Source organism: Quercus lobata, chromosome 2, assembly GCF_001633185.2.
Source record: "Quercus lobata isolate SW786 chromosome 2, ValleyOak3.0 Primary Assembly, whole genome shotgun sequence".
NCBI lineage: Eukaryota > Viridiplantae > Streptophyta > Magnoliopsida > Fagales > Fagaceae > Quercus > Quercus lobata.
Genome location: NC_044905.1, coordinates 86,725,510 through 86,797,598, shown reverse-complemented (window position 1 = coordinate 86,797,598; position 72,089 = coordinate 86,725,510). Strand labels below are relative to the sequence as shown.

General features: G+C 34.4%; 3 protein-coding genes, 2 long non-coding RNA genes and 2 pseudogenes across 5 annotated transcripts; 5 read left to right on the top strand and 2 right to left on the bottom strand.

The window, feature by feature from the left end:
- Nucleotides 1-22,325: 22,325 nt before the first annotated feature.
- On the top strand, nucleotides 22,326-27,187 carry LOC115973312 (TMV resistance protein N-like). The gene is made up of 4 exons (XM_031093569.1): nucleotides 22,326-22,834; nucleotides 25,027-25,282; nucleotides 25,328-26,119; nucleotides 26,939-27,187. Exons 1-4 carry the CDS (start codon nucleotides 22,326-22,328, stop codon nucleotides 27,185-27,187), a joined length of 1,806 nt encoding a protein of 601 aa, XP_030949429.1.
- Nucleotides 27,188-31,831: 4,644 nt separating this feature from the next.
- On the bottom strand, nucleotides 31,832-33,386 carry LOC115973302. The gene is made up of 3 exons (XM_031093559.1): nucleotides 32,784-33,386; nucleotides 32,453-32,684; nucleotides 31,832-32,340 (listed from the first exon to the last, which is right to left on the bottom strand). The coding sequence occupies exons 1-3, from the start codon at nucleotides 33,384-33,386 to the stop codon at nucleotides 31,832-31,834; spliced, it is 1,344 nt and encodes a 447-aa protein (XP_030949419.1).
- Nucleotides 33,387-33,903: 517 nt separating this feature from the next.
- LOC115973292 lies at nucleotides 33,904-35,081 on the bottom strand. Its single transcript, XM_031093550.1, has 2 exons — nucleotides 34,758-35,081; nucleotides 33,904-34,551 (listed from the first exon to the last, which is right to left on the bottom strand). Exons 1-2 carry the CDS (start codon nucleotides 35,079-35,081, stop codon nucleotides 33,904-33,906), a joined length of 972 nt encoding a protein of 323 aa, XP_030949410.1.
- Nucleotides 35,082-39,153: 4,072 nt separating this feature from the next.
- LOC115977003 lies at nucleotides 39,154-41,775 on the top strand. Its single transcript, XR_004088478.1, has 4 exons — nucleotides 39,154-39,577; nucleotides 40,584-40,702; nucleotides 40,830-41,230; nucleotides 41,516-41,775. It is a non-coding gene; the product is annotated as an uncharacterized LOC115977003 (long non-coding RNA).
- A 4,311-nt stretch (nucleotides 41,776-46,086) lies between these two features.
- On the top strand, nucleotides 46,087-51,346 carry LOC115973282 (annotated as a pseudogene).
- A 6,116-nt stretch (nucleotides 51,347-57,462) lies between these two features.
- On the top strand, nucleotides 57,463-58,649 carry LOC115977004. The gene is made up of 3 exons (XR_004088479.1): nucleotides 57,463-57,752; nucleotides 58,102-58,213; nucleotides 58,394-58,649. It is a non-coding gene; the product is annotated as an uncharacterized LOC115977004 (long non-coding RNA).
- Nucleotides 58,650-60,458: 1,809 nt separating this feature from the next.
- LOC115973275 lies at nucleotides 60,459-64,365 on the top strand (annotated as a pseudogene).
- The last annotated feature ends 7,724 nt before the right edge of the window (nucleotides 64,366-72,089 follow it).

Here is a 72,089-nt window from a genome sequence, read left to right as displayed (position 1 = left end):
AACCGCAAGCCAACGTCAACACACAAACAAGTGAAAGGAGCAAGTCACATAAATACCAAACCCATTTAACAAAAGATTTTCACAATCAACAACAGGCAAATATCAGAACAATGAAAAAAAAAAGCACATTGTGACCAATCAACATGAAAACGGATGAAATCAATAATAAACATAACAAGCCATACCCATCTTACAAAGAGAGGAATGTTTCGAACACAGTATCAATCCAAATGGCAAGAAAAACATCCATGAAACAGGGAAAATGAGATGAGGAAAACAAGACCCATACATTTTCTTGATGATTTGGATAAGAAATGAAGCACCAATGAAGTTTGAAAATGGGTACACGGAGTGTTTGGGAAGGAGACAGTTGAGAAAGTAGATGAACAGTCACAAAAGTTCGAGGGAAAATTGAAAAAAATTTAAAAACTGCCCCTATTTTTGCCAAACACGCGTTTTTCGCGACTTAAGTGAGTCGCCACCAAGTCGCCAATTCAAGCCGCCAAAACACTCAAAGACAAAAATTTGAAAAATTTTTCTAAGTGTTTTTCGCGACTGGAAGGTCTACCTGCGAGAGAGTCACGAGATGAGCCGCGAAAATCTCTGAGTAACCCTTACGACTGGACCTTCCACTCGCGAATAAGTCGCCAAAAATGACCCGCGAGCATGCGACTGAGGCTCGCGACTTGACTAACCCGCGACTGAGTCGCCAAAACAGGGCAAAACTGAGTTTCTGAAATTTTCAAATTTTGAGAACAAAGTACTTTCCAAAAACACCTAAAACACTCAAAAATCTTTTTGTGCTTGAATTAACAAAGATTGAGCATGTGAAAACACATTTCATCAAGTACAATCACACAAATGATTATGGCATTTATCAAACATAAACTTGTGTGTTGTGTGTGGATATCAACAATGAGATAGTCCTTAGTCTAATGTGAAGCTTCAATGATCAATTCAACCAAGGCATACACAATTAGCACTAGATCATGTGATCTATCTCAATTATAGAAATATGTATATATGACCTTCCACAAAACTTGATAACATATCTTGGAGTTTTACATTTGACTCCACTTTCAAACATAACATTTGATCTTTTTTATTCTTTTTGAGACAATCACCTCTCATTGTGAGAGTGATATTAGTTATTTCACCTTGATGAGATAGCCTTTGACTTTTTGAATAAACATTCACTTGAATTTTAGGTCGCTTACCATTTTTCCTAGTCAAATACTAGAATGTGCGACAGGCTTTTACAGCTCAATATCTCTTTTCATTTGGAGATTTACATTTGGTGAGCTCTTTTTAGCAAAAAAATAAAGAGTGGGAAGATATATAGACACAAGTCTACGCATGTCTCAAGATCATCATAACCATTCATTAATCATTCATGACAAGTTTGAAGATCTATTTACAACAATCACATAGATTTCAAGATTTCTCCCACAGTGATATGAGTGCAATGAAACAAGCTATGCTCGAAAATGCACAAAGCCATTAGCACAAAGGTATAAGGTAAAACAAGTTTTTAGACATAAACTCAACAATGTCAATCAAACTTTTGATTTTCTGATTTTTATGTAATTTTTGGATTTTTGACACAAGAAGAAAAGGATTGATCAAAAACACAAGAAAACCAAGAGAATGCACAAAAAAAACAAACACACAACCAACAACATAAACAACAAGCAATCAATCAACCATTGTCACAAAGCATAGGAAGTATTAATGCATGGACATGTTGTAATGCTTATGCATGAGTACCCTTTTTCACCCACACGTCACTTGCGTTTGGGGTGATTTCCTTATAGGATTGGGTACGGGAGTTAGGGCTTTCAAACCTTCGTGAGAAGCTTTCCAAGCAGTTGGTGAATGCACCAATCATCTTCATCACGTTCATCATTCCGGGATCACCATTTTGATCTCTCGATTGTTCACCTGCCCAATTTCTTCTATCATTTCTAGGTCCTCGTGACCTTTGAGGAGTTGCACTATTCTTTGCTCTCAGCTTTTGGCAATTTGGTCGAGTATGCCCTTGAAGTCCGCAATGATGACACACATAAGTTGATCTTGGACCTCTTTGTGGTCGTGGATGAGACTTGACACGAGATTCAGACCTGCCCACAGATTGATTACGGGAATTCAACAACCGTTCGTTCCCCACATTTCTCTTCTCCTCTATCTTGGGCTTCTCAGCAGTAAGACCAACATCAGCTGATTCTTTGGCCTTTATAAACTTCACTTCTTTAGTGACATTTCCAGATGAGCTACTTCCTCCGGTATATCCCAATCCGGATTTGTCTGAAAAGCACTTTTGCAATGAAATAACATCATCTAGTTTCTTGGTGGTGACCCTCTTAATTTTGGCATTTGCTTGCACAACCTCTTGCTCAAGAAATCTCACTTTTGTGTAAGCTTCTGACAGCTCACCATTCAATGTTTCTATCTCACATTTGGCCTCCCTATATCGAATTAGGAGACTTTTATAATCCTCCTCGGCCTTCTTCATTTTTCTCACAGCTGCTTTGGCCACCCTTGTGTACTTACCCGACTTCTCCAGGAGTGAGTTATAATTCTCTTGAAGGTTGGCTGTGCATTCATCTTCTTCAGTATCTGATTCTTCAACAATTCCCATTGATTCTTTATCACTATGTTCTCCAAGGTTTCGTACAAGCAAATTCAACTCGTCTGAAGACTCAACATGAGCAATAGTCATAAAAACTGAGTAGTTCCCCTCTCCATCACAGCTTTCTTCAGATTCTAAGTCGGATGAATCCGAGTCACTCAGTGTCGTGGCATACACTTTGCCTTTCGATTTCAAATAATTCGGACATTCTTTCTTAAAGTGTCCATGCCCATTACATTCGAAACAAGTGACACCTTGTGAAGGTTGGGATTCTTTTCCATCTTTCTTTTTGAATTCCCTTTTCTCCCTTCCTGAACTTTGGAATTTTCCTTTATCACCAAATTTGCCATTATTTTTGAATTTCAAGAATTTCTTGAAATTTTTTACAAGGTAAGCGACATCTTTGTCAACCACATCTTCTCCCGATGAGTCATGATCTTCCACCTTCTCATTAATGGTCTTAAGAGCAAGAGATTTACTCTTTCGTTGATTGGGTAGCGACATCTCATAGGTCTGAAGAGAACCAACTAGCTCCTGGACTTTGATGTCATCAAGGTCCTTGCTCTCTTCAATCGCTGTTACTTTAGCACGAAAACTTTCTGGCAATGATCGAAGGATCTTCCTTACAATTTTAGAGTCCTCCGTTTTCTCTCCCAAATTGATCTTGCTTACAATCACCTCATTCAGCTTGCTATAGAAAGAGTCAAAGGACTCATCTTGACTCATTTTCAACTCCTCAAACCGAGTGGTTAGCATCTGCAGCTTGGTGTCTTTTACCTTCTTCGTGCCTTCGTAAGTGGTCTCCAATATCTCCCATGCTTCTTTAGCAACGGTAATGTGAGAAATCCTGTGAAATTCAACTAGGGACACACCACAGGAAATAGCATTGAGTGCTTTGCTGTTAGCATTAGATGCAGCAAGTGCTGCCTTATCCCAAGTGGATTTGGCTTCCTCAGGCCTGGTCCAACCTATCTCAACAGCATCCCAAACAGATTCATCAATAGAACACAGAAAAGCTTTCATGCGAACCTTCCAAAAAGCATAATTACTACCATCAAAATATGGAGGAGCATTTAGGGATTGAGACCGATCCATCTCAAAAGGGAGTCAAGGATCACACAATGGTAATGAAACCACTAGAGGTGTACCTGCTCTGATACCAATTGAAAGTTCAAATATGTGTATAAACACCCTTGAACGTTTAGACCCCCAATTTACAAATTAACCAATTCAAGCATTATGTCAAACAACTAGTGTGCGGAAAATGAACATAAACTATAATATAGAATTAGATAAACTATCTAAGCCAAATTAAAATCACAACCCACAACAGATAATAAAAGGCAAAGATAAAAGGGAAGGAAGATGCAAACACAAATACAACACGCGATGTGTTATCGAAGAGGAAACCGAAGCCCTCGGCGAAAAACCTCTCCGCCGCCCTCCAAGCAGTAAACAATCCACTAGAAAATGTAGTTGGGATATAAGGACATCAATAGACCCTCCAAGCTTCTTGCTCCAACGAGGTTGCGCCGAACCTTTTTCTTTTCTAACTTCTCGGATTTCGCTACTAGACCGTAGCATCAACCAATGTAGATTGGTTCCTTCTTAACTGCTTCCCAGCAAACCAAACAACCCTCTCACAGTGATGAATATGGTGAGAACAAGGTTTTGGTAAAATGCCTCTCAAGGATTTGACAATGGAGAGGAAGAGAGTTGAGGAATTTGAAGAGACTCTAATGTATAGATTGTTGGTGAATCAATCTTGTTTTTCTTTAGGGTTTCTCTCTCAAAATTCTCTCTGGAAGCTCTCTTACATTTGTGGGTATAAGGGGTATTTATACTGGAGTGAGTGAGGAATGTGAAACGTCAGGTTTTACAAAATAGGGGTGGCTTGCGGCTTAACTGAGTCGCGAGATCCAGTCACGAGATAACCGTATGCCCAGTTGTCCTGTTTTGTCCTGTAGTGCTCCAGCTAGCATGACTATTCACCTTCTGGCACGCTTGGCACGTATGCTGCGTTTGGCGGCTTGAAGCCGCGAGCTACCCACGAGAGCAAGCCGCGAGTCTCTGTTTTCTTGCACACTTTTGAGCAATCAACACTCTATCTCACTCACTACCCTTACAACAAACCCACCTAAATACAGGGTTACTAAATGCTAAAATACAAGCAAATTTGGCACAGAATAAAGCCAATAAAATGGTTGATTAAATTCAACCTTACAGAAAGGATTAAGAAAGTGGGGGGGGGGGATCATTATCAATGAATTGGCTTTTATGTAACGATAGCCTGCAAGTTCGTGTAGGAAAATCTGGTTTTGTATCTCATACAAAACACACAGCGGAAGCAACAATCACGAATCTACTTCATTTATGAGAGATAACATGTAACCTTGAATTCTAGAACAAAAAATAGAAAGCGTACCTTGATGCAGTGAAATTCAAAACCAAGACTTAAGAATACCTTTAATCTTCATCTCAATTCCACATGGTGCCCAAGAAGTGTGGTCTCTCAATCAGTTTTTTTGTACATTGATTCTCAAAGAAAAATACTTCTTCTTCTCCTTTCAGAGAAAAACTGTTTTTTTTTTCATCATATGTACATACTAACCACCTTAGTAATTACTTTATTTAATTACTCTTATTAAATAAAAAGTGATTATCTAATTAGGTTAGCCTTTTGGGTCTACCCAATTGGGTTTTAGTTTGTGGCTTGAGATAGGACCAAAGGGAACAAATAAGATTCTAGCTCCAATGGGCCTTGGACTTTTCTGTCAACCCTTGACAAGTCGAAAGTTACCATTAATTATATTCAATACCACTATAAGAATATAATTGCACTCTAGGCCTTATTAATAAATTATATCCCAAGACTTTATTAAACATGCAACCCCTTCATTAAAATATTCATAGTAATACAAAGTCATGAACATAGATTGCCACTTTGAAGATTACTACATTTTAATCCTTGAGTACCCGGTCTAATCCTTTATGTTATTCATTATATATTTATGAAATCTAATTTCATAAATATATACTTTAGCAACTTCTTACTAAAGTGGTTGGGCCCAACACTCTGAATAACCAAACCCATTAAACTTATCTCAATAGAATATTTTATATCTCTATTAAGAGATTATGAATTTCATCTTGAGAATATATGTTCCATCAACATTAAATGTGACTGCCCAACATACTGAAGTTTTGATTGTGACTTATAGATCTCACTCCTGATATATCAAAGCAACCTACATCTCATGATCATGTCCATTATTCTCTTAGAATTTAGAGTTGATGTAAATAGAAGTCATGAGATTTATTATTCATTTGACAGTCGTTAGGAGAATAATAAATCTCACAGCGGTCCAGTTCAATATGTCTTAACTCTTAAAACATATCAAGATACCAACTAGAAGTCTCCACTTCCATGATCAAGACAAATCATCTTAGTTGATATATTACAGTCTTCGCAGATGAAATGCCCAATTTCATCACCGTCTACGAACTAAAATTTTGAGTTTACAAAAAACTTGTGATTTATATCTTCTGTGACTAAATCACATAAATCATATACTATGGATCTCATGAACTAAGATAATGTCTCATTAGTTCATTTATACCTAGTCTCATATAATTAAATAATTTAATTATTTATGGCATGGCAATAAATTGGATTTTAGGGCAAAAACCCCAACAGTTCGACCCTTCTGCCCTGCTAAACAAAAAACAAAGGAAAAAAACGCATTTAAGGGTTTGTTTGGGATCAGCTTATTTTGCTGAAACTGAAAACTTTTTGCTGAAAGTACAGTAGGTAAAGGTAAAAGTTAGCTAAAATAGTACAGTGGAACCCATGAATAATACCAAAAAGTGCAGTGGGGTCCATGAATAATAACAAAAATAAGCTGAATAGTAAAATAAACTGGCTTTTTAATTTTTACTAAACGGACACTAAGTCTAAGCAAAAGAGTTGTTGATTTGACTTGAAAGTTGAAACAAAGGATATTGAGAAGTTGTAAAAACAAACATGCGGAGAAGGAAAGAATAGATTCCATTCCTTTATTTAAACATGCAATTATCTAATTACATTACATGCACAAAAGAGCATCTAAATAGCAAATGATAAATAAATAACAACTAGAGATGAAGAAGTAAATAGAAGTTGAGATTTTTTTTTTTTTTTTTTTTGATACAAGATAGAATTTCTACTCTAGCCTAATTTAAGTGTATATGTGTGTGAAGCTCCCTCCTAGAGACTTGAACCCCGACCCTTGCCCCCGACACCCCACAAGCACTTATACTTGTGCAGTGACCATCGAACCAAGGATATGCGGTGGTGAAGTTGAAAATTTTTGAACTGCTTTTTGTTTGTACTTTTAAAAGTTTTAATGCTAATTTTATATTTTACCATAAATTTTAGCTAAAAAAAATGTTTTTCTTTCTTCTTCGATGCTCTAAACTAGGAAACTAGGAAGGAAACTTTCTTGTTAATGGAAATATCTCATACAATTGAAAATGTCTATTTCAAACTTACACACAGGGTTCACACACTCTCCACTTTTGCACAGAAAGTCACAATTTTCAACTATTTCAAGTCACAAATTTTAGTTTAAAAAACAGAATGTGTTTACTTTGTATGTAAATGAGTGTGTGTAATTGACATTTCTTAAAGAAATTTAAGCAGAGCTTCATAGTCATAGCTGATAGCTGGTTACCATGAAACTACCCTGTCCTCCTACATCAATTTAAAAAACAAAAACAAAAACAAAAAAAAAGGGTAATAAAGGAAAAGCTCTAAAAAAAAGTAATGGGAAAAGGAATCAATTTCTTTGAGAGTGGCCTAGTAAAAGTTGTTAACTTGACTGAGAACAGGGGTCGTGAAATTGTGAACACACACGGGAAAAGAAAGAACAGAGTACAATCAATTATTAAACAGGCAATTATGTCATAGCAGTTGTGAACCTCATCGTCGTCATCTTCTTCTTCAACAACTCGGCAGAGTTTTAGAAAAAGTATATAAGTATATAATTAAAAATTTTAAGGCTAAATAATATTTTTTGTTAATAGAAAAACAAAAATGAAAATTAATCCAATCTGCCTCTAAGATTGGGATCATCATAAGCTATCCAGATTTTTTTAAAAAAAATATTCAATTTGCTCCCGTATGTCTCACATTGTCGCAATTATATACGTAAAAGAATTTCTAGTAGCCAATGTAGATAAATAATTGTTAGAGACGGATAAGGAACCAAATTAGATTATGCCAATTATGGGTCCGTTTGGATACAGCTTATTTTGCTGAAAACTGAAAACACTATAGTAAAATAATTTTTTTTAAGTGCGTAAATAGTACCGTGGGACTTATTATTAATATTTTTTTCTGAATAAAGTGGTTGTGGGTCCCGTAAACAGTGTGTGAACAGTGCAGAATGTCTCCTGCATAGTGTAATCTGCGTGCATAAACAGTGCGGGTTACTATTCATAAGCCTAAATGCACTGTTCATGTCCCATGATCAGTGCAAGAGGCGCTGGAAAAAAAAAAAAAAAACACGCTAACACAGGGGGAGAGACACGCATCCGAATGCTCACTATATGCACGAAAGAGTATCAAGTGGCTAGTGATAGATAAATAAAAGCTTAAGATGGAGAAGGAAGAGCAATAGAATTTCCAATTGTATTAAATGATGTTTGTTTATGATTACAAAGTAAATTTAATTTTTTTTTTTTTTTTAAATTATAGCTTATGACAATTAACTCAAAACTTAAGACGGTTCGAGTAATGACACTTCAACGAATGTGTTGTGCCCACTACGATAGCCCCCATCAAAGCTCCGATGGTGTTCGTGGTATTACTCTTACTATGACGTGATGTGAGATCGATGATGATGAATCCACACTACCCCTTTTTCACTATAAAATTAATAATAATCTCAAGTGGTATGCTTTATCCACTCTATTGATTTAAATAATAATAATAATAAAGCAAAGGAGTAAGAAACTGGGGACACTAGAAAAAGTGCCGACAAAGCACTAAAGAAGTAAAGGGTAAAAGTATGGTTGACTGACTAAAAGAAAGTTGTAAAATTGTGAACACACACATGAGTAGGAGATATAACATATTTCAATTGAACATTATTGAAATACAATATAAAGTACACAATTTTAATTTAAAAACTTTAGTTTACGAGTTTGGATCAAATTATATTATAATAATTACTCACTATTTTCATTATACTTAATATGAAATTTTACTCTTTTTTTTTTTAATGAGATATGAAATTTTACTCGCACACATCTATTCAACATATTATATACATATAAATAGTGTCAGAATAACCCATAATAGAGAAATAACAATTAAACTTAAAAAAATAAAAAATATATATATAAATAGCAATTAGTAGAAATGAAGAAGGAAGTTTATCAAAATATATAAAAGAAAAAAGAAAAAAGAAAAAGAAAAAGAGAGAGATGGAGATGAAAGCAAGGGCAAATACATTTTCAAATGGCTTTATGTGACCATTGTACTCTTTAAGAGTTTTAATAGTATTGCAAATATAACGATAATGTTTATATTTTACCATAAATTTTAGCTAAATAAAATTTTTCTTCCCTTCTGTAATTCTTTGAATGAGGAGACTAGGGAATAAAGTTTCTTGTAGTTGTAGATGGAAGTCTCTAATACGCAGTACGCCCCACCACATCTTATTGAAAAGGAAATTTAAAACAGAACTTCATAGTCATAGCTGGTTACCACGAAACTACTCTGTCTCTGTCCTCTATTATTGATTTAAAAAATAATATAAAAATAAAAGCAATAAAAGGATGAAGTAAGAAAGTGAGGTACTCAATGACTTTGTGCCACGCTAAAATTCTCAAATAAAAGTAATGGGAAAAGGCATTTGAGACTGACCCAGGAAAAGTTGTGGACTGCACTATAAATAGGGGATGTGAAATTGTGAACACAGACACGGAAAAAGAAAGAACAGAGTAATTGAATACGGCTTTGTTTCAAGTGGGTTTCGAGCATTACAATCACCACTAGTCTACTGTTATTTCAATTTCCAATTCTGTAAGTTGTCATTTTATCACACATACTTTTATTTCTTTCCGTTCATTTTTTCGCCCTCTTATGTTTTATTTCGTTGTACTTTATTTTGCTATCTATATTACAGTTCCAGATTTACCATGAGCACTCAAGGATCCTCATCGTCATTATCATCTTCTTCTTGTTCTTCAACATTTTGGCAGAGTTTTGGAAAATGTTTTGCAGACCTTGTAAGTGCTGCTTGGCAATGGATGGGCGTTTGTCTCTTGAGTGACGATAGAGAACTTGAGAAAGGAAACTCTAATTCGCTACAGCTCGTAAGAGCAAAAGAAGATTCAAGGTTTGCTATAATCATTCTCTTGATAAACTGTATACATCCTCTACATTACCTTTTGGGTCAATTACAACTTACTCATTCGTGATTTTGCTGAAATTTAAGTTGTCTAACTATAGTTTAAATTTTGACACTTTACTCATTGAGTTTTGCTCTGTTAGACTTCCTTAACTCTAGCTTTGGTTTTTCCATTAAAAAAACACATTTTAATTAAAAAACATATCAAATAACCAGGGTTTGAAATTTTGCAAAAAATGGATAATCAAGTGAACAATGCTCTTGGGCATAGCCAAATTGCCATATCACCCATTCTATTTCAAGCCTAGAAGCCCAACCAGAGAGAGAGGAAAGACAAGTATGAGTGACCAATGCCGTGCAAGTGTGGAGACGTAAATTGATTACAATGAATTAGAAACAAACATCTAACTGACTAACCTACGTCCTGTAATTAGGAAAGACTTCAAACACAGCTTTGTTGTTGTTGAGATCTATCGTTGTTGCTGCTTTCTTCTTCAAAGTATTTTTTTCTAATTAATTTTCATACTCTTGGTCTTGGGTTTTTTCCTTTTTGCTTCATTTGATGAATTGCAGCAGATTCAATGCCTGTTCTAGTTTCAATTGTCGTTTATTAAAGCTTCAATGGCAGGGATTAATACAGAGAAAATCCAATCTCTTTCCTCCCTCTTTCACAATCTAGACACCAGTAAGGCAATTCCACTAGCAGTGATCGTACTCCCTCCCTCTCTCTTTTATTAAAACCATGATTCCCATATGGGTTTTCTTCTTCGTTACTGGGACTCTGACTCACCAATTCCATCTGGGTTTTTTCTGTTCTTTGTCGTTTGTCAATCATTTGGTCTGTGTGTTGATGATAATTTCGTTAACTTCGTCAACAAATTTTTGTCTTTAATTTTGACCCATTCAAAAGCAAAAAATAAATTGTTGTATTGGGTTGTATGTGATTCTCTTAAAATTGGAATGTGCCGTGTCAAATGTCCCATATGAGCTTTCAAAAAAAAAAAAAAAATGTCCCATATGAGTTTTATCCATTTTGAATTTTGGGATTTTGGTTATGTTAATTGAGATGGGCGTTGCATTAGATTATAGGTTTTGTTCTCAAAATTTAAGAGATTTTCTTACAAAAAGAAAAACTTTCTAGTGGCATTGACTTCTTGTTTGTTTGAAATTTTTATGTGTCTAAATTTGTATTTGTTTGAAACTTCATGTTTAATGTTCATAGAGTGTCAAACCCTTGCTTTTTTATCTGTTTTATGTTATGTTTTCAAATTTAAATGTTTTTTTTCCAATGGCAAATAAAGAGGTGTGTTACGAAGTCTAATAGAGTAGAGCTTAGGTGGATATTAAAATGTCAAATTTTAAACCACAGATAAACAACTAAAATTTTGGCCAAAACCATAGGTAGATAAGTTTTAGGCGAAAATGCACTTTTGGTCCCTACATTTTGGGCCGATTCTCAATTTGGTCCCTAAATTGATTTCACTCCTAAGTCAGTCTCTAATTTTAGAAAATCATTTTTATTTTAGTCCTTGCTGTCAACTCAGTAACAGAAAAATCAAATGTGGTAGATGGAATGCACTGTTTGCTGTCGTAACTAATAAAATAATAATAATAAATTATATTTAGCATTTTTAAATGCCACACCAGCATTTAAATTAATAAAAAAAGCCAACTCGAAATTTTTTTTTAAAAAAAAAAGTAAATTAAATTTTTCAAAAAAACCTTAAATCTAATTTAAATTAAAATCATTTCTTAAAAAATAAAAAATCATTATCTTTTTAATTCTTTTTTTTTTTTGTTTCTGTTTTTCTTTAACCGCATCAGCTTTTAAAAAAATCCCTACACTCAAAGACTAATCTCAAATTCTCTCACTCTCTTCACGCTCAATGGATAGATCTCTCTCTAAGGCTCCGTTTGGGAGTTCATAAGGGAATAGAATGGAATGATCATAAGGGAATGGAAATGAATGGAATGGAATAGAATGTATTTAAGCAAGGGAAATGAATGGAAAAAAAAATGGAATGGAATGGAATTAGGTAACCTTGATTTAATGTTTTAAAATAAAGGAATGGAAATGAATGAAAATGAATGGAATGTGTAAGGTTGAATTTATTCAACCATCTAATTGGCTTTATTCCGTGCCAGATTTGCTTGTAATTCAGCATTTAGTAACCCTGTATTTAGGTGGGTTTGATGTAAGGGTAATGAGTGAGATAGAGTGAAGATTGCTCAAAAGTGTGCAAGAAAACAGAGACTCGCGGCTGAGCCTCGCGGGTGACTCACGGCTTCAAGCCGCCAGACGCAGCACACGTGCCAAGCATGCTGGAAGGTGAACAGTCATGCAAGCGGGAGCACTACAGGACAAAACAGGACAACTGGCCATACGGTTATTTCGCGGCTGGATCTCGCGACTTAGTCAAGCCGCGAGGTCAAGCCACGAGCCACCCCTGTTTTGTAAAACCTGACGTTTTACATTCCTCTCCCACTCCAGTATAAATACCCCTTTTACCCACGATTGTAAGAGAGCTTCCAGAGAGAATTTTGAGAGAGAAACCCTAAAGAAAAACAAGATTGATTCACCCACAATCTATACATTAGAGTCTCTTCAAATTCCTCAACTCTCTTCCTCTCTATTGTCAAATCCTTGAGAGACATTATACCAAACCTGATTCTCACCATTATCATTACTGTGAGAGAGCTGTTTGGATTTCTGGGAAGCAGTTAGGAAGGAACCAATCTTCATTGGTTGATGCTACGGTCTAGTAGCGGAATCCGGGAAGCTAGAAAAGAAAAAGGTTCAGCGCAATCTCGTTGGAGCAAGAAGCTTGGAGAGCTTAGGTGCACTGGGTAGATTAGGCTTGGAGGGTCTATTGCTGTCCATGTATCCCAACTGTATTTTCCAGTGGATTGTTTACCGCTTGGAGGGCGGCGGAGAGGTTTTACGCCGAGGGCTTCGGTTTCCTCTTCGATAACACATCACGTGTTGTCTTTGTGTTTGCATCTTCCTTCCTCTCTATCTTTGCCTTTTTATTATCTGCTGTGGATTGTGTTTTGTTTCGGCTTTCATAGTTTTTACCAATTTCATATTATAGCGTATGTTAAGTTTCCGCAAACTAGTTGTTTGACATATTGCTTGAATTGGTTAAGTTGTAATTTGGGGGTCTAAACGTTCAAAGGTGTTTATACACGTTTTTGAACTTTCAATTGGTATCAAAGCAGGTACACTATTATTGGTTTCATTACCATTGTGTGATCCTTGACTCCCTTCTGAGATGGATCGGTCTCAATCCCTAAATGCACCTCCATATTTTGATGGTAGTGATTATGCTTTTTGGAAGGTTCGCATGAGAGCTTTTCTGTGTTCTATTGATGAATCCGTTTGGGATGCTGTTGAGATTGGTTGGACCAAACCTGAGGCAGCCAAATCCACTTGGGATAAGGCAGCACTTGCTGCATCTAATGCTAACAATAAAGCACTCAATGCTATTTTCTGTGGTGTGTCTCCAGATGAATTTCATAGGATTTCTCATATTACCGTTGCCAAAGAAGTATGGGAGATTTTGGAAACCACCTATGAAGGCACGAAGAAAGTGAAAGACACCAAGTTGCAAATGCTGACCACTCGGTTTGAGGAGCTCAAAATGAGTGAGGATGAGTCTTTTGACTCTTTCTATGGGAAGCTAAATGAGGTGGTTGTCGGCAAGTTCAACTTGGGGGAGAAAACGGATGATTCAAAAATTGTAAGGAAGATCCTTCGATCATTGCCGGAAAGTTTTCGTGCTAAAGTAACGGCGATTGAAGAGAGCAAGGACCTTGATGACATCAAAGTCCAAGAGCTGGTTGGTTCTCTTCAGACTTATGAGATGTCGTTGCCCAATCAACGGAAGAGTAAATCTCTTGCTCTTAAGACCATTAATGAGAAGGTGGAAGATCAAGACTCATCGGGAGAAGATGTGGTTGACAAAGATGTTGCATACCTTGTCAAAAATTTCAGAAAGTTCTTGAAATTCAAAAATAATGGCAAATTTGATGATAAAAGAAAATTCCAAAGTTCTGGAAGGGAGAAAAGGGAATTCAAAAAGAAAGATGGAAAAGAATCCCAACCTACACAAGGTGTCACTTGCTTCGAATGTAACAGACATGGACACTTTAAGAAGGAATGTCTGAATTATTTGAAATCGAAAGGCAAAGTGTATGCCACGACATTGAGTGACTCGGATTCATCTGACTCAGAATCAGAAGAAAGCTGTGATGGAGAGGGGAACTATTTAGCTTTTATGACTATTGCTCATGTTGAGTCTTCAGATGAGTTGAATCTGCTTGTACGAGACCTTGGAGAACATAGTGATGATGAATCACTAGGAATTGTTGAAGAATCAGATACTGAAGAAGATGAAAGTACAGCAAATCTTCAAGAGAATTATAACTCACTCTTGGAGAAGTCGGGTGAGTACACAAGGGTGGCCAACGCTGCTGTGAGAAAAATGAAGAAGGCGGAGGAGGACTACAAAAGTCTCCTAATCCGATATAGGGAGGCCAAATGTGAGACAGAATCACTGAATGGTGAGCTGTTCGAAGCTTACACAAAAGTGAGATTTCTTGAGAATGAGGTTGTGCAAGCAAATGCTAAAATAGAGAGGGTCACCACCAAGAAGCTAGATGATGTTATCTCATCTCAAAAGAGCTTTTCAGACAAATCCGGATTGAGATTTATCGGAGGAAGTAGTTCATCTGGAAATGTCACTAAAGAAGTGAAGTTTGTAAAGGCCAAAGATCCAGTTGTAGCTGACCTTACTGATGAGAAGCTCAAGATGGAGGAGAAGAAGAATGTGGTGAACCAACGGATGCTGAATCCTCGTAATCAATCTGTGGGCAGGTCTGAATCTCGTGCCAAGTCACGTCCACGACCACAAAGAGGTCCTAGAGCAGCTTATGTGTGTCATTATTGCGGACTTCAAGGACATACTCGACCAAATTGCCAAAAGCTGAGAGTAAAGAATAGTGCAACTCCTCAAAGGTCAGGAGGACCTAGAAATGATAGAAGAAATTGGGCAGGTGATCAATCTAGAGATCAGAATGGTGATCCCGGAATGATGAACGTGATGAAGATGATTGATGCATTCACCAACTACTTGGAAAGCTTCTCACGAAGGTTTGAAAGCCCTAACTCCCGTACCCAATCCTATAAGGAAATCACCCCAAACGCAAGTGACGAGTGGGTGAAAAAGGGTACTCATGCATAAGCATTACAACATGTCCATGCATTAATACTTCCTATGCTTTGTGACGATGTTTGTTTGTTTGCTTGCTGTTTTTGTTGTTGGTTGTCTGCTTGTCTACTTGTGCGTATTTTTAATTTTGTTTTATCAATCTTTTTGTTTCTAGTGTCAAAAATCCAAAAATCACATAAAAATTAGAAAATCAAAAAGCTTGTTTGACTGTGTTGAGCTTTTGTCTTAAAACTTGTTTTGCCTTGTACCTTTATGCTAATGGCTTTGTGCATTTTCGAGCATTGTTTGTTTTCATGCACTCATATCATTGTGGAAAAAATCTTGAAATCTATGTGATTGTTATAAATATATCTTCAAACTTGTCATGAATGATTAGTGAATGGTTATGTTGATCTTGAGACATGCATAGACTTGTGTCTATATATCTTCCCACTATTTATTTTTGTTTTTGCTAAAAAGAGCTCACCAAATGTAAATCTCCAAATGAAAAGAGATATTGAGCTGCAAAAGCCTGTCGCACATTCTAGTATTCGACTAGGAAAAAGGGTAAGCGACTTTATATTAAAGAAAATGTTTATTCAAAAAGCCAAAGGCTTGTTCATTAAAGTGAAATTATCAAATATCACTCTCACAATGAGAGGTGATTGCCTTAAAAGATCAACAAGATCAAATGTTATGATTAAAAGTGGAGTTAAATGTAAAGCTCCAAGTTATGTTATCAAGTTTTGTGGGAGATCATATATACATATTTCTATAATTGAGATGGGTCACATGATCTAGTGCTAATTGTGTATGTCTTGGTTGAATTAATCATTGAAGCTTCACATTAGACTAAGGACTATCTCATTGTTGATATCCACACACAACACACAAGTTTATGTTCAATAAATACCATATTCATTTGTGTGATTGTACTTGATGAAATGTGTTTTCACATGCTCAATCCTTGTTAATTCAAGCACAAAAAGATTTTTGAGTGTTTTAGGTGTTTTTGGAAAGTATTTTGTTTGAAAAATCTGAATATTTCAAAAATCCAGTTTTGCCCTGTTTTGGCGGCTCAGTCGCAGGTATGTCAAGTCGCGTGCCTTAGTCGCGTCTTCGCGGGTCATTTTTGGCGACTTGTTCGCGAGTGGAAGGTCCAGTCGCGAGGTTTACTCAGAAATTTTCGCGGCTCAGCTCACGACTCACTCGCGGGTAGACCTTCCAGTCGCGAAAAACACTTAGAAAAATTTTTCAAATTTTTGTTCTCGAGTGTTTTGGCGGCTTGAACTGGCGACTTTGTGGCGACTCAATCAAGTCGCGAAAAACGCGTGTTTGGCAGAAATAGGGGCAGTTTTTAAATCTTTTTCAGTTTTCCCTCGAACATTTGTGACTGTTCATCTTCTCTCTAAACTATCTCCTTCCCAAACACTCCGTGAATCCATTTTCAAATCTCATTGGTGCCTCATTTCTTATCCAAATCATCAAGAAAAGGTATGGGTCTTGTTTTCTCAATCTCATTTTTCCTATTTCATGGATATTTTTGTTACCGTTTGGATTGATATTGTGTTCGAAATATTTCTCTCTTTGTGTGATAGGTATGGCTTGTTATGTTTGCTATTGTTCTTATCTGTTTTCATGTTGAGCGGTCACAATGTGCTTTTTCATTGTTCTGATATTTGCCTGTTGTTGAGTCTGAAAATCTTTTATTAAATGGGTTTGGTATTTATTTGACTTGCTCATTTCACTTGCTTGAGTGTTGATGTTGGATTTCGGTATTGGGTTACTGAGTTTTTATGATAACATAATGTGTGTCTCTCAACCATGTGCTCTAGTTTGATGCTTAGTTACTTCATTTTGAAATATTTTCCCATGTTCATATCTCTTGTGGAATGTTTTATGATATCTGTTCTAAATGTTCAAATGCTGTATCTGTTTGCATATCATGGTCATAGTAACCTGTCTCATTGACAGTTTTGTTAGTTTTTGTCTCTCTATGCCTTTGTGCACTATCACCATTTTGCTGCACCTGTCATTTTGTGCTCCTTAGTATTGTTGGAAGTTTGGTTGGATCTGCACTATCTTCAGTTTGTATTTATGTATTGAAATTTTCCTTACTTCTATTAGCACTGAATCATGTTGACATTTATCTTGTGTGGTACTGGTGTTGGTTCTTTGCTGTGGGCTTGTTCTCTTGCAGATGTCTCGTCGATCTTCCAGGGATAAAGACATTGTTGCTGACAATCCAGCAACACCAGTTGCTAAAAGGACTCGACTATCATCACAGGCATCTCAAGACCCCAATGAGGATAGGTTCAGAACTCCGCTTACCTCACACGTCTACTCAAACATTTTTGACAAGTCAACTACTATAGTGGAACGGGTGGTAGAGTTTAACACCTTAGGGACCACTTTTATCCCTCGAATCTTTGAGAAACGAGATTGGGCAAACTTGTTCGGGAACTTTGATGATCCAATGGATGAACTGGTCAAAGAATGCTTCTCCAATGCAACTGATCTTGGAGTTCAACTCATTTTCTGGGTCAGAGGAAAAGAGTTTGGCATTTCCCTAGACTCCATCGCAGATCTTCTCGGCATCACGAGACCTCAGAATGTGGATCTAACTCCTTACGATGAACGAACTCCAGAGGTTGAAGAAATTCTACAAATCCTAGGATCCGATCATGAAGTATCCAGTGCAGGAACATCCATCAGCACCGCAAAGTTTGCACCAGAGCTGACCACACTAAAGTTGATCATGTTCACCAATCTCTACCCACTGTCCAACACTACGTTCATCAACCTTGGGAGAGCTCTATTCCTTTGTGATCTTATTACTGGAGCCCCCATTGATATATGTGCTCACATCTACTACACCTTGAGGAAGACCGCGGTTCGAACTGCAGCTTGAGGAATTATTCCATTTTGCAGTCTCATCATGAAGCTCATTCTTCGTGAAGGCATTGTTCCTCCTACAGATGGAAAAATGTTGACCTGTCAGCGTCCTATTTCCATGTTCACTCTTCAAGCTAGCAGAAGTCACTCCTCTAAAACACCAAGGAGTGCTCACATCTCTCCGGTTACTCCATCTGCCCCTGAATCAGAGACACCTGCACATACCACATCTACTTCGCATGCTGTTCCTGAAGCTTCACAAGCTAGTATTCCGCAAGCACAGACTGCTTCTCATACTGATAGAGTGGGCAGTTTACTTGAGCATATTCAGAAACGCATTGATGAGATTGTGGCACTCCTCTACTCCACAAACAATCATGTCCAAATGCGTCTCGAAACTATGGAGAATCAGCTAGATGCTATTCAACAAAAGTTGGATGAGAGTCTTTAACTATTCGTGCCAAAAAGGGGGAGAGCATTCAGTAAGGGGGAGAAAGTTCAAAGGGAAGTGTGCATAGTGATAGGGGGAGTACACACATACTTTTGTCATACTTTTGTTATACTTTTGTTTTAAGTCTTATCCTCTAAACTTATAGGTTTAGGTTTATGTTTGTTGGACTTTTAGTGTTTTTATGGGTTTGATATACTGTGTTTTTGGTGTATAGTTGTTTTTAACTCTTAACCTATACTCTTGGTTTAAACTTTTATATATTTTGATGATGTTATTCAAGATGTTTTGTGTTTGTACCCATGTGCTTATGTAAACTTTTAGGGTTAATGTTTTTATGCATTGTTTGTAGGCTTTATGGTTTGTACCTTGCTTAATGCAGCCTTTATGCTATGTTGAAATCAATACTTTAATCTAAATGTCTTGCATTTTGATTTATGTACTGTCACTCTTGTGCCCTTATAAGATTGTTCCTAGATGCATATACCTTGTGTACTATGCATTGGTTGAGTGTTGAACATACAAGTGTCTTACCTTGGGCTTGTTAACTTGTATGTCCTTGTGTTCATTCCAAGTGTGAATGAGCACTGTGATCACTACCTTGTGGTGTTCACTTGGTTGATCAAGCCATGGTTTGTTTCTTAACTCCATCTTTGCTTGATCACATATTGCCTGTTTCATATGCATTTTATGATTTTCTGCTTACAATGATCATGGTGTATTGTTGTGTTTCAGGAGTATTATGTTCATATGATTCAAGTGCTTCACAGCTTCTAGCGTTAGGTGTGAGTGAGTTTTGTTCAATTGTTCCCAACTCACATGTTAAGTCTAGAGTCTGTTTTAGGGTTTTGTCACGGAATAGCCAAAGGGGGAGATTGTAAGGTTGAATTTATTCAACCATCTAATTGGCTTTATTCCGTGCCAAATTTGTTTGTAATTCAGCATTTAGTAACCCTGTATTTAGGTGGGTTTGATGTAAGGGTAGTGAGTGAGATAGAGTGAAGATTGCTCAAGAGTGTGCAAGAAAACAGAGACTCGCGGCTTCAAGCCGCCAGACGCAGCACACATGCCAAGCATGCTGGAAAGTGAACAGTCATGCAAGCTGGAGCATTACAGGACAAAACAGGACAACTGGCCATACAGTTATCTCGCGACTGGATCTCGCGACTTAGTCAAGCCGCGAGGTCAAGCCGCGAGCCACCCCTGTTTTGTAAAACCTGACGTTTCACATTCCTCTCCCACTCCAGTATAAATACCCCTTTTACCCACGATTGTAAGAGAGCTTCCAGAGAGAATTTTGAGAGAGAAACCCTAAAGAAAAACAAGATTGATTCACCCACAATCTATACATTAGAGTCTCTTCAAATTCCTCAACTCTCTTCCTCTCCATTGTCAAATCCTTGAGAGGCATTATACCAAACCTGATTCTCACCATTATCATTACTGTGAGAGAGCTGTTTGGATTTCTGGGAAGCAGTTAGGAAGGAACCAATCTTCATTGGTTGATGCTACGGTCTAGTAGCGGAATCCGGGAAGCTAGAAAAGAAAAAGGTTTGGCGCAACTTCGTTGGAGCAAGAAGCTTGGAGGGCTTAGGTGCACTGGGTAGATTAGGCTTGGAGGGTCTATTGCTGTCCATGTATCCCAACTGTATTTTCTAGTGGATTGTTTACCGCTTGGAGGGCGGCGGAGAGGTTTTACCCCGAGGGCTTCGGTTTCCTCTTCGATAACACATCGCGTGTTGTCTTTGTGTTTGCATCTTCCTTCCTCTCTATCTTTGCCTTTTTATTATCTGCTGTGGATTGTGTTTTGTTTCGGCTTAGATAGTTTTTACCAATTTCATATTATAGCGTATGTTAAGTTTCCGCACACTAGTTGTTTGACATATTGCTTGAATTGGTTAAGTTGTAATTTGGGGGTCTAAACGTTCAAAGGTGTTTATACACGTTTTTGAACTTTCAGAATCTAAGTAATCTTATTTGGAGCAACATGGAAGGAATGGAATGGAATCATTTTATAACAATATTACTATTAGACCCCTATTTTAAAATACATAGTTGAATATATAGGGGTATTTTGGGAGTTTTTGTAAAAAAATCATTAAATTTAATTCCATTCTCTTCCATTCTTCCCAATTTCGGGAGGAATGAAAATTTGAGGTTTTAAGGGAATAGAGAGGAATAAGTGTTCCCTCCTACTCATTCCATTCCCTCCCACTTAAACTCCCAAACAAGGGAATGGGCTTTCCATTCCCTCCATTAAAACTCCCAAACAAGGGAAGGGAATAATATTCTAAAATTATTCTTTTCATTCCTTTCTATTCCATTCCATTCCCTCCCCCCAAACGAGGCCTAACTCACCCTCTTTCTTTTCCTCTCTTACTGGTGGTGGTGGTGAAGTCATCCCACGATGAGGAGCTAAAGGAGTAGCGGCGGACGGATCGAGTTGTCGTAGACGAACTAGACCTCAATCTGCGTTGGAGGGAGCTTATTCGGTTAGAGGTTGGGGGAAGAGAGAGATCGTAGATCTAGGTTTGCCTTAATCTGCGTGGCCTTCATCACAAGGACAACAGCAACAAAAATAAGTCTCAAATCATAATGGTTCAAGTATGAGAGTTGGTGTTTTGCTTACCCAAATGAAAATATTTAAAGCTCTCTTTCTCAGATCAAAATCTCCCTCTCTCTCTTTCATCTTTCTAAAGCTTTAAAACTCTAAAGTCTCTCTCTCAGATCGTAGATCTGGGAAAATCTCTAAAACTCTCTCTTGAATCAATAGTTGTGAAGAGGTGGTTGGTCCGGTGGTGGGTGAGGGTGGATCGTTGGATGGGTTTGTTATTGGCATGAGTTGCAGTGGCTTGATGGACTGATCGGTGATAGTGGTGGTGATTGGTGGTCTGATCTATTCATGTGGGTTTCAGATTGCAGGATTTGTTGGTTAGTTAGTTAGATCGGTGACCATTGGTTGGGTCTGTTGTTGATTTGGGCTTCGGAGTGCAAGGTATTTTTAGCGTTTCGAGGCAATGTGGGTTGGGGTTGGGTGTTGGGTTGTTGCTGTGTTTATTTTAAATTTCTGGGTTTGTTTTTTTCATGTAGATTTGATGATTTTTCTGGGTTTATGGGTTTGATTTGTTGGAGGTTTCAGTGGAGTATTGGGAATTTGAATGATTTTTTGCATGTTTATTTGCTAAGAAAATGTAATAAAAGAAAAGAAAATATTGATTGTTTTAATTTTCTGGGCAACCTTCATGTTCTTTCTCGAAGAACATGGAACATGTTACTTTGTTCTTCCGAAAATAATGAAAAGAAAATAATTTAATACTCTTTTTAATTAGATTGTATTTTATTTTATTTTTTGTTTGTTTTTTTATTTTTTTACAATTAAAATTAAATTTGAGAAATTAAAATTTTTTTGCTTTTATTTTTAATTAATTTATATGTTGACGTGGCATTTTAAAATATTTTTTTAATGACCACATCAGCTCTATAATTAACCATGTCAACATCTAACATGCCAACAATGTGCTCCGTCTGGACCAAAATAAAAACGATTTTCTGAAATCAAGGACTGACTTAGGAGTGAAATCAATTTAGGAACCAAATCGAGAATCGGCCCAAAATGTAGGGACCAAAAGTGCATTTTCGCCTAAGTTTTAATTAGTCCTTAATTTTTTGATCTTCACTTTTAATTGATGTACTTTAAAAAAAAAATTCTATATAATAATAATTTTAGATTTTCTAGTAGACTTTCAATGGTTTCCAGAAGCAGTCAGGGAGCCTCAACGTCATCACCATCTTCTTCTTTAACACCTCAATGGAAATATGATGTGTTTCTCAGTTTTAGAGGCGAGGACACCCGTAGAAGTTTTACTGGCCATCTATATGATGCTTTGCAACAGAAAGGCATTTTGACCTTTAGGGATGATGAAGGACTTGAGAGAGGAAAATCTATTTCACAAGAGCTCTTGAAAGCAATAGAAGAATCGAGGTTTGCTATCGTTATTTTCTCAAAAAACTACGCATCCTCAACATGGTGTTTGGATGAACTTGCAAAGATAGTTAGATGCATGAGAGAGACAGGATTGACAATTTGGCCAATTTTTTATGATGTGCATCCATTTGTTGTACGGAAACCGGTGGGAACTTTTGAACAAGCCATTAATGAACACAAAAAACGTTTTAAACATGACATAACGAGGGTGGAAATTTGGAAAGCTGCTGCTAAAGTAGCCAATATCTCTGGTTGGCATTTACAAGGCAGGTAATTTTTGTGACAAATTTATTTCTTTTGATACTTTTTTTTTGAGAATCATTTCTTTTGATACTTAAATTGGCTGTCTTATTTCATATATCATGAAATATATATAAATAGTTATTAGAATGTAGTATAACATGCATGGATTGAAGTATTACAACATATAATAGTTAGAATTTTGTTGTATTGTTAGAAATAGTTTGTGACCCTTGCTTTAGGACTTTAGAAATGCTCATTTGCAATAATTTAAAAGGAATTACTCGGTTCAAGGGCATAACTTGCTATGAGTTATAACTCTATTGAGATTGTCTATTATCTTCATTTTTTTTTTTTTTTGGTAAATAGCAATTTAGGCAATGTGGTTTTGCCATTTCTCAAAATTTTTTAATTGCTATATCCAATTCCCTTAAAAGTTTGGACTAAAATGAAACTATTAGGATTTTGTTGAACTTAATAGATTTTGTATTTTATGGACAAAATTATCCCTCAATTTCATTTATCTTCTTCCTCATCCTCTTCCTCTTCCTCCATTGTAGTATGGTCGAGCACTTAGGTGTTGCCATACTCAATGCCTGGTTCATCTTCTTCATTTTTTATTTTCATTTTTTTAACTTTACTTTTGTTATTGTTTTCTCACTCTTATTCAAGAAAAAATTGATGAATTGAATATAGTTGGAATTGTGGGGTTATTTTGTCAAGCTAGTCCATAAACTTGCTCACAAGTCTCATACGTGTGAAAATTATCTAAATTTAGACTAAAATCTTGTGGTTTAAGGATTTAAATATAGCAATTGAAACTTTGTTTCTAAATTGTGAAAGGGCCAAACCAAAGGGTAAAATGCAATTATTGTTATTATTATTATTTTATTGTTTTTTCCAGTTCCTTTGGTAAGAAACTAAGAATAAGATAAGTTAGCCCACAAGCTTCTCTAGTCAAAGTCTACCTATAAAATGGTTGACAGACTATACATTTTGATGAGTAAAATAATTAATTCTACAAAGTTGTATAGTAATCAAAACTTTGTATACAAAATTGTTAAAGGATCAAACCACAGGATAAATTGATTCTCAAAAAAAAAAAAAAAAAAACCACAGGATAAATTACAATTACTATTTTTTTCCCCTGCAAGATAAGTTAACCCAAAGGCTTCTCTAGTCAAAGTCTACCTATAAAACGGTTGACAGACTATACATTTTGATTACTAAAAAAATTAATTCTATTATTCTACGATGAAGAAGCAATCAATTATCAAGTCACGTGTTTCTTTATTAGCATTTCTCTTTATTTTATGGGCAAACATTCAATAGTTTCTCTAGCCTAGTTAATTAAAGTCCAATTTTGGAGACATTTATCACTAATGAGGATTGACGAAGTCAATTTCATGCCTATATTTGTTTAGTCAGGGGGACAAAAATTCCCGATTTAGCCCAGTATTTTATTTTGTACATTTTAGGATATCAATACCAATTTAATGGCCGTAACCACTACCACTAGTACTGATATGGAATTAACTTCCGTGTTTATAACACTTTTTACAAACCCAAAATTATAAAAGGATTTAGTTTTGGCCCAATCACTGTTTTGGGTAAATAAAAATCTTGAGGCATATTTTAACCATTTTATTCACAAATCAATTGTTTACACAATTTTATTCAACAAAAATCTATTTACATAACTTTGAAAAAGTAGAGCTTCTAGTAGTTTACAATGATATTAGTGTCTAAATAGAAATTTAAAGAACTCCTTCTCTTAAGCGGGGGAAAAAAAATCATAATTTGGGCCTCGACTCAAGGTAAAGACCTGCATTTGTGCTGGCAGTAAGGCTTAACTTTTATTATTTGTACTCCAGCAACCTAAATTTGAAGGACATGTTTCAACCAAGTATAACGAAAACTATAGCTCTGAATATGTCTGTTTGAACTATATAACTAATATTATATACAACTCTTATATGAGTAGTCCTATCCACGTTACTTGAGCTAATGAAATCACGTGTTTGAGCAAGGAGTATTCTTGCCTAATATTTTTCTTCCTCCACTACGGTCTAATAAATGTGTTAGGACTTAGGACCATCATGTAATTATTTTATATCTTGTTAATTCATAGGCATGAGTCAGAATTTATCCAGCACATTGTGAAAATGATGAATTATAATTGGTTTGGACCATCGTGTAAATATTTTCTATCTTCTGTATAGGCATGAGTCCGAATTTATCCAATACATTGTGAAAGAGATGATGAAGAAATTGAGTTCTAAACCCTCAAGCATTATCAAAAACTTCATAGCAATGGAATCTATTATGGCGAAATTTATCCCTTTATATTTAGGTTTTGAGAATAATGTTCGCATGATAGGGATTTATGGTATGGGGGGATTGGGAAAAACAACTCTTGCTAGAGTTGTTTACGATGAATTTCGTAGTCATTTTGAAGGTTCTAGCTTTATTGCTAATGTTAGAGAAGATTCAAAAAAACACGATTTACCTTAATTACAACAGCAGCTTCTTGCAGACATTTTGGAGGACCGAAATATATATGTAAGGAATGTTTATGATGGAGTTGACTTGATTAAGGAAAGGTTGCATCTTAAAAAAGTTTTACTTGTTATAGATGATGTTGACCATTTGGACCAATTAACAAATTTGGTTGGAGAACAAGACTGGTTTGGATTGGGGAGTTGGATCATCATAACAACTAGAGATGAACATGTGTTGAAACTACATGGAGTGCTTAATAGATACAATCCTAATGGATTAAATAATGATGATGCTTTAAAACTTTTTTGTTTGAAAGCCTTCAAAAATGAGCAGCCCGAAAAAGGTTATATGCAACTCTCCCAAGCAGTTGTCAAATATGCTAGTGGCCTTCCATTAGCTCTTATTACTTTAGGTTCCTTTTTGTTTGGAAGAACAATAGTTGAGTGGCAAAGTGCATTATACAACTTTAAAGATACTGAAGGAGAAATATTTGATATACTTAAAATTAGTTATGATGGACTAAAGGAAATGTGGAAGAAGATATTCTTAGATATTGCATGTTTCTTCAGAGGATGGGAGAAAAATCAAGTAATAGAGATATTAGAGAATTGTGGTTTTAAAGCAAGAATTGGTATAAGTGTTCTCTTGGACAAATCTCTCCTAACTGTGAATTATAAGGGATCTTTGGAGATGCATGATCTACTACAAGAAATGGGTGAAAAAATTGTTCGTTTTGAATCAGGTGGAAACCTTGAAAAGCAGAGTAGGTTGTGGCTTATTAATGACTTGCTTCATGTATTGGAGAACAATAAGGTAAGAAAAATGATAAAGCTATTATTTTATTCTAGTAAAAAGATCGAGTAGGTATAGTAACATAATTTTGTTCAATAAATTAGTTCTTTAAAAAAAAAAAAAAATCAAATAGGTAAGTGGTTATCTAAGTATTTATGTAACGAAATAAAGAATAAAACATTCACTTACCATGCTAATATATTGTCAATGATGTAATGAATTTATCTTACTACCTAGAACAAAAGGCTATCTTGACAATTTTTTAATATAAAAAAATAATTTTGTAGGCTTTATTTTCTTTATTCTCCTTTTTCATCACTTTATAAATAATGTTGTGATTTCCTATTTTTTTCCCTAGTTGGTCTTGAATTTCTAAAAGGTGGAAGTGCACCTTTCTAGTTTTAATGTCTGAATTTTAAACAGATTAATAAGAAAAAAAGACTTTAGAATAAGATGTAATACAATCTATAAATAGGCCTTAATATGTAGTACATTTTACTATCAACATATGATGTTGTACTACGATCTATTGGTACTAATGGGACTCTTCAGAATCCGTTTGGGTTAATTTTATGAAAATTCATGTTTTGAAAATTTTAGAAGTTGTGTTTAGAAAATGTGTTTTTCAAAATGAAATTAGGATGAGGAATAAAAAATAAAAAAAAAAAATTTGTAGAGAGTTTTATATATGGAAAACTTAGGAAGTAGATTTTTATTTATTTATTTTTATTTATCTACTTTACAGCTTTAAAAATGGTATAAAACTTGAATAATTTATAATTCTAGTATTCTTATCATTTGATTGTGCTAATCACCAAGCCTTTGCTTTTGAAATCTTAGGCAACAGAAGCAATTCAAGCCATAGTTGTCTCATGCTGGGAAAAGTATTTCAACTTTGAAGAATTTTCTGAAGGGTTTTTAAAGATGTCTAATCTTAGATTGCTGGTAATTAAAACCCAGGATGTTCTCATTAACCAAAGACATCTTGCTCTTCCTAATAACCTAAGATATCTTTCATGGAGAGAATGTCCTTTCAAATGTTTGGCATCCAGTCACAAACGAATGGCGTTTGTTCAACTTGACTTGTAGCATAGCAAATTTGAATATCTTTGGGAAGGAGTAATGGTAATTTTGTTCTTTTAACCGCCCTTTCTATAGTATTTATTATTATTTCTCTATTTTTTAAGTGTAGCTACAAATACAAATATACTCCCGGGGTATTTGAGCTTCCTCCTTTCATTTATAAATTTGTTTTAATTTAAAAGAATTCTTTAACTTTTTAAATTAATTTCTAAGTTTAATGAAAACTCTTTTTTATTTTTTTTGGTAACAGCGTTCAGTCAACTTAAAGTTCATTGACCTTAGTCATTCCAACCGCCTTATTAGGACACCTGACTTTTCAGGTGTTCCGAATTTTGAGGAACTAAGGCCTTGTTTGGTTTTTTATTTTTCATCACTCATCACTCATCACTCAATTTCCGTCACTCATCACTCATCACTCATCACTCATCACCCATCACTCATAACCCATCACTTAAAAATACATACCTTGTTTGGCACCATCACTCATTTCCATCACTCAATATTTTTCACACTATTTATGGGTCCCACTTCTGCCAAAGGGTCAGAACAAACTGTTTTGTTACCCGCGTAAGGCTTTCCTCCCCATTTTTTCTCTTTTCTCATTTTGCCTTTTCCCTTCATCCCTGTCACTCTCACAAAGCACAAACCGAACCCAGAAAAATTTCTCGGTGCATTTTGAAGGTCATCAAAGTCGCTGAAGGCTTTGATTATGAACTCTACAGCCGCAACGATATCAACAGGATTCTGGGTCCTAAAAGCTTCTTGCATTTCCTTCAAAGACTCTGCTTCTCGTTGCTTTGGCTACATGGTGTCCAAGAAGAAGTATATCTACACAATTGACGATGACTGCTTTGTAAAGTTCTTTCCTTTTTCCCTTTTCCTATCTGGGTTTTGCTTTTCGTTTCTTTCTGGGTGTTATTGATTTTGAATCTGTATATATTTTGCCTTTTGATTTCATATTCTCTGCTAATTCTGTTTTTGTAGTGGCGGCATGGATCTGATCTGCATGTTTTTCAATTTAGCTTCTTTTTTTTTTTTTTTTTTTTTTTCGGGTTACCGATCTGCAATTTTTGTGTAGGTTTGTTTATAAATCAAATCTGAATTCTATGGACTTCAATTCTATGAATCTGATTATACAACAAAACTTCAATTTTTTGTTAAAAACATTTCCACAGATTTGTGATTCAAAATGCAAATTGGTTGCAGTCTCCATTTTTAGTTTCCCCGTTGCATTCTAGTTTCCTGTTTATACTTCCTCCATTTAGACAGTGGTCCTTCAGTGCAAAAATTATTAACAGGATTGATAGAACAACATACATCAGACTCCAAAAATTTTTTTTTCACAGATTCTTAAATCTTTTTTTTTTTTTAATATAACTGCAAAAGTTTTGGAGTCTGTTGGAGATCAGACTCCAAAATTGTTACAACACTTTAAACCAATCTTTATAGTTTTTTTTGCTAATTTATTTGTCTATCTCTTAAGCTGGCAAGCATATGTAGAACTATATGAATAGAATAATAAACCATTGGAATTAGGCCTTAGTGACAACATGAACAATTTGGATAGTTTCCTAGGCTTTAGTCCGAAGAAACAAGGGGGGGAATCTTTTACAATGTGTACACAATGCATAAAGCCAAATCATATACTTTAATATCTAAAATAGCACGGTTTTGATATTTGCTCACATATTTAATTGCTTAATGATTTTTATATTTATTTTGACACTTGAAAATGATGGGATTTGCATTTTTCGTGGAGATGTAAGATTACCAAGGGAAACAAGAGTTTGTTGAATAGATCCATCGAAATGGATAACCCTTTATGTCCTTTTAGTGGAAAGGATCCTTATTAATCATATATTATTATTTATGTGATTTTGCAAGACTAATCACATTAATTCAAGACTTTCTGCTCCACAGCAAATGCCCTACTTCTTATTTTGCCTCAACTAGCTCAGCCTAACATTCATTAACCCAAAAATTTCCTCAACTATCTTTCCTTGTTAGTCATAGTCATCTTTCCTTGTGAAGCATTTATTGGCAGACTGGGTGCAATTTTACACTGCAGGTCTATACCTCACCTGAGATGGTTTTGACTGGAGCAGTGGGTCAGTGACAAACTTGTGTGACTTGATGGGTTTAGCTTTTGGAACATGCTTGGACAAACATGAGATAAAAAGAAAAAATATACTGGGTTATAAAAGTGGGGTGGGTTTGGCTAAAATAGAAGACTGCAACATAATATGGGCTTTAATTCTATTTCTTTTTGTAATGGTGGTAAAAACTGCTTTAGTTCTTGTCAACTTATAGAGTGCTATTGTTTTATGTATAGGATTAATTTTTGTATTCTGTGGTATGACCATCAAGTGGTATTTGAATATGACCATCCAGTGGTATTTATGACATTGTATGGTATGACATTAATTATTGATATAGGTTAGCAGCCAATGTAATATCTGTTCTAAATAATCTCTAGTTCAAATATTGCATGTTTTTTATCCTGCCAGTTCTGTGGACTAGAAAAAAAGTCATCCAATTTGATGGAAACAAAATGGATTTTATTTCATACATGGAACCATATGGCTCACTGATTATAGGATTAAACTAAATGAAGATGCTTGTTATGAATGTACATTACTGATCACACTGCGCTTGGTATTAGAAATTTTCCTTTGTTAGTTTAACTGGAGTAGCCTGTATGTGTTCTTTTTTGAGATAATTGACCGATTAATGTTGTAAGTAACTGTAACCGTAGTGTTCAATTGCATTGTCTAAATGGACATGCACTAATGGCATGTTGCATTTACTCTTTCCTTCCTTATCTTAACAGCATCATAGTCTGTAAAGAAAATCATTGAAATCAATCCTTACTTTGTGGTATGTTAGCTTTATGCTATATACTTTGTGGTGTTGATGTTATTAGGAAAAGTCCAATGTGTTAAGCGAACCTTTTTAGTATAGTGAAGGTGATGTCTCAATGACACTTATTCCTTAGTTCTTTTTGAAGATGGATAATTGAAGTGGTAGAAATAATAATAATCCCTCCCAAACTGGAAAAAGAGTGTGATTTGTTAAATAGTCACTTCTAATTTGATTGTTTATGCAAAGCCAGTTAGGCATTTTACTTAATCTTTTAGGTGGTGGCTAACCCAATGCCCAATTAAGAAACCATATGCTAACCATAGAAAATAGTTTCAACTCTTGGCATGCCCTGTTCTGAATATGTCATCACAGGCAGTGCCCACTTTTTTAGTATTTGGAACCTTTGTTTTTGATAAGTAGTATATGGAACCTTTACAACCCAATATTATGTGTTTTCCTTCTTTTGTCACTGCCTAATTGACACTTTCTTGGCATTATTTAGTGCCGATTGCACGGATTGGCAAACAAGCACAGAATTTCAGTCACAGGAGCATCAAAGCTGTTGGCAAACATTCTGTACTCTTACCGTGGAATGGGTCTGTCTTTTGGGACCATGATTGCTGGATGGGATGAGATTGTAAAGACACATGACTGTATCATGTCCTGTTATTTTGTACTCTTTTAAGCATACTCTTGTAATTTGTATTTTCTATGGGTTGTAGATAGTATTACTTTCCTTTAAATATCAGATATAAGCGCAACAATTAGGGACTGAATTTGTAATTTGTATTCTTTTCTCCTCCTCCCTGCTTTCTGCCCAGGTTTATGGATGTATGGGAGGACTGAATTGAGGGCTAAGCATTGAAATTTGAAAGAGTTCCTATAATTTTGTAATTGCAGGCAAGAATTTAGGTGCTTTGTTTTTAAATATTCTGAACTCCATCAAGTTATATATAGCAATTCTCATGTACAGGATGCAAGAGAATTGTGGTGTAAGTTTGTCAGGCCAGCCTCCATACTATTTACGAACTTGGCTGAACAGGCCAGCCTCACTCATTTCTAGTACATGCACAATTTGTACTTGTATGACTTCCATAAGCACAGGAGCATGTTGCCTTATCCTACCTTTCCATAGTCCAGGATGCATAGGAGCATGCTGCCTTTTTTTCATTACCACTACTATCCAATTATGCCAAGTACAGTGGAATAGGAAATGGTTGACGTGATTTATGGAAATGGTTGACGTAATTTATGCCAAGTACAGTGGAATAGGAAATGGTTGACGTAGCTGGGGCAGGGCTCATGCTGAACTTGGACACTCTGCTATAGACGTTCTCTCCTTTAAGAGATGGATTCCAAGACATGCTTACAAGGCCTAAAATCCTTTAACCACATGCATTTCCAGTTGGTCTTTGAAACTATTTATACATAGACTTGTCTGTAAGGTTATCACTTACCAGAGCCCTATGATTCATGGCTATGTAGTTTTGTTGGGCGGCCACTTTTGTCACTGATTGTAAAGAAATAATGCACTAACATTATTAAGCACATGCATTTCCACTTTTGTCATGTCATTCCAACATAATGCACTAATGTTACAAGTCTTCCTTCAGTGGTAATACATCCACTTACGTAAATAATATTTCTGTCACTACAAATTAAGTTATACATCCACTTACATAAATAATATTTCCGTCACATATTATAGTGCCAAAACAATTACGGTGCAAAGCCATAGCATCTACATTGCACATTAGTAAATGCTCAATTGCCATTTTAAACATATAATCATCTCACGTTGCCACGGGCAACATAATCATCCCACATTGTGTCAGTGATATGATCCCTAAATTGGCCCATCGCTCTCTTCGATGCATTTGACATTTCTACTACATGCCTTTGGGTCGCTGAGCTTGTTGATGCTCCAGCATGGCCACTGCCTCCGCCATTGCCACTGCCTTCGTCATCACTCTCCCCTATTGTTCTGAACAATTCATCACTTCGATTGTTCATACGTATGAAATTGTGTAGAGCACAACACACAACAATCACGTAACGCTGCCTAATTGGCTTGAAGTTTGGCATTAAATTCAGAATGGGGAAACGGGCCTTCAGCACTCCAAAAGACCGCTCAATAACCATCCGCAAGGATGAGTGCCTGTAGTTGTACAACTCTTTCTTTGATGTTATCCGTCTACCAGCCGAGTGGAATTCTTGCGCATGGTACCTAGTTGACTTGTGAGGGGGGAGAAAACTAGTGCCAATTGGTAGACCTGAATCCACCAAGTAGTACGACCCTACACACACACACACACAACCAGCACGCACATAATTATTTAGTTCATAAACATACTACTTAGACATGGAGGATAAAATAACTTTAGTTAAAGTCACAGAAATGTATAGTACCTGTTGGTGGCCATGGAAATCCATGCTTCCGGTCACTAGTCGCTTCCTCAAAAACTCTTGAGTCATTCGCACTTCCTTCCCACCCAGCATGGACAAATGTGAACTGCATGTCCATGTTACACACACACAGCACATTAGTTGTTATAAGGCTCTTGCGGTCTCTGTGTGCTTGAGTCTCATTTGCAGGAGGTCGGGCACTCACGTGCGTTCCATCCATTGCTCCTACACATCTCTACACATGAAAGTTTTCATTAATCTTAGCAAGCACATATCAAATATCATATTATTTTACTATTATACACAGTTAGTTAAGTAATGGAATGTTTTGTACCTCAAACCACGGCCAGTACTTGTTCACTTGAAGATGTTCAGGGAGGCTTGTGACATTCTGATCAGGTTTAATTAAATGCTTCGCGTAGTGGTGGACAGCCCGTAACGTCTGACGAAAATGCCGACACACAGTTTCTGTTGAGTGTTGAAACCTGTCTGCAACACATCTAAAGCGGGTGTTGTGTCCAAGTACGTACAATAAAATGGCCACGGCCTGAGTGGCATTCACTGAACCCTGTCCGTCCCTCAAGTAACCATGTCGAGCCAACTCGTCCACTAAATGTAACAACAATTCAGGTGTCATGCGGAACATCTCAAAACAGTTAGCTTGGTTACCTTCAGTGACCTCATCCATATATGCCTTGCCGGTCAACGCACTTGTTCGCATTGGTTGTTTATCATAATGCCGCTGCATGTACGCATACACCTCCCCAATTATAGGATTCACTAAATTAAACTCTGCTTCTTCTTCACATTCGAGCTCCTCATCGGTCCAGTCATCATCATTATCTTCATCTACATTACTGGAACCAACGTTATTAAAGTATGCATCATTAAAATCATACTCTTGGAACGCTCGTGACCAGTCATTTCCGGATGCCATAAGTGACCTACACATTAGCACAAACATACTATTCAGGTAGGTTATGTAAAGAGAGATTTTTAGTAAATATGTTATTCTTAACAGTTTACACCTCAGCCTGTATTCCAAGAAAGTGATGAGACCATCAACATAGGAAATAAAAACTTATCAAATAGTCCTACTAAAAACATCAACCATAGATTATAAGAAGACAATAAAAAATAATTAAAATAAAGAATAACATAATATCAACATATAATATAAACACCTAATTCAACAGTCACAATTATAATCGTATAAAAATCAATGAACCCAAAATCCAAACCCATAGCATAATAAAACACAAACCATACAAACATCCCAAGTTCATAAATAACATAAACCTTCATATTATCCATACAAAACAAAAACAAATAAATAGAACAATCCAAATCCATAGTATGTAAAAACCAAATAGCTTAAACTTAATGCAACACTGTTCTCCCTACTAACCAAATACAACAACAACTAAGTACTAAATAATAAGCATGTAAATATGTCAATCCTCCTCCGGGTTTAGAATGTCCTCAATCCAAGTCTTCCTCCTATGCTCCGGCATACCCATAAACACTACCCTATTATCCGGTTGCTGCAGAACCTTTGACACCTTGACAGAGGCCTTGTTACTTAGATCCTCATATGTATTCAGCAACTGAATTGCCTTGCCAAGTGAACAAGGATCACCCCCTATGCCGGATTGGGCGAACTGCTCGGATGAACCGCTGGCCTTGCCGAGTTTACCACTGAACCTATCCTTCGTCATTGAGGTGTAGTCCTTTAGGGCCACAGTTAGTTCACTTAGCTTATCCGACTTCTTCAAGACCTTCTTACCCTTGCCACTTGCATCTTGCACAGGACGTTTTTCCGCCCGTTGGGTTACCTCCTCAACCTCAACATCCTCTACATTTTGCGGGAAACTGTCAAAGTTAGGAGTATAACAGTCATCGTCCACATTGATGGGTGCACTTGCATTGACATTGGCATTGGCAAGCTCTTCCTCTAGGGCACGCTCCTCGTCACTATTCAGGGGAGGAGTGTTTGAGGAGATCTGCAGGTTCCCAGTCGCAGTACTAGGGGCGAATAACTGCTGCAGTGATGGGTAGTCTGGGCATCCCTGTTTCCTTAAGTTAGCTGCACCACGATTGCCCTGCAATGTCCTTGGAAACATTAGCACACTAAACGTACCAATTCATATATTATCAAGTTAAAGGAAACTTGCATAAATAAATAAGGGCAATAACTGATATACCTAAAAAAAAAAAGCACCGGTTCATATATTACCAACTTAGAGGCAAGTTGCATAAATAAATAATTGGAATAAGTTATATAAATAATAAACAACAATAAACATACCGCAATCACATTCTGCCACACCTCGTCATCACAAGTAATTGTTTGGGTTTGCTCGTCCCACCCCAACCCCGTGTGTCTTAGCAACTGGCTCCACTTGCGTTGTTTGAGTCGGAGCCTATTATGCTTCTGTTGAACTTGCTTAAAGATAAAGTCTTTCCCGGTCCTTTGGTTAAGTTCATTTGTAATTGATGCCCATGTAGGACCCTTGAACACACCGTTTGGCATGTTACCCTTAACTTGTTCCTCCAACATTATCTCAATAAATATATGTTCTACATGGGGAGGCCACTTCTTCTCATCCGCCTCTTGTGATTCATGTGCCATCTATTTATTCAACACATCTCACGTGGTAAGCTCATGACAAATAATAATTTTAAGAATTGACTAACATGACTATAGGATTCATGTACCCCATAGGTTTAAGAGGTCCAAAAAATTAAAAATATTCCACAATTAAATCAACACGGATAAGAAAAAGCATGCATGGAATGTAAGAAACAGTGGTAATATATAAGAAACAGTGGTAATATATAGATCCTTCATTGAGGTTTACCACATATACAATGTGACCAAATATACAAAAGATGGAAGTCGAAGCAATGAGTTAGTAAACTAAATAAGGGTCACAAATTCATCACTAGGTTAGTGCATGGTTAAGTACATAGTAATCCATAAGAAAGTACGCTACTGAACATAATGGGAACAAAATATGTCAGCAGATCAAAAGAGACATGCACTAAATTGCTTCAACTATGCATCCGCCTCTTACTGAGGTGGGTCATCAGACAATCGGTCTGGAGAGGCCACGGGGGAATCGTTGGGTCGAAGAGATATAGTACGCCCCCCCATTGCACTACGATAATCCCGTTGAATACGCTTCCACCCCCTAATTACCCGCCTCACAGTAAAGGCCTTCCCCAAGCGGGCATTAATATAGTCTATGATCTCCTCCCACACTGGCGCATTGGCATGATAACGACGCAAATTCCCACAACAATAGTGTCCAAGTACAGAGTCACACAACAGATCCTCACAATTGGCATCCCATGTTTTCAACTCCGCAGCCATCTTAAAGAACAACACACACATCTCATACACAATCATATCACAAGTACAATAAAGATATCCCAATACTTTGAGAGGAACAAATATTGAGCATAGGATCCCTATTAATATGCAGTTAACATTCTTAAATATTGATCACTAACTGGATGAACATTGTCATGTCAAGAACACAATGACAATAAAATCAAGCATGATTCACAAAGCCTATTTTTCAAGACATATTCTAGTTAACAAATTAAAATGGACAAATTCCACTGCAAGTCACAGCAGGACAATAGACTACAAACCATACAACACTAAAATGGAAACAATCTTGGCATGCAGCACAAAACCATTGAAGCACAATTTCACCATTGATGATCCCCCCCCCCCTGCCTTATTTTTTTCCTCTCTTTTGGGTACTACAAAAAGCATTAGAAAACTATAGCCCACAACATTCTAATAAATATAGTTGCATCAAAAAACATTCTAATAAACAAACTTCACAACTGATGATTAAAAATGATATGCATACATACTACTTATAATAACTGAGCATCTTATGATAATGATAACAACTACATCATGCAAACACAATGATCATGATATATCGACTTTCATATTAAATAAAGCATCCAATTACAAGGGTCACAGTAATTTGCATAAAATCAAGTCTAGAAAGCTCCAAATTTTCAATCTTTATTATGGCATCCAAACCATTATCAGAGAGGGTCCATATGTTAACACATACAAACTTATTGTTTACAATATTTTTTCAAAGCCGTATTTCTCTCTGGGGAGGCCTTGGAGGCTGTTTTTTCAGATTTACCCAAACATCAAACAAAGAAAAAAAAGGAAAAAACTAAAATAGAGAAGCACAACTTCAAATCAGATGCTTACCGAAACATCAAAGAAAAAAAAATGCAGAGAAGCAAACATTCACCACCACGGCGACGGCGAAAACCCATCACCACCGCGAAAACCCAAACATCAAACATCGAAAAAAAAGGAAAAAAAAAAATAGAGAAGCAAAAACCCATCACCCCGGCGACGGCGAAAACCCATCACCACGCCGATAACCCAAACATCAAACAACGAAAAAAAAGGAAACAAAAACAGAGAAGCAAAAACCCACGGTGACGGCGAAAACCCATCACCACGGCGACAGCGAAAACCCATCACCGCGCCGATAACCCAAACATCAAACAACGAAATAAAAGGAAAGAAAAAATAGAGAAGAAAAAACCCACGGTGACGGCGAAACCCAAACATCAAACAATGGAAAAAAAGGAAAAAAAAAAAAAAAAAACAGAGAAGCAAAAGATGCGAAATACCTTCGATCTTTTGTGGAAAAAGCTGAGAAACAGGTTGGTGGTGGCGCGTTCAGCACTGCGTTACCGTTATACGGCAGGGTGGGTTGCCTGAGCTCGGATCGGTGACGGCAGTGAGAGAGCTTGTGGTTCTGGAATGGAGTCTTGGAGATATGATATGAGAGAGCTTGGTATTATTTGAGATGAATGAGAGCTGTTTTACTGAAGACAGTCTGAAATGAAAGAAGAGAGCCGTTGAACAGGGCATCAAAAGGCGCGCTACACACGTTATTGCTCTGACTGTGGGACCGGGTATATAGAATTATTTACAAAAATGCCATTAAAAACAGAGTTATGGAAACTAAAAACAACATTTTTGTGTTTTCAGTTTCCATAACTCATCACTCAAAAATCAGAGAATTGAGTAATGAAAACAGAGTTATGGAAACAGAGTTCAAAAATCCAAACAGCCTTTTCAGTTATGGGTCCCACCATTTTTGAGTTATGAGTTATGGAAACAGAGTTATGAGTTGTGAAAACTGAAAATCCAAACACCCCCTAAACGTTTCTGATTGTTTTAGATTGGTTGAGATCCACCCATCTATTGGAAAACTCAACAGGCTTGAGAGACTAAATCTTTCTTGTTGCGGTCGATTGGTTGAGATCCACCCATCTATTGGACAACTTAGCAGGCTTAAGTATTTAGACCTGCAACACTGCTATTCTCTTACAGTTCTTCCCACCTTTTCTTTTGAAATGGAGTCCCTTCCGGTTCTTAATATTTATGGTTGCTCAAGTCTCAATTCGTTTCCGAAATTTACTGGAATTATGAAAAGCCTATCGAAACTCAATTTGGGTTATACTACTGTTAAGAATCCAGCACCCTCATCAATATTCAAGTGTTTGCCTGCCCTTACTTTCTTAGATCTAAGTTCCTGCTCAAAACTAGAATCGTTGCCAAGGCTTCCATCAACTGTAAGATATATAAATGTTGAAGGTTGGTCTACCCTAAAATGGTCACCAGAATGGGTCAAACTAAGTATCTGGTCACAACCTCTCTCCCAATGGCTTCCGTATGATGAGAGCGGCAGTCGACTGGGATTTACAATATTGTTCCGTTTCCTACAGGTAATCTCTACTCTCTCTCTTTCTCATGGTTAAATAATAACAGTTAACAATAGTTGTGTTTTGGTTTGGGTACAGGGACTCCTTTGTCGTAAAGCCATTTTGGATGGATCTATTTTTCCGTCATTTTTAACTGAAGTAGTGGAGAATTCAATAAGCATAGAGCTGCCTTCAAATTGGTATAATAGTAAATGGATTGGATTCACTCTTTGGGCAGCAGTATCAAGTTTGGTAGACTTTGAAAATGGTATTAGATTTAGAGCTCGTGTGATAGCCCTTAGTGATACGCCTCAGAATCACTGTGCCTCTGAACTTTTCACTATTTTGATAAATCGTGGGGCCTACATTTGCCTCTTGTATTTGTCTCGTGATGATTGGTTTTCTACTGTTGGGAATGATGAATGCAGTCAGATTAAGGTTATATTTGAGACCGATAAAAGAACCCTGTATATGGGGGAATGTGGGGTCAGTTTGATATACAAGCAAGATGTGAATGAGTTCAACCAAACAAATGCACAATGTTTGATTAAGAGTTTTGGGGAAGAAGTATGCATCTATAAATTAACTGGTAATGACCATCTCAACCATTCTTCCCATTAATGGCCAATCCTATTCTGTCTTATTTTCTTTCTAACTATACACCTGGTTTTGTCATTGGCAAGTAAGTCAAGTCATTTTTCTTTTTCTTCTTTTGGCTCACCATGTGCAAGCATGTATATTCGTCATAATCATTGGTGTCATGCTTTCCAAAATAGGTAGGAAGCAAACTCAAATTACACTCATTAGTAATGAGTGAATTATTATAATAATCATCATACTAACTCAAGTTTTCACATATATGCAGCTGGTGATGATGATGATGATGATGTACATGTAATAAATAATGATGATGATGATGTACATATAGTCCGTGATGATGTACTTATATTTGGTGATGATGATTTTGATGATGATGATATATAGAGTTGGTGATGATAATGATTGACATGACTGCAAAAGATGACACCTAAGTGCTGTTTGTACTTTTACTGTCTTTTTTTCATTGGATGAATTTCAATCAAGGCTTATGCAATTAAATGTGTACATATGTTTCAATTAGCCTGACCATGGTTTAATCAATTTGTATTTGGTTCATTTACAATGATTTGGAAACTTATTCAAGTGGCATATCCGTGCATCTTGTTTCAAAATGAAAATGGAGTTGCAGATCTACTTTTACGGGGGATCTAGCCACTGTGTATAGACAAATAATGAGTTATAAGGTTTTACTAGTAGTATTTCTTGTTAGATGAATTTCAAGTGAGTTTAGTGCTATTGGATTGCATACAAGCATTACTTCAGGTAACTTTGTCACATTTCTCTCTTCTATGTGGATTTGAATTAATTTATGTTCAATTTACTTAATGGACACTCAAAATACAAGTGTGCTCTACTTTCCGTACTTGTAGAATACATAATTTAGATCACCTGTGTAACCTTAATGCAGTATTCTGTCTAGAGTGCCTAATCTATTCCTCATTACTAGCCAACAATAGAATGCAAGTTTTGTAATAGCTTGAGAGAATCAGATGATTTTCCCCAGTTGATTTTTATTTTTATTTTCTTGTTTCTAGTTTTGCTGCTTCTACTTGCTTAAGTTTTTGTGAATGAAATTTCTTATCCATAAAAGAATTAAAACAGGAAAAAAAAACCTGCAAAACAAAAGTGGAAGGGACTCTTACCACCTTTAGGTTCTTTACAATAAGACCAACCACTTCTTGATTGTGGCTTGCCCTTATTGAAATTGATTGTTCAGACCAACCATATGTGCTGTCGAATTGGTGTCTTCAGCTTTCTTTACATTCCAATCGCTTCTGCATTTGTGCCAATGCCTTGCTTTTATCAGTGTTGATTAGAAGGCACACCTTTAGATTTACCAATTGCTAATGAAATATATGTATCCATGGTAAAGCTGCAAAATTTCTCAGCCCAATCCAGTATTGGGCTATCCAAACTTTGGTCATGTTGAAACTAGACTACCTTTGTCCTTGACTGAACCTCAGCTAGCCTGCTTAGTCTATGTTTTATGTTGGTTTGAGCTCATGCTTGTTCACAAGCCTAAGTAAACTTTATTTACGTGCTAAAATCAACAACATAAAATCTGTTAATTTACTAATACAAATTGGCCATCCGAAAGCATAATTCTTTGACACTGATATTTGTTTAATCCATTGTTGCTGTTATTATCATCGTCACATCATAATTATAATTTTACCATAGATGTCTTCTGGTTTGAGAATCTGAAATGTCAGAGTAAGATATATAATTCAGTCATCATGATAAGTGAATTTTTGTGGTTGCTAAGCAGTGTGTGTGATGACTGGTGCATGAAGAGCTTTATACGGACAAGCCAATGGGGCAAAGCTATTCCTTCTGCATATGGGAGCTATTCTTTCGCTCCATCATTCCTCCTTCTGGAATGGTTTGGTAAACTTTTTTCGTTCTCTGTCAAGAAAATGGTAGACTTCATTTTTTGGCTAGACATACTAAGTTCCTTAACATTTTGTTGCATGCCAATCATTATACTAGGTTTCTAATTTCTCACTGCATGCAGCTTGGAAATTACTTATTTGTGCTACTAGCCCACTACATGCCACATGCATTTGGAGCCACAGAAAAGTTTTCACTAAACGTGTTTCCTTACGCCTGAACTTATCTAAGCACTTGGGCTTCAAATGAGTTGGGAGGTGGGAATCCACAAGCCAGCTAAAATGACTTTCAAGATTGTTATGGTTCTTGTAGATGGTTATCATAGGTATGATTCTCTTCTTTTGCCGCAATGTTTTGGGCTATATGCCTTCAGCAGAGAGAAGGAAGTTTTGGATCATGATTTGTCTCTCTATAATCATGGATGGCTTACTAGCAGTACTTTCAGGGTAACTTTCTCACATTTCTCTCATGTAATGGGCTTTAACCTGGAGCAAAACTTTTGAATTTCTGACTTATTTATTCAAGGTATACCATCAACTGAGCATTCATTCATTATTCAGTTTAGAATATCTGCTTTAGAATTTAGAAGTTAACTAATAGTAAATAAAATATAAATAAATATAAATAAAGGTATCAAACAAGTTTGCTCTTGAATAATTCTGTTTTTGGGTTATAAATTGTAATAGTAGTGGCCTAATCATTCAGTATCTTTCTTCAAAACAGACCAGCATATCAAGACAAAGTAGAAGTTGTAATCTTCCTTGATACAATGCCATTAACCCTACAAATCTATTTTCTGCTTTGCTTCAGGGGTTGCTAGAGGAAGTGGCAGGTAGCATATAGGAGCATATGTCAATTTTGGGGCATGTTATCTGGTTGGGGTTCGATTAGTCATTGTTTTGGCCTTTATTGTACACTGAAGAGGGAAAGGCCTGTAGAGTGGACTATTGACATTGTGCACCGTACAAGTATTTCTATTTCTACTTGCTCTTACAACAAGTTTCACAAATTGGCAAAAAAAATTTATTATTGCCAAGAAAAAAAAAAATCTCCCTTTCTTTATAATTGGTTTTTCTCACACCGAAAACTACAATTCATGTTCAACTTGATCATATAATACGAAAATTTAATATCCTATAAATTTTGTGTGTGTGTGTGTGTGTGTGGAATAACTCATGTCTAATCTATATGTTTTAAATTTGGTGGTTAGTGAACATTTTAGGCTAATCAGAATAAACCAATTTTGAAATCTTAGTTGGATTTATGTTGATATTTCAAGCATCAAAAGCAAGAGAGAGGATATTTGATGGTAATTTTTAGTCTGGACTCAAGAGTGGTTCAAGTTTAATGGCCAAAATATATTATTTGTGATTCCAAAGACTATTATTTGGCTTATCCAGTTTTCAAAAAAAAAAAAAAAAATGCTAATCCTTATTTTCATCCAATCGTATAGAAATGCACATTTTTGCATTATGAAGAAATTATATATATAACATAATAATATCATTATTCTACCATCTGACACAATTTGAAGGCCGAAATCATTTTTATTTTTATTTTATTTTTATGACTTTCCAAAGTTCTTTTTGTGGAGATTTTGGCCTTTTGGGGAATTAGGTCAGGAGCTTCTTTGGTAAGATGATAATACAATTTGTTGGTGGGTTCTAGTTAACTCAGTTGATTAAGTCTCTTATCGTCAAATAAGAGTTATTTAGGCTTTGATACCTGCCTATAACAAAACAAAACTAAAAAAAAAAAAAAAAAAAAACAATTTGTCAAGCTTTCCTTTGCAAATTATTTGTAAATTACTTTCCCTTTCTTTTGCTTAAATTTCAGTTGATTCTAGGCAGATCTACAATGAATATGATTAACACTAAAAAAACATTGGAAACATTTTAGTCCAAAATAATTTATCTTGGGAATTATCGAATAGTTGCGAATCTTTCATACTTTTCTTGTCCATTTGGTGGGTGGATGTTCGACTTAGTATCGAGTAAATATTATTTTTTAAACCAAATATTTTTGTGGAGTTTCAAATCAAACACTACAATTTTGTTAGTTTCAAATCAAATTCTAGATCGTTACAATGTCTGGAAGTTAGAAATGCATCAATGCTTTAAAAAGAGTTGAGTCCTCTTTTGATTTGTAATAGTGCTTCATTCAAGATAGATGAAAGAACACAATGAAGTAGTGTGCTAAGTTGAGTCCTCTATTGATGGCAAGAAATGCCATATGGAGAAAGCAAATAAGGAAAACCAACTCCAGAATTTTGTAGGGAAAGTTCCACTAATGTGGTGCTAAGAGGCTTAGATGAAAGAGTTTTAAAAGTTTGGGTATCATTGATTCCTGAAGTCAATCAAACAGTGATAGAGGCTTTAGCAGAAGCTATCCTCCTTGACCTTGTCAAAAATGAAAATTTCAATAATGTTATTGTAGAGAGAGAAATGCTCTACAGGTAGTTCAAGCTATTCAAAGAAAATCCTAGTTGGTCAAAGTTGTTGTAAATGGACTTTTAGAGCATGATTTTGAAGGTCCCTTGCTCCCTAGCAGATTTCATTGTGATACGATTTAAGCCCTGTTGTATGATTCCTCTGGGTGTGGTTAGCTTTTTATAAAGCTCCAATTTGTGATGGGAAAAAAAAAAAAAGAAATTAAAATTCAGAATCCAACTACAAAAAAAAAGTTTAGGGTTTATATAGACACAATTTTAAAAGTTTAGGGCTTAATTTTAAATTAGCGGAATTATCAAGTTTAATTTGTAATATAGTCTTATTATATACCTATCTCCTATGGTTTAATTTAAAAATTATAAGATTTAATTTGAAATTACACTTAAAATATAATTTTTTCTTTCTACAGAAAAATATAACGTTCTAATTCTAAATGTACTATACTCTAAAAAATTTTGACGGGTGAAAAAAAAAAAAACCTTCAATTGTCCAAACAAGGTGATCAGATGAAACTCTTCAAAAAAAGAAAAAAGAAAAAAAAAAGGTGAGATGAAACTCTTCTTAAAAAAATTGAGATTAAATGCTTTTTTTTAAAAAAAGAAAAAGGTGAGAGATTTTTTTTTAGAGAAATGATTTTACTAACGGTTGCCCTGCCCTTAGGACATCTATTAATAAATTATCTTAAGAAACTATTTAACTTAAGGAGAAGTTAATAAATGCCCTAAATATATTGGTTTATGAATTATTTTTAAATTTTTTTCTTTTTGAAAATGAACTATTTTTAAAAGTTTATTATGGGAAGAGAAAAAAGTAACTAACATTTACATTTTTTTTACAATTTTTTAAATATTTTTCATAAATGTGGCATTAAAATTTTTAAAACGATTCATTAAAGTAATGTCCTGTAGGCACCCATTAAAGCTAAATTGAGTGATTAATAGAATAATAGATAGCTAATGGGCCCTTCTATAAATTCTCTCTCACTGTCACGCTGTTAAAAGTCAACCTCATAGGAACTGAATCCAGCCCAGCGTTGATTTCCACTACCTTTTGCTCTTTCACAATTCACTGCTCCTATTTTTTATTTCCCAAATCTGTAACTTTCACTTTTCACACACAATATACACATCAAATTGTTTTCTATACATATTGTGCTTCAAATTTTATTCCCTGTGGCTTCCATGAGCACTCAAGGAGTGTCTACTACGTCATCTTCTTCAACACCTCAAGGAGTGTTTCTGAGTTTTTTAGAAAAAAGTTTTTGTTGAACCCAAAAAAATAAAATGCTTTAAAGAGAACACAAAGAAGGTGGAAATGGAGAGCTGCTTTGAGAGAAGTGGCCAATCTCTCTGGTTGGTATTTACTAGTTACAAAGATAGCTGATTTCCATTACTATTTTGTTTTTGTTGATATTTAAATGACAAGTCTTTTTTTCATAAACGATGGAAGTATATAAATTGCTATTAGAATGTAGCATAACATGCATGGATTGAAACATTACAACATATATAATAGTTAAATTTCTGTTGCAATCAGTGCTTATACTATTACAAATAGTTTGTGAACCCTGCCCTTTTGTTATTTAACTGTTGGTGGTGCATTTAACAAAAAGAACATAACTTTCTTTGAATTTTAAGTATATTGTTATTTTTTATTATCTTCATTATATATTTATATATATATATATATATATATATATATTTATTTATTTATTTCTTTGATAAATTACTATTTGACTTTTTCAATTTGGCCATTTTACAATTTAATCCATAAAAATTGAATTTAAATCCCTAAAATGAGACTGTTATGATTTTGTCCAATTTAGGGGTGGGTCCAAAAGATCCCAACTTAATAGATATTGTATAGCTTTCAAGTAGTTGAATAAATGATTTAGACTAGATAGGAAATATATTCTCAAGCTTTACTCTTATACTGCTCTATGGATTTTGCTAAGGTAGATTGTTCAATCCTATTTCGGAATCCTATTTGTAATTGTCCAAGCATTATGCTAATTTTCATTTTCACCTTGTGCTGCAAATTCTAGAGAATTCTGCCAAATAAATTTTTGACATGTGAAAACTATAGACTGCATACTTCTTTTGGCGCGTCTAACGTGATTATACTTTAGAATCATTGGAGCCATGCCTTCAAAAACAGTCAAGAAGCAACTTTAATTACACTCATTAGGAATGAGTCAATAATTATGGTACCATACTGACTCAAGGTTTTTACATACATACAGATTATAATTGACATGTCTACAGATGATGATGCCGATGTTCTTTTCATACCTTGATTGAATGTAAAATAGGGAGGAGGATATTCATAGGATGAATTTCAATTGAGGCTACTGATATTGAATGTGCACAAGCATTCCTGTCAATCTAACTGTGTTTTTTCTATTTCTTTTTTTTTGGATAAAAATCCTGATATGTTGTAATGAATTTATATATTATGATGATTTGGAAATGTATTCGTGTGACATATCCTTCTTTCATAGTGAGAATATAGTCAGGATCTTTTCTTTTCCTTTCCTTTTTTCCCCCTTTTTTGATAGGTTCTAGTCAATATCAGATATGATATATATGGTTTCAATTATTAGGTTTTCATAGGATGAAGTATGGTTAAATTGAGCCTACTGCTATCAGATTGCCTACAAGTTATACTTTTAGGTACCTTTCTCACATTTATCTCATGTAGTGTATTTGAGTTAATCTATATGAGAGCATGAGTTGTTAATCTATATGTGCTGTCATATTGGTGGCTTCAGCTTTCTTTACTTTCCAATCGCTTCTGCATTTGTGCTAATGCCATGCTTTTATCAGTGTAGATTAGAAGGCACACCTTTAGATTACGAATTGCTAATGAAATATATGTATCCATAGTAAAGCTGCAAAATTGCTTAGGTAAGGTAGGTGGCTCAATCCTATTATGGCATCCGATTTGTAAGTGTCCAAGTATTATTCTAATTTTCATATTCACCTTGTGTAGTGCTGGCAAAAGCAAGAGAAATTATCCTCATAAATTTTTTAAACGTGAAAACTAGAGATTGTGTAGTCTCTACCATGTCTATACTTCGTAATCATTGGTGACATGCCTTCTAGAAAATGCAAGAAGGGACTCTAATTATACTGATTATTAATGAGTAAATTGCTATTATTTTTTGTTTTGATTATAGTACCATAATAACTCAAGTTTTCACATATATGCAGATGATAACGATTAACATGTTAGCAGAAGATGACACTCGTGTTCTGTTTATACTTTGTCTAGCTGTGAAATGGGAGGAATTTCACTGGAGGATTTCGATTGAGGTTATGGCTACTGGATGTGCATAAGCATTTCTATCAGTCTGATTGGTATATTGTATCAAATTTATATATGGTTTTGGTTATAATGATTTGGAAATGTATTCAAGTGACATATCCTTGTATCTTGTTTCATAAAGACAGTAGAGCCAGGATCTTTTCTTTCATCTTCTTCTTTTTATTTTTTATTTTTATATGGTTTCAGTTATAATGATTTTCATAGGATGAACCGATGATGTTCATAACTGTTATTGGATAGCCTACAAGGCACAAGCTATACTTTCAGGTGACTTTCCCACAAGCCATACCTTTTTTTTCCCCATACACTGTAGCGTATTTAAGTTTTTTTTTTTTTTTTTTTTTTTTTTTTTTTTTTTTTTGGGTGATAAGTAAGAAAGGTGTATATACAAAAAACTGTTTCATGTAAAAAAGCACAAAACAAATCAAAGATTACAAAAAAGGAAAGAAAAGCAAAAACATAAAGAAAAACTAATTACAAAGAAAAAGAGAGCTAAGGAACGAAGAGAGTGTAGCGTATTTAAGTTGATGTCTATGAGAGCATTAGTTGTGAATTTTGGACAAGTTTAGAAGCTATTTTGTTTTATCAATCATGCCATATGATCAGCTAATTAAGCATTAATTTAGTCTCCATTCTAGAATATTTCCTTGCAATTAAAAGTCAACAAACACTGTTGAAAGCGTCAAACAAGTTCCTCTAGCTTGCTTAGTATATGAGCTTTATCAGCTTCCCTAAAATCAACTATCTAATATTTGTTAATTTACTTATACATATTCGCAATCCGAAACCATAATTTGTTGTCATAGATGTTTTTCATATCCATTGTTGTTGTTGTTATCATTATCAGATCATTATTATTATTATTTTACCGTATGATGTCTGCTAGTTTGAGAAACTGATATGCTAGAGAAAGGAATATAATTCAAGCATAGCGATAATTGAATTTTTGTGATTGAAAATCAGGGTGGGAAAGGCTGAGGCTTTAGAGACTTTATGCAGACAAGCCTATGGGGTAGAGCAATATCAAAAGCAAGGAATTTATACTTACACTGACATCTTCTCTTATTCTAGTTTGTGTCCCGATATCTATCCTATGAATTTTCATAAATAAGCTACTAATACTCATAGGCCAAAATCCTTCAATCACACTATATATAGCACACATGTTCTCCATATGCCACATCCCTAACCTGTTTTCATGACTATACTTCAATCACTAACTCACTACTTCCAGACTCAAGAGTCTGGTCCTTCCAATGCTCTTTAGTTCATGTGCAACTCTTTGTTTCCATATTCCCCTTTGTTGGGTTCTAGTTTCTCAATTAAAGTTAGGAAGTATTGGAGCTACAGTATTCACTGGTTCATCATATTGGTTGAATGTGTTCTTGCTTGGGATACACAGTCCAAACAAGGGACAATATCTTATAACACGGATTTATGCAACCCTCCTCTCACAACAGGTGAGCCCTACACACTTGTGGTATCCACACATTACGAGGAGGCATTTTGTAGATTCACAAATAAGATATAGACACCTCTCATATGGAAAGAGAGAGAACATTTTTATATGTAACATGTGTATAATTGCATGAATAACAGAAAAAATATTAATTTTTTTACTTTAACCTAAAGCACAATGGATAAACTATAATATTGAAAAAAGCATTAAAGGTAAAACAGTTTAACCTAAAGGCAAGGAATAAAGTGTATTTTATAAAATAATAAAAGTAGGACTAAAACTCATTTTCATTCTTAAACTTTTAGCAAGAAAGCAATCAGCAAAGCGCATCCTAATGCACTATCAATTTTTTGTGTTGGTAGAGCTCAAGCTTCTTGACAAGCATTATGGAACTTGATTAACTTGACTAAAACTAACAGCCTAAAATCTGTTTATTTACTTATACAAATTAGTTAATCAAAAGAATAATTCTTTGTCAAATGCCTATCAAATCTATAGTTATTGTTGTTGTTTTCATCATTATATCATTGTTATTATGTCACCATAGATGTCGGCAGGTATGAGAATCCGATATGTCTGATTAAGGAATATAATTCAATCATGATGATAATTGAATTTTTGTAACTGCTAAGCAGTGCGGGATGGCTGGTGCATTAGACTTTATGCGGAGAAGCCTATGGAGCAGAGCAATATCAAAAATAGGAATTTATACTTACACCACCATCATCTCTCTTATTCTGGTTTGTATCCCTATATATATCCTATGGATATTCACAAACAAATTACTAATACTCATAGGACAAGATCCAACAATCTCACATATAGCAGACATACTGTGTATGCCTCATCCCTAACCTGTTTGCATAAGGTATACTTCAACCACTAATTTGCTATTTCCAGATTCAGAGCCTGATCCTTCAAATTCTCTTTAGTTCATTTGTAGCTCTATGTTTCCATATACCTTTTTGTTGGATTCTCGTTTTTAAATTAAAATTAGCTAGCAGTGTAGCTGCATTAGCCTCTGCTTCATCATAGTTATTGGATGTGCTCATCAGGGCCGGCTCAAGGACTAGGCAAGTTAGGCCTAGGCCTAAGCCCCCACCAAAAAATAAAATTTTCTTTGGGAAAAAAGGCCCCACTTTTCACAATTAAAAGTCCAAATTTTTATAAAATTATATATATTTTCTAAAAGTTGTACATTTTTATTTATTAGTGATGTACAAATTTTACTATTGGCTTACTAATTGTCATGATATTAATCACAAAAAAAACGTGATATAAACATTCAGTAGTTAAATTGATGAAGTTTATCAATGAGAGACAATATCACATTATATTTTGAACATTTTATAGTACTTTTAATTAGCGTATTTTTCTTTTTCATTTCTATTAAGACTCTGAAAGTACAAGACCAATAGAACCTTAACTCAATTGAAACCCTAAAATATTTCAAAAAGATGTTGCAAATGTGTTAAATCATCAATTATAAATTAATCTCCCCTAATAGTTTGAGACTTTGATTTTGGTAAACTAATATCCTACAAAACCATACACCAAATAATATCAATCTCTCTCTCTCTCTTAAAATCAAAATATAAAATTAAAAATTAGATTACGACTTTATTTAACTATGCATTGTCTTATATCCAAAATAAAGTATTTTTTTCAATCGCAATATATTTTTATTTCTTTTTATTAATATTTGTAATTCAACTATGATATTCAATTCTTTATATGAAATTAACATTAGTCTAGTTGGTATTATTTATGTATCAAATTGACCTTAATTTGATTAGTATTAAAAAATTTGTTTAATTAATATTTACATATTAAAGGCCCCGCATAAATTTTTCGCTTAGACCCCAAATTATGTTGGGCTGCCCCTGGTGCTCATGCTTGGGGTGTACATGGAGTACACTTCTGCTTGTGAGAAAACTCGTGCCGTATTCTCAAAGGATGTCTTCTTTAGCATGAGGGAGTTCTTTCGCTTTGCTGTTGCTTCGGCTGCAATGGTTTGGTAATTTTTTGTTTTGTTCTGTCTTTCATGATTTTTGTAGTATTCATTTTTTGGCTACATGTATCAAGTCTCTTAGCATTTTTTTGGATGCCAATCATAATCTTCTTGATGGTGGTCGTTTGAGGGTCTTATCTTGCTTTCTAGGCTTTTACCTAATCCAGAATTGGAGACTTCAGTGCTTTCGCTATGGTATGCTTCTTTTCCATATTTACTATATGAGATTACTATAGAATGCTTCTAATTTTTCACTGCATGCAGTCTCACAATTACTAATTTGTACTACTACACACCATATGGATTTGCGGCAACAGCAAGGTTTGCGGGTTTCGAATGAGTTGGGAGCTGGGAATGCACAAGCAGCTAAATGATTGTTATAATGGTTCTTGTAGTTGCAGAGATTTATTGTAGCCGTGATTCTCTTCTTCTGCCATCGTGTTTTGGTCTATGCCTTTCGCAGTAAGAAGGAAATTGCAGATATGGGTCCTTTGCTTTGTCTCTCAATAGTCATCTTTCAGGTAACTTTCTCACATTTGAGTTGGTTCTAAACTTTTGAAACGTATAACTTCTTAATTCTTATCAATTCATGCGATACTATTAGCTATACTATCAAATACACATTAGTTCATTATTCATTTAGAATATTTCTTTGCAATTAAAAAGTTAACTAATGGTGTATAAAGATTTAAAAAAGCTTACTCTTGGAAGTAATCTTCTTTCTGGGTTATAAAATAGCCTTATATCTTTATTAGGAACTGTTTATGTAGTAGTTATGCCATAGTCATAACCATCATAATCATATTGTGTATATTTCTTCACAATAGATCAGCATATGATACCAACGTACAAGTGGTGATTCTTCCTTGATATTGCTTGCCATTAACTCACAAAGTTATTTTGTGCTATATATGCATCAGGGTCCCTAGAGGAAGTGGCTGGCAGGATATTGGCGCCTATGTAAATCTTGAGGCATATTATCTGGTTGGGGTTCCAGTAGGTGTTGTTTTGGCCTTCGGTGTACACTTGAAAGGAAAGGGTTTTTGTATCGAAAAACTGACAGGGTCTACTGTGGAAGCATTTCTGCTTGATCTTAAAACTATTTTCACAAATTGGGAAAAACATGTTACTAGTACACACACACACACACAATTCTACCTTTCTATATATTTGGTTTTATTTTTACACCTTTCTACAACTAAATTTCATGTTCAACTTGATCATATTGTATGAAAATTGAAAACCTTATAACTAATTGTGACTGAAATAATTGGTGTCAAATTGAGTTGAATGGACAAAATATTAGACTAAACCATTTTGAATGCTTGGTTGTATTTATGTTGATGTTTCTGGCATCAAAAGCAAGAGAGAGGATATTTGATGGAGATATTTAGTCCAGAGTTCAAAGTTTATTGAGTTGAATAGAGAAGATTTTTTATTGGTAAGATGTTCCCAAAGAGTCTAGTTTGGCTAATACTAATTTTTATCCAACATATGGAAGGAAAATACAATAATATTATCACCATTCCATTTCTCACAACCTAAAAGAGGAAAAAATTTTCAGTATTTTTTTTTTGGGAACTCTTTCCAATGTTTTGGTTGTGGAAGATTTTAGAGTTTTAAGATTTAAACCTCTTTATAAAGACATTAATGCCATTTTTGCTATTTTTGTAAGAGTGAAGATAGAATTGCCACAAATTTTTGTTATATGTATCTTTAAGTGTGTGCGTGTGTATATCTATAAAATCAAATACACACGAAAAGGTCAGTCATAAATTATGAAAACATATTCAACGAATTGTTCACTCCCATGTGTCATCCCATAGGAATGAATAATATATATCTTAAATTCAACCTAACTAAAAACATTAGAGGACCACTGTGTTAGGCTAAACATGCCTAGTACTATATTAAGTCCCTCAACTATGGCAAGGGGAAGCACCGTACTGTACTACTGTGATTTGATGTAATCTTTCATTATTCTATTCAATAAAATTTCTACCTCTATTTGGGAAAGAAAAACTCATGCTTGTAGGAATTATGCAGGATCCATCATAAATGTGAGAAAATTGAGCACTATGTTATGGGGAGTACTTAAAAATTTTCTCAATAAGGAAGGTAAAAATAAAATAAACTATACAAGGTATATCTTTCTTAAAAAAAAAAAAAAAAAAAAAGCGACCAATTTTCCCTAGTCCAAATGAGGAGACTAATAAGAATGACATATATCAGATTGCCACATGTTCACATCTTAATAAAATTTCAATTATAAGCTCCATCATTGGTCACCATGAAATTAATCTGTCCATTTTAGTTATTTATTTATTTATAATTCTAAGAAAAGGGAAAAAAAAAAGAAAAAAAAGAAAAAAAAAAGAAAAAAAAGAAAAAAATGAGAGGAAATGTTGAAGCTGAAGTTGTGGCTAAACGACAAGCAAACGACAAAAGAAAGAAGAAAATGACATCAACTAATTCAGCACAGTTAGCACGTATGAAGGAAAGAAAGAAGTCAGTTAGGAAGTCCAGCTGTCAAGCACTGATTAGTTGAATTGGACTGTTAGTTAAGTTGTTAGGAGTTAGTTATTTTTGCTGTTTTGGCGCCTTTTTCTTGTTGCTCTGTTATGCTATATATTGATATAGTTAGCTAATTATCTTGTACTCTGATATTGAAGTAATACAAGAACTTTCATTCCATCTGTGTGAGTCTCTTTCTTTACAGGAAATGATTAAGATAGTGGGGGGAATCATTATCTTAATCATTATCAATGATTAAGATAGAACTTTCATTTGTTTGTATTGTTAAAAGTTTTAATGATAATTTTTGTATTTTACCATAAATTTTAGCTAAATAAAAATGAATTTTTTTTCTTCAATTCTCTAACGAGAAGACTAGGAAGGAAACTTTCTCTTTAATGGAAATATCTCATACGTGATCCGCCCCACCACATCTGAAAATGTCTATTTCACACACTTACACACATGGTTCACACAATTGCCACTTTTGCACAGAAAGTTACAATTTTCAATTATTTCAAGTCATAATTTTAGTGCAAAAAATTGAACGTCTGTACTTTGTATTTAAATAGGTGAATGTAATAGATATTTCTTAAAGTAATTTAAGCAGAGGTTCGTAGTCATAGGCTAGCTGATAACTGGTTACCACGAAACTACCTTGTCCTCCTCCATCGACTCAAAAAAGAAAAAGAAAAAGAAAAAGAAAAAGAAAAAGCAATAAAGGAAAGGAGTAAGTACCAAGCTAAAGCTCTAAAAAAAGCAGTGGGAAAAGGAATAAATTCCCTTGAGGGTGGCCCAGGAAAAGTTGTTGACTTGACTGAGAACAGGGGCTGTGAAACTAAAATGATAATTTTTGTTAATAAAAAAAACTAAAATGAAAATTAATCCAATCTGCCTCTGAGATTGGGGTTATCATAAGGTTCTTTTTTTTTTTTTTTTAAATTCAACTTTCTACCTAAGCTCATAGGACAATTTACTCTGTTTTAAAAAATATCCATGCTCTTCTAAGTCCTTGCTTCTTTTCAATAGCTTGTCTTAACTGCATATGTCTTACATTGTGGCAATTATATACGCGGAAGAATTTCTAGTAGCCAATGTAAATAAATAACTGTTAGAGATGGAGAAGGGACCAAATTAGGTTATGCCAAATATATGCGCGAAAGAGTATCTAGTGGCTAGTGATAGATAAACAAAAGTTTAAGATGGAGAAGGAAGAGCAATAGAATATTCAAATTGTTTAAATGATGTTTGTTTAAGCTTATAGAGTAAACTGAATATCTAAAAAAAAAAAAAAAATTTGACAGCATCTGACAATTAACCCAAATCTCAAGACGGTCCAAGCAGTGATATTTCAACGAATGTATTATGCCCACAATAGTAGCCCCATCAAGGCTCCGATAGTACTCGTGGTATTATTCTTACCATCACATAGCATGAGATCGATGACAATGAGTTCACCCCAGAAGTCCCCTTTTCCATTAAAAAAAAAAATATATATATATATATATATATATATCAAGATGAATACTTAGAACATTACCATCAGCTCTTCTATAAAAAAAAATGTCATTTTGACACACTAAAAGCCTACTTTATTATTTTACCATATCATTTTACAATATCTCATTCATCACATGTTTTATTCTTCAATTTTATACATTAAAATAATATTTACAACACATTAAAATAAGAACAAAGTTTTTCTCTAAACTACTTTGGAGAGAAACCCTACAAACTCATCATATATATTTATATTGAGTGTGAATTTTGAAAATCTAACCGTTAAATTGCATATTCTTATTACATCCTTAATGCTTACAAAATTTCAAAAAAATCAAAAATCAATTGCTATGTCATGAAATAAATGTGATAATTTCAAGTTTTTGTAATCTAAAGTTGTAAATAAAAAATAAGTTAATTGATCAAATAGTAAATATATTCGATTTGAGCGAAATTTGATATGCATGTTAAGAACATAAGAAACATGAAATTCAACGGTTAGATTTTCAAAATTCACAATAAAAAAGAAATATATGAGAAGTTTGAAGAGTTTTTCTCCAAACTAGTTTGGAGAGAAACTTTGTTCTTAAAATAATATATTAACTCCTTTCCATCATCATCAACAACAACAACAACGGCACAACCACCATTGCCGTAACAACGGCCACCAACAACCATTGCCGCAACAATACCGATAGCCACCACCGGCACAAACCCACATTCACCAAAGCCACCTTAAAAAAAAAAAAAAAAAAAAAAAAATCTGCAACAACCCACCACATTCACAAACACAAAACCCATCCCAAATCAAACAAACCCATAGCCACCACTGTTGCAACAACGACCACCAACAATAACTACCGTAACAACACTGACAGCCATCACCGGTACAAACCCACATCCACCAACACCACCTTTAAAAAAAAAAAGGGCCAAACTTACATGCGCTTCACCAGTCGACCTGATCAGTGAGGCCAAACTCTATGGCAACGGCCAATCTCAATGGCAACAGTTTAGGCAGAGAAAAAAGAAGAAATAGAGAGAGAATGACAAAAAAAAAAAAAAAGAAAGAAAGAGTGAGAGAGGTGAAGCTTCTGGAGAAAGAAGAAGAAAAGAGGAAAAGAGAGTGACAGAGATGAAGGAGTGCCGGAGAAAGAAAGAAGAAAAAGAAAAAGAAAGAGAGAGAAGAAGAAAGCCATAAAGGATAAGAAAGAAATGAATAAAAAACTTTTTTATTTTTTAGTATTCTCAATCTGTACCATTCCAAAGATAGAATGATACTGTTCACATGCGGTAAAAATTATGAGATTTGGAACATCTAATGAGAGGGGTTTTTTGGTCTTTGTTGTGTCAAATGTCAAATATTTGAAATTTGACACACCTGATGTGAATGTTCTTAGTCCACCTCTATTGATTTAAATAATAATAATTTTAAAAAAAATAAAGCATAGGAGTAAGAAACGAGGGGATTGGAAAAACTGCACTCGACTAATCATCAAAGAAGTAAAGGCAAAAGTGTAAACTTGACTGAAAGACAGATGTAAAGTTGTGAACACACACATGAACAAGAGATATAAGAGCATCCACAGTAGTGGATGCTAGAAATTTAGCTATTTGGCATTACAAAAGTTACTTTATCTGTTTTACCTACTCACTTTACAAAACATGCTGTAGCAGTGGATTTATTTTAACTTTCAACACAATAAAATAATATATCTACTACAATAAAATAATATATTCACTACAATAAAATAATATATCAAACCCAATAAAAATTAATTTCCCAATAACCCACAACACAACGATGATCATCCACAATCCATAGCAACCATCAAAACCATCATGATCACCCACTAGTTCACATCACCCACAGCACCATCAAAACCCAGAACCACCATGATCCACCACCGACAACCAATCAAAAAAGAAAAAAAAAAACCCACTATGATCAACCCAACCAAAAGCCCACTAGATCATCCACAATTGACAAAAGCCACAGTGATTAACCCAACCAAAAACTCAGATCAAACTCAGATGGATCGGCAGCATTCCATGATCACCCACTAGTTCACATCACCCATAGCACCATTAAAACCCAAAACCACCATGATCCACCACCAACAACCAATAAAAAAAAAAAATTAAAAAAAAAACCCATTCTGATCAACCCAGCCAAAAGCCCACTGATCGGCGGCTTAGGAGTTCAACGAAGTGGGTCAGTTGGTGGCTCGATGATGTCGAGCTTCGCTGGGCGGTGATGGTGAGTTAGGCCGGTGGATAGAGAGGTGAGAGTTTGAGAGAGTGAGCCTGAGAGAGTTTGAGAGAAGGTGAGACAGAGAGAGGTGAGAGCTTGACAGTGAGTCTAAGAGGGAGAATAAAAGAATATAAAAAATAAAAATAAGCAAATATTATGTTAATCCGGCTGAGAGTAATTTTTTTTATTATTTTTTTATAGCTCTTAGCTACAGTGCACAACCATATATAGATGTGCACTGTAGCAATGAAGGTAAAAAATTTACCTTTTAACTCCACTAATGTAATATGGATTTTTGTGTTTTGGTGAAACTAAAATAGCTATATAGCTATTTAGCTTCACTGTTGTGAGTGCTCTAACAGATTTTGATTTAGCATTGAAATATAATATAAAGTTAAAGTACACCATTTTATTTAAAAACTTAAAGTTTACAAGATTGGATCAAATTATATTACAATAATCACACACTATTTTCATTATCATTTAATGTAAATTTTTACTAACACATATTTACTCAACACATTATATACATAAAAAAGTTTCAGAATAATCCTAATAGAAAAATAAGAATTAAAATTAAATAAATTAAATAAATAAATAACAATTAAAAATGAAGAAGGAAGTTTATATAAATAAAAAGGTAAATTGCAAATTGCACCTCTAAAGTTTGGGAGTGTTTGGATTTTACACCTTGAAGTTTTAGAATTTGAATTTTACCCCCTGAAGTTTAGGGTGTTTGGATTTTATACCCTAAAGTTTCAAAATTTGGATTTTACCTTCTAAAGTTTACTAGTGCTTGGATTTTACACTCCCAAATTATGAAACTTTAGGGTGTAAAATCCAAACACCCCAAAACTTTAAGGAATAAAATCCAAACACCCCTAAAATATGAGGTAAAATCCAAATTCTGAAATATCAGGGTATAAAATCTAAACACTCTCAAACGTTAGGGAGTAAAATCCAAATTCTGAAACTTCAAGGTGTAAAATCCAATCAACCCCAAACTTTAGGAGTGTAATTTGCAATTTAACCTTAAAAAAAAATAAATAAATAAAAATTGGAGATGAAAGCAAGAGCAAACAAATTTTCTAATGGCTTTATGTGAGCTTTGTACTCTTTAAAGAGTTTTGATAGTATCGCAAAATCTAATGATAATTTTTATTTTTTACCATAAATTTTACCTAAATAATTTTTTTTTTTTCTTCTTTCTTCAATTCTCATACGCAGTATGCCCACCACATCTGAAAAAAAAAGGAAATTTAAACAGCTTCATATTCATAGCTGGCTACCGTGAAACTACTCTGTTTCTAAAAAAGAAGAAGTAATGGGAAAAGGCAACTGAGACTGGGAAAAGGCATTTGACTGAAAACAGGGGATGTGAAATTGTGAACACAAACACACGGAGAAAGAAAGAACAGAGTACAATCCTTTATTAAACAGCCTATAAATATCAATTGGATCCGGCTTTGTTTCAAGTGGGTTTCGAGCATTACAATCACAGTTGGTCTTCTCTAATTTCAATTTCCAAATATGTAAGTGTCATTTTTCACACTTATTCATCCCTTTTATTTCTTCCCTTTCAATTTTTTTTTTTCTTGAAATGAAAAATCCATATCAACTTGTTTTCTTCTTCCTAATTGCCGTGAAGCAAGAGTTTCAACTTTTGTTTGTTTCAAGGTTTGAACCTCGAGTTGGTTTTCTCATTACCAACGAAATGAATGAATAAAGCTTCAAACAAAAGTTTGCTTTCTAAGATTAGAGTTTTTATAAGAGTGCTTAAATTCCGTAGTCTTTTTTTAAAAAAAGAAAATCTATTAAATTATCTTTGTCTCATTTCCTATAGTTAAATAATTTTCAGTCGTCCCTTCTTTGGAAAAACAGATACAAAAGAAAAAAAGAAAAAGAAAAACAGGAGTCGTTGGATTGTCTGAAACCGGAGTGTTTTCAGGAGGTTTTGGAGACCATCGCTGCTGTAATTCCTTCTCACAAATGGGTAAGTTCTCACTTTTAAGTTTTAACACACAAACACAATCATCTCTATTTATTATTACCGTTTCACTCCCTGTCTGAAACTAAAATCCCACTTCACATCGTTTTCTTCTTCCCTTATTTAATTATTTAATTTTATTTATTTTTAATTGGTTGTACTTTTTTTCATCTAAATTTCCAACAGCTACAATGAAGTGTAAAAGAGAGTCTTTGTCGTCACCATCTTCTTCTTCAACACGTCAATGGAAATACGATGTATTTCTTAGTTTCAGGGGTGAGGATACCCGTAATAATTTTACTGACCATCTATATGTTGCTTTGCAACGAAAGCACATATGTTGGAAGAAAGTCACTATAGTTTCTTTTGGGTCAGTTGAGATATGGGCTTTTGGGTTTAGTAGAGATAGTATCTCCTTTGGGTTGTTGGTGGGATCAAGGTAATGGTGAGGTGAGTGAGCTTTGTTGAAGATGGGCTTTGTGCACAAAAAAGAAAAGAAAAGAAAAGTATCTTGTAAGTCAGTTTTACTAGAGTTCTCTCATGTAACATGTTCGGATCTCGTGTGTGTGAGTCCTACGCAGGCCCGGCAGGGGTGGTCTCATACTCTCATGGAACTTGTGTAATTAATGAGAAATTTTCACAAAATATTTTTTTATCAAAGCAAAAAATTTAATAATTATGGTAATTATTAATAAACATTTATTATGATTTTGTTCATATATGGAAGTATGAAACTATATATTATACTATATAAAGAAAATAATATTTTCTATCAAAAAAAGAAAAGAAAAAGAAAATATGATTTGGTACGATTTTAATGTAAGATTTAAATATAGAATAAAATTTATAATCATTTGAAAAATATGTAATAGAATAATGACATGTAAAATTATTCTTACTAGCTTTTTAAGGCAAAATATTATGATTTTTTTTTTAGAGAGTTTCAATTTATGACGTCCGTTTAATCAAAAGTCAAATGTTATTATTATTATTATTATTATTATTATTATTAAAATCTCTAATAATATATAGGCTCACAATACATTTTTTTTTAATTTGAGAAACACACACATATATGGGCTCACAATACATGAAATGAGATTCTAAAAAAAAAAAATGAGATTATAAAAAAAAAAAAAACAGTAATTATATAAGCCTTTAAAAGTTAACATAATTTTTTAGTGATGTTTGTGGTGTGCTTTTGTGTTAGAACTTCATCCTATCTCCCTTCTATGTATATTTGTTTTTTTTTTTAAAAAAAAAAGAAGCTTTATCCTACATTGCCTAAGAAAGTGTGTTGTGTGTAGAACAATTTGACCCTATCTTTTAAAGCTTACCATTGCTTTAAAGTGAATTTTATCGTATTTCTATGTTTGTGTGTGTTTTCAAAAATAATTATTGGTACATTATTACATTTTATTCTCAATTAATTAATTGGTAAACCATTCACAATTTTCTTTTTCTCAAAAAAGAAAAAAAGAAAAAAGAAAAGTATAATGACTTATACGTGAAAGGCAATTTTAAGTTAATAGGCATTTCCGGGTAGAACTCTTATGAAGAGGAAGGTTGGTTGTGTGGGACTTCGCTGTACAGAAGCAGCAACCTTTGGTGTGCTGCCAACAACAGCAAAATCATTACGCAATGCAACTGCATCGTCCTAGAATGCTAGTTAGTTAGTTAGTTGGATGATTGCTTAAGCATTAGCCAATAGGATTTAGACACTTGTCAAGTATCTAGAAGGCTGCCGATGTCAAATTTGTACCAGATTGTAGTTACTTTGTGATTAGTTTTGAATGCAATTACATAGATTGGCCTAGTACTATTTTCAAGAGATGGATTTCTCTTAAGAAGGTTTTGTCACACCTTGTTCCCTGTTCTAAGCAACTCAAATTTCCCTTAATCAATTCTAAGCCTAAACAGCAGTCCCCTTAGAATCCCTGCCACTACTGCTTGGTCACTTTGGAACCAAAAAAACAAATGCCGTTTCAATGAACCAACTATTCCTCTGAATTTTGTGGCTGAAAATGCAGGTAATTATCTCTCAGACTTCAAACGTTTTAATGGGACACCAGCCAAATTAGCTTGGCTTGCTAAACCTGCCTGGAGACCGCCTACAGCTGGTTTGGTAAATGCTAATTTTGATGGGGGCTTTCTTTGAAGATTCGGGTGAAGCTGGGATTGGGGTTGTAATCTGAAACTCCCTTGGCGAGATAATGGCTTTTCTCTGAAAAAAATCCCTAAACCCTCATCAATGATTACCTTTGAAGCCTTGGCACCTAGGCATGCAATTCAGTTTACAAAAGAGCTTGGTTTCACCGAGGCCACACTAGAAGGCGACTCAGAAATTGTCATCAATGCTATCCGTAAAGGTAATATATATCACACGGCTTTTGGTCATCTCATCAAAGACATTCTGTCTTCAACAAATTAGCTTCAGAGTTTTTCGTTCTCTCATACTTATAGACAAGGTTATGTTGTAACTCATGCTTTGGCAATGAGAGCTTTAGTTTCTTTTTATTTATTAGTTTGGATGGAGTCTATTTCACCAGACATTGAAAACATTGTATTGGCTGATATTCCAGCCGGTTGATTTGAATTCAATATGTTTCTATTTCTCCAAAACTAAATTTAATATTCTTTTTTTTTTTTTTTATAATTTATTTCGGGAGGGGCAAGTATGGTTATTTTCTTGACTTCCTGTAGTTGCCAAATGTTGCGGAACATCCCATATTTGTTCTGTATATCATGACATCTGGGGGGGATGCGTTTCAGGTGCAAACATGACAGTTGCATGCATAAGATGATAGGAACTTATGGAGAATGTGAGTGGGAATATGCTGCTGAGGCCAAATTAATGGTCACAGTTGGACCAAACTACGAGATAGCCTAAAATTTGGGCATATAAAATCTAAGCCGTATCATGTTGAACACAACAGGTCAAAAGGAGTTAAGAGCTAATAGCAATAGTAGTGGTTGAAATTGTTTGAATCAGACTAGAAAATCTGAATAGGCACTGTTTGTTTCGGAAGGAATTAAGGTAGGAAATGGAAGGGAAGTGGGAGGTGTTTGTGAAAGAGCTAAAGATGGTGAGCTTTTTATCAGTACCAATGGTAGCTGTCTCAGTCTTGCAGTATAGCCTGCCGTTCGTTACCTGATGATGGTGGGACACCTTGATGAACTCTCTCTTTCCGGGGTCTCTGTCGTCTTTTCTTTCACCATAGTAACTGGCTACAGTCTCATTGTAAAGTCCTTTTGTCTCCTTTGTCCTCCTCTAGATAAATTTCATGCATGCATTATAGCTGAAAAAACTGAAAACCCTGCTTTTTAATCAGCGTAGAATAGAAGACACACCTGACACCTATAGATTTACCAATCACTAATGAAATATATATCAATAGTAAAGCTGCAAAAAAATTTCAGCTTAATTGATAATTTGGCTATCTGAATAACTTTGGCCTGGTTTAAACTCGACCACCTTTGTGCTTGAAGTCGTTTGACAAGCCCAAAAAAATCCAGTTTTTTGGGATTATTTTGAGAGGTTGTGCACACACCAAAAAAATATAATAAAATAATCCCCAATTTTTATTCTTGTATTACTTTCAACAAATAAGCAATCAGCAAAGAGTATCCTAATGCACTAGTTTTTTTTTTTTTTTTTTGGGGTGTGTTGGTAGAGCTCAAGATTCTTCACAATCCTAAATCAACTTGATTGACTTGCGTAAAACTAACAGCCTAATATCTGTTTATTTACTTATATAAATTAGTAAATCAAAAGCATAATTCTTTGTCAAATGTATATCCAAACCATATTTATTGTTGTTGTTTTTGTCTGCTAGTTTGAGAATCTGATATGTCTGATTAAGGAATTTAATTCAATCATCACCATAAGTGAATTTTTGACTGCTAAGCAGTGTGGGTTGGCAGGTGCATTAGAGACTTTATGCGGACAAGCCTATGGGGCAGAGCAATAGAAAAAACTAGGAATTTATACTTACGCCGCCATCATCTCTCTTATTCTGGCTTGTATCCCAATATCTATCCTATGGATGTTCACAGACAAATTACTAATACTCATAGGCCAAGATCCAACAATCTCACATATAGCTCACAAATACTGCGTATGCCTCATCCCTAACCTGTTTGCATACGCTATACTTCAACCACTAGTTCGCTATTACCAGACTCAGAGCCTGATCCTTCCATTGCTCTTTAGTTCATTTGCAGCTCTATGTTTCCATATACCTTTTTGTTGGACTCTAGTTTTTAAATTAAAGTTAGGAAGTAGTGCGGCTACATTAGCCTCTGCTTCATCATATTTGTTGGATGTGCTCATGCTTGGGGTATACATGAAGTACTCTTCTGCTTGTGAGAAAACTCGTGCCATATTCTCAAAGGATGTCTTCTTCAGCATGAGGGAGTTCTTTCGTTTTGCTGTTCCTTCAGCTGGAATGGTTTGGTAATTTTCTGTTTTGTTCTTTCTTTCAAGAAATTTTTAGTCTTCATTTTTTGGCTACATGTATCAAGTCTCTTAGCATTTTGTTGCTTGTCAATCATAATAGTCTTGAATGGTGGTCGTTTGAGGGACTTATTTTGCTTTCTGGGCTTTCACCAAATCCAGAATTGGAGACTTCAGTGCTTTCGCTATGGTATGTATCTTTTCCATATTTACTGTACGAGATTTACAATAAAATGCTTCTATTCACTGCATGCTGCCTTACAATTACTAATTTGCAGTACTACATACCATATGGATTTGCGGCAACAGCAAGGTTTGCTCTTAAATTTGTTTCCTTACGCCTAAACTTGTCTAAGCATGTTATACAATTGTTTTGAAAAAGAATGCATAAAACACTTTGTAGCACTCGGGTTTCAAATGAGTTGGGAGCTGGGAATGCACAAGTAGCTAAAATGACTGTTTAAGGCCATAATGGTTCTTGTAGTGGCAGAGATGGTTATTGTAGCTATGATTCTCTCCCTCTGCCATCGTGTTTTGGGCTATGCCTTTAGCAGTAAGAAGGAAATTGTAGATCGTATTGCAGATATGGGTTCTTTGCTTTGTCTCTCAATAATCATGGATGGCTTACAAGCAGTACTTTCAGGTAACTTTCTCACATTTCTCTCATGTAATGGGCTTTGATTTGGAGCTAAATTTTTGAAAGTTATAACTTCTTAATTCTTATCAATTCAAGTGAATACTGTAGCTATACTATCAAATACACATTAGTTCATTATTCATTTAGAATATTTTCTTTGCAATTAAAAAGTTAACTAATGGTGTGGAAATATTTAAACGAGTTTACTCTTGGAAGTAAATTTCTTTCTGGATTAAAAAATAGCATTACGTCCTTAACAGGAAATGTCTAGTTAGTAGTTATGCCATAGTCATAACCATCGTAATCATAGTGTATATTTCATCAAAATAGATCAGCATAAGATGCCAATGTAGTACTGATTCTTTCTTGTTATATTGCTTGCCATTAAATCACAAAGTTTGTTTGTGCTATATATGCATCAGGGGTTGCTAGAGGAAGTGGCTGGTAGGATATAGGAGCCTAAGTAAATCTTGGGGCATATTATCTGGTTGGGTTCCAGTAGGTGTTGTTTTGGCCTTATTGTTGTACACTTGAAAGGAAAGGGTCTTTGGATCGGAATGGTGACAGGGTCTACTGTACAAGCATTTCTACTAGCTCTTAAAACAAATTTCACAAATTGGGAAAAACAGGTTATTCATACAAAAAAAAAAAAAAAAAAAATTTATTCCTTTCTATATATTTGTTTTTATTATTACGCCTTTCTACAACTAAAGTAGTTCATGTTCAAATTGATCATATAGTATGAAAATTGAGAACCTTATAACAATTTGTGACTGAAATAATTGGTGTCCAATTGAGTTGGATGGACAGAATATTAGACTAAACCATTTTCAATGCTTAGTCGTATTTATGTTGATGTTTCAGGCATCAAAAGCAAGAGAGAGGATATTTGATGGAGATATTTAGTCCAGACTTCAGAGTTTATTGAGTTGGATGCACAAGATTTTTTATTTGTAAGATGTCCCCAAGGAGTCTAGTTCGGCTACTACTAATTTTTATCCAAAGTATGAAAGGAAAAACACAAAAATATCACCATTCCATTTCTCACAACTTGAAAGAAGAAAAACGGGAACTCTTCCCAATGATTTGGTTGTGGAAGATTTTACAGTTTTAAGATTTAAACCTCTTTTTGTAAGAGTGAAGATAGAATTACTACAACTTTTTGTTACATATATGTATCCATAATTGTGTGTGTGTGTATATCTATAAAATCAAATGCATACAAAAATGCAAGTCATAAGTAATGACAATATATTCAACCGAAGGAATTGTTCACTCTTATGTGTCCTCCCATAAGAATGAATAATATCTTATACTCAACTTGAAACATTAGAGGAGCACTGAGTTTGGCTAAGCAAGCCTACTGCACTAAGTCCTTAACCATGGCAAGGGGAAGCACCATACAGTGATTCGATGTAATTTTTCATTATTCTATTCAATAAAATTTCTACCTCTATTTGGGAAAAAAAAAAATCATGCTTGTTAGAATTATGGTGAGATCCCTTATGAATGGGAGAAAATTGAGCACTATGTCATAGGTACCTAATAATTTTCTCAATAAGGAAGGTAAAAATAAAATAAACCATATAGGTTACATCTTTCTAGAAGAAGAACAAAAAAAAAAAAAAAAAAAACCATTTTTCCCAAGTTCAAACAAGGAGACTAAGAATGAAACTTCTAAGGAATCGGCTTTAGATTTAATACTGGATTTTTTGGGATTTGGACACCAGTCAAATAATTGTCACGTATTCACATCTCAATGAAATTTCAATTATAAGCTCTATCGCTGGTCACCATAAAAATTAGCCAGTCCCTTTTAGTTATTTATTTATTTATAATTTTAAAGAAAGTAAAAAGGATAAAGGAAAGAATTAAGAAAGGGAGGGAATCATTATCAGTGAATTAACTTTCATCTAGCAGTAGCCACCAAGTTCGACCCTTCTGCCACGCCAAACAAAAAACAAAGCAAAATAGGCATTCAAGAGTTAAGACTAAGCAAAATAGTTGTTGATTTGACTTGAAGCAGAGGATATTGAGAAGTTGTGAAAACAAACACACAGAGAAAGAAAGCACAGAGTCCATTCCTTTATTAAACAGGCAATTAACAATTATCTGATAATATTACATGCATGAAATATTTTTTGAATAGCAAATGACAAATAAATATCAACAACAGATGAAGAAGGAAGCAGAAGTAGAGACATTTTCGAACGGCTTTTTGATGTGACTTTTAAAAGTTTTGATAGTATCAAGTATTGGGCAAAATTTAATGATAATTTTTATATTTTACCATAAATTTTAGCCTAATAAAAATGTTTTTTTTTCTTCTTCAACTCTTTGAACTAGGAAACTAGGGAGGAAGTTTCTCAAAAAAAAAAAAAAAGGAAACTAGGGAGGAAACTTCATTGTTAATGGAAATATCTCATACGTGGTAAACTCCACTGCATCTGAAAATGTCTTATTTACACACTTATTCACACACTCACCATTTTTGCATAGAAAGTCACAATTTTCTACTATTTCTTTTTTTTTTTTTTTTTTTGGTGAAAGATGATTCATTAAAAACAACTAAATAAGAACATTAGGTTCATGACACATCTTGTTAACATACACCCCATTGAGATCATCCTCAAACACATCAATCAAGTCCACAGGCGAACTATGAAAAGAAGAAAAATCACCATCTAAACTAAAACTCATTCTAGCAAGGCTATCCGCACACCTATTAACCTGATGGAAGCAATGCTTAATACGAATCTAAGGAATGCGGGAAGCCAACAACCTGCAGTAATTTTCAACTATTTCAAGTTACAATTTTAGTTCAAAAAATTAAGAAGCCGTTTGGTAATGTTGTTCTAGTAACATTGTTTGTATTTTTTGGAAATATGTGTGGGTGAAAAAGTGTGTAAAAATACGTGTAATCTATATTCTATATATATCTAAAAGCTGAAGCGTAACATTTATTATTGCTACGCTCTGATTAAGCCACATTAGCTACCACATCACCCACTTATTTCCAACCATTAATTTTTCTCTTATTTCTTGACTCTTCTTCTTTTTATTAATTTTGTACCTTATTGTTACATTTTCACCAACCTTTTCCTCTCCATTTTACCATTTCTTTTCTCCACTACTCTTAACATTAATGTCACTCTTCCTTTATCCCTTCATCTTCCTTTTATTTTAACTCTTCTTATCCCCGTCCTCCTACTATAAATTTCTTATTCTCCCTCATTCTATACATTTTTTCTCATACAAAAAAGGTTATTACTCTCTCTCTCTTTTTTTTTTTTTTTTTTTTTTTTTTTTTTTTTTTTTTTTATCTCTACTACTTATGCTGATCAATTTTTGTGTTCTTTAGAATTCTACTTTAGGTTGATGCAATTTAGTTTTGTGTTTTTAAGTTGTTATCTTTTTATTTTATTTTATATTGTTAAATGTTATCCACAATTGCATTATAAAAATAGTATATAAGAATATAATGTTATTTTATTACATAGCATGATTTGGATAATTTGGTGTAACTATACTCACATTTTGGATTTTGCTCATCATCTTTTGGTTTTTATCTTTCTATTTTCTCACTTACATTAATGGGCCATTAATTTCAATTATTTTGTATATTTTGCTCAAATTTGATAGTGTTAGTGGAACTTCATTAGTTTATTATGTTTAGATTAGAATTGTATGGGCATTGAAAGTGTAAATGGAGGCACATACACCATGTTTTTTTGCTGGAAAACACGGTGGTAGTATAGTAAATGTACTAAATTTGAATACAAGGGTGCCTTTTTTGAGGTTTACTTTTCCTCAAGGTGGTGTACGATGGACCAAAGTGCTTGCATATGTTGGAAGTTTTTCTCATTAAGTCTATGTTTAGCATCTTAATTTAAGATGGTTCTTATATGAAATATTTCTGCTATTATGATATGCCATGTGTGATTCTCTAACTTTCCAATAAGCAAAGCTTTAAATGAATGTACATCCATTGAAATTTAAAATTTTAATGATTTATTTAATTTTTATTATTTATTTCTATTTGACAATAAATAATTTTATAAACTTAAACTTAATGGGAACCACTTAGATTTAGGAGTGTAAATGCCAAGCTAACTGTGTAAATACCAAGAAAGATATCTAATAGCCAATGTGTAAAAGTTACAAGAGCAAAATGTGTTGGCTGATGCTCTAATGTCAAGAAAGCAAACTAACATGTAAATTCAAAAGTGGTAAATTTAGAGAGAGAGAGTAAAATAACTTCTTCTTTTTTTTGGGGGGGCCGGGGGGGGGGGGGGGGGGGGGAACTATGCATAGAATAAAATAGAGAATGACAAATTTATAGTAAGAGGATGTGAATAAGAAGAGCCAAAATGAAGGAAGATAAATGGATAGAGGAATGGTAATATTAAGGTAGAGATTAGTAGTGGGGAGATGAAAATGTAAAATGTAGGGAGAAATTAAAGTTAGAGAAAGTGTAACAATAAGTTGAGGAATTAATAATATAAAAAAGATTTAAAAAGAAGAGAGAGAAAATATTTTGATTGTTAAGAAATGAAATTTTTAATTCTCTCTCTCTCTCTCTCTCTCTCTCTCTCTCACATTTAGTCTTTCTTGCAACTTTACTTTAAGTTGATGAATTAATGTATTTTTTTTACTAACAATTGGGTTAATACGATTTGGAGGTGTTTTTTTTTTTAGTTTTTCCATCACAAGCCTCTCTCTCTCTCTCTCTCTCTCTCTCTCTCTCTCTCTCTCTCTCTCTCTTCTCTCTCTCTCTCTCTCTCTCTCTCTCTCTCTCTGCTTTTGTTTCATTTTTATTTGACATAATATTTAACTATTTTGAAAGTGAGAATTTGAGTTTTTATCAAAATACAATCTTGCTATGTATTTGATTATGCCTGTTAACTATTTAAGTAATATCAAGTGTGATTTTATGATAAGTTTTGATTATCATAATAATCTCCTTTAAAAGAATAAGAAATTTGAGTAATGTATTTGAAAATTAAAGGGTTTAGTTGTAAAAAAATGAAAAAAAAAATAATGTACCATAACATAATTTAGAAAAATATGGACTACCTCTAAAAGGAATAATATCAATCAATTACACCAAAAACATTAAAATGATATATTTGTAGAAATGGAGATGGAAAATAATTTTAGAAATTGTGTAATTTATAGAAACAACAAATAATCTTCCAAAAAATTTAAAGAATAATTTATACATTGTACCACAATTATAAAATAATTATTTATTTTCACACATTACGTAAATCTGTGACTAATATTATTTAAAAACCAAAAATATATGTTTAAACCCATGTTTCAAACATGCGGAGCTGGCTAAAATGGCCAAATGGCCATAAAATCCTAACTATGTAGTTAGTAGTTCTGGTTCTCAAACTATATTTTTTACTAGCATCTCGAGTTTAAGAGACTCGATTTAGGATCCATAAATCGAGTTTTTGGGACTCGATTTTCATGGGTTGTTCACGTCTGATGTGGCACTTTTTCCAGGTGGCATCTACATGAAAATCGAGTTTTTAAGAATCAATTTCTAACCCAAAAATAATATTATTAATGACCCAAAATGTAGAAACAGCAAAAAATGCGGAAAGAAAGAAAAAAAGAAAGAAAGAGAAGAAGAAGAAGAAGAAATGGAGATGGAGCTCAAGCCGACCTAGGCCGCGCTAGATCCAGGCCGCCGTGCGACCCAGGTCTCCGTGCGACCCAAGCCGCGCGCGACCCTTGTTTCTATTTCTGGGTTTTTTTTTTTTTTTTTCTTCACTAATGAACACATTTTCTGTTGTTGTGGCTTTCTTTTCCTGTTGTCCTTGTGGTTTTTTTTTTTGTTTTCTTTTTAAATGTAAATCGAGTCTTAGAAACTTGATTTCCATGTAGATGCCACATGGAAAAAAATGCCACATCAAACATGAACAACTCATGAAGTCCTAAAAATTCGATTTATAGACTGTAAATTGAGTCTCTTAGACTCAAAATACTAGTAAAAAATATAGTTTGAAAATCAGAACTACTAACTACATAGTTAGAATTTTATGGCCATTTGGCCATTTTGGCCTGCCGAGCTTTGTAGTCCTAGCTGATAGTCGGTTACCACAAAACTACCCTGTCCACCATCATTGATTTGAAAAAGGAAAAAAAAGAAAAAAGAAAAAGCAATAAAGGAAAGGAGGAAAACTGGAAAAGTGGGGGAGTGGTAATCAATAACTGGTGCCACGTAAAAACTGTGAAAAAAGTAATAGGAAAAGGAATAAATTTCCTTGAGGGTGGGTGGCCCAGGAAAAGTTGTTGACTTAACTGAGTAAGTAGGAAGAATCATTAGAGCATTTGTACCAAAGAGTGTATAAATGCTATAATCCTATTTTAGCCTCTAAAGCACCAAAAGCAAGTTACAACAAACATGTCATTCCTAAAAAAAAAATAACAATTGAGGTTATGTTTGGATTGGGTGTTTACTGAAAATTTTTGTGTTTGTGTTGAAGGGCGTGAGACCCAGCTACAGTGGCAACAAGAAAATGCTGAAAACCTCCCCGCTGAAATGAACAGTAGCCACAAATTTAATGTTACGACTATTGTTCAATGAATAGTAGCAGCAAATTTTGACTTTTTTCACTCTTCAGCACAAATTTTCCTATTCACAGATCCATAAATTTCACTTTTCAGCAACTTTTTTATTAAAAATGGATCCCACGGTACTATTCACACATTTAAAAATTATTTTGCTACAGTATTTTTTAATTTTCAATTTTAATTTTCAATTTTCAGTTGTATTCAAACGGACCCTAAGTTTCAATAAGTTTTCATCTTTAAAAGCTCTTGATAGCTCCAATTTTAAAAAATTATTATTATTTTAATGCCTGTAGCGGAGGAGGTAGTTTGTGTGGTTGTTTTTTATTATTTAATGAGTAGTTTATATTATTTTAAATGAAATGGTTAAAAAAAAAAGTTTTGATGTTAAATGTATTTTAGAGTGAGATGGTATAATAAATAAAGTAACTTTTTAAGATATATGCTAAAATTTTTAGAATCATTGATGTGAATACTCTTATCAATGAATTGACATTCTTGTATTAGTAGCCAGCAAGTTTGAACGGCTTTTTGTTTAAAGAAATTTAGGTCTTGTTTGGTAAAGTATTTTAAATACATGTTTTCAGTTTTTAAACAATATTATACGTAATTTCACACTTTTTTAACCATCCATATTTTAAAAAATACAAATAATATTATTCAAACTCCTCTACTAAATAGAGATTAAGCAGAGCTTCGTTACTCATAGCTGAAAGCTGGTTACCACTAAAGTACCATGTCCTCCACCATCGATTTAAAAAAGAAAAAGAAAAAGAAAATGCAATAAAAGGAAAGGAGAAAAAGTAGGGGTAATCAATAACTTATATTTTTTTTTTTTTGGGTAAAAAGGAATTTCATTAAAAGACTAAGAAGAAAACAAAAGCTTAGGACAAAGCCTGTTTATAACCATCCTCTGGCAATCAGCCAAAACAAGAGGCACCAAGTCCACAAGCGGACAAAAGAAGGAATTAAAATCTAAACATTGACAACTACCTAAGTAAGCTAATCTATCCGTACATCTATTAGCTTCACGATAGATATGCTTGAAATTGAGGTGGGGAATCTGAAAAGCTAGATGTCTACAGTCATCAAAAAGCGAGAAAACTATAGTATTAGCATATGAGGGATTTTTTAAAGTATCAACAAGAGCTTTGGCATCAAGCTCCACCATAACAGCATTCAACTTTGGCTGCTTCCAAAGGAGTAAGCCATCACGCAAGGCCCACGTTTCAGCCAAGAAACTGTTGGCTTTACCGATTTTTCTGATGAACCGTAATCAATAACTCGTGACACGCAAAAGCTCTGAAAAAAGTAATGGGAAAAGGAATAAATTTCCTTGAGGGTGGGTGGCCCAGGAAAAGTTGTTGAGTGTTGACTTGACTGAGAATAGTTAGAGGGGATTTGAAATTGTGAAACATACAGAAAAATAAAGAACAGAAGGAATAAATTTCCTTGAGGGTGGGTGGCCCAGGAAAAGTTGTCGAGTGTTGACTTGACTGAGAATAGTTACAGGGGATTTGAAATTGTGAAACACACAGAAAAATAAAGAACAGACTACAATCAATTATTTAACAGGCGAGTTTTAGAAAAAGTATATTAGAATATAATTAAAAAATTTTAAGGCTAAATGATAATTTTTTATTTAGTAAAAAAATTAAAATGAAAATTAATCCAATCTGCCTCTGATATTGGGGTTATCTAAGCTATTAAGAATTTTTTTAAAAAATATTCAATTTGCTCCCAATGCTCATAGGACAATTTACACCGTTAAAAAAAAAAAAAAAAAAAATCATGTTCCTCTAAGTCCTTGCTTCTTATCAATATCTTGTTTTAACTGCATATATTTCACATTGTGGCAATCATATACGCAAAAGAATTGCAATAGCCAATGTAGATAAATAATTGTTAGAAATGGAGAAGGAAACAAATTAGGTTATTTCAATTATATGCACGAAAGAGTAAATAAAAGTTTAACATGGAGAAGGAAGAGTAATAGAATTTTCAAATTGTATTAAATGATATTTGTTTATGCTTATAGAGTAAATTGAATATTTTAAAAAAATTTTGATAACATCTGACAATTAACCCAAATCTCAAGACAGTTCAAGCAGTGAACTTTAACAAACGTATTGTGCTCTCTACGATAACTCCGTCAAGGCTCCAATGGTTCTTGTGGTGTTGCTCTTACCATCACGTGTTGTGAG

Coding starts and splice junctions, on each gene's coding strand:
- LOC115973292 (XM_031093550.1), bottom strand. CDS start 35,081: ATGGCACATGAATCACAAGAGGCGGATGAGAAGAAGTGGCCTCCCCAT. Junction 34,552..34,757: donor TGTGGCAGAATGTGATTGCG/GTATGTTTATTG, acceptor AGGACATTGCAG/GGCAATCGTGGTGCAGCTAA.
- LOC115973302 (XM_031093559.1), bottom strand. CDS start 33,386: ATGGCATCCGGAAATGACTGGTCACGAGCGTTCCAAGAGTATGATTTT. Junction 32,685..32,783: donor AGTACTGGCCGTGGTTTGAG/GTACAAAACATT, acceptor TTTCATGTGTAG/AGATGTGTAGGAGCAATGGA. Junction 32,341..32,452: donor ATTTCCATGGCCACCAACAG/GTACTATACATT, acceptor GTGTGTGTGTAG/GGTCGTACTACTTGGTGGAT.
- LOC115973312 (XM_031093569.1), top strand. CDS start 22,326: ATGGTTTCCAGAAGCAGTCAGGGAGCCTCAACGTCATCACCATCTTCT. Junction 25,283..25,327: donor GTTCTAGCTTTATTGCTAAT/GTTAGAGAAGAT, acceptor TAATTACAACAG/CAGCTTCTTGCAGACATTTT. Junction 26,120..26,938: donor ATGTATTGGAGAACAATAAG/GTAAGAAAAATG, acceptor TTGAAATCTTAG/GCAACAGAAGCAATTCAAGC.